The sequence below is a fragment of the Lactuca virosa genome, chromosome 4 (genome assembly GCF_052849685.1).
Source record: "Lactuca virosa cultivar CGN04683 chromosome 4, Lactuca_virosa_CGN04683_v6, whole genome shotgun sequence".
NCBI classification, from domain to species: Eukaryota; Viridiplantae; Streptophyta; class Magnoliopsida; order Asterales; family Asteraceae; genus Lactuca; species Lactuca virosa.
Window position 1 is genome coordinate 360,014,726 of NC_136429.1, and position 72,089 is coordinate 360,086,814.

Consider the following 72,089-nt stretch of genomic DNA (forward strand, 5'->3'; position numbering starts at 1 on the left):
TAAAGCAAATTTGATTGGAAGATCTACTTCCCAAATTTCTATGGATAATGACAATGAAAACATTGGAAGTCCAGAAAATATATCTCTTTCCAAAGGAAAGGGTAAGGCTAAGTCTTAGATTTTCCCATGTACCATTCCGAAAGAGTCTGTTTGCTTCTATTGCCAAGAGAAGGGGCATTGGTTGCGAAGCTGCCATATCCACCTGAAGGAGCACAAGGATGGTAAAGTCAAAATGTATGACTCTGCTTCAGGAAAGTCCACTATCTAACTCTATTAAGTTCCTATTTGAAAGTTTTTAATACATGATGTAATGTAATCACATTTTGATGTTTTGTAGGATCGAAGAAAAGAAAGGAAGCTTTAACGAAGAGTAAGCTGATTCTGATCGCGAAGAGATGGATTTTGATCGCATGGTTCGATGATCAGAATTTTGAGCTGCTGCTTAACAGTTATGATAGATTGCTTAGAAATGTGTAGTAACGTAGTTTTCATTTGTAATTGCATTGTAAGGAACAATTTTTCCACAAATTTTATAAATAAAGAAAATTTTTTGTTTTATCTTATTTTATATTTCCTTGCAATATGCATAATAAACCCGTCTAAAATACGTTCCAAATTCATCAAAAAGTAATTGTCAAATACATATCACTCGTAAATTAAGTTTATGACATAAGTATCCCATTTTTCACGCACCCTATCAATCTCGACATTTGTATATTCATTCTTCCCCCAAACCTGTAATTAAAATATTCATTAAATACCTTTCAAAAGCCTCCCCATCAAAACCTGTAATTAAAAAAACACTTGAATCTTTTCACGCACCGCTACCGGCTCCGACCACCTAGCACCGCCGAACGGCTCATGTCACCGGCGATAACGGACACCTATGGAAACTAGGATCGGGCGCTGCATCACTTGAAGACTGGAGAAGGAGTTAGCGTCGTGGGTGCTGACGATTCGTGACCTTCTAGCCGTCGGGTACGTGCTGTCCACCCTCTTGTAGTGATTACAGAACATGGTTTGGCATGCAGAATTAAAGATTGCACAACGAACACGGTGATTTCGGTGTTTAAGAGATGTATTGAATATGTATTGTGTTACAAAAAGGGACATAGATCTACATCTACATAAATAACACACACTCACACACTCAACTTTTACACCTCTCAAGCACACCTCTACAAGTGGACTAAACCCACCTTATATAGATGTGTTTACATGTCCCTCTCTCACTCTCTATCTCATGAGTCAAAAGGCTAATGCACCACATGCAAGTGGGTTTTACAAAAGTCAACACATTACAAAGTCATACATGGATAACTTTGCACCCCAACATTCTCCCCCTCAAAGTTAGGAATGGATGACCCACTTCAAATCTTCCAAACTCGAGCAACTACGCGATCCGAGCCTTAAGGGTGACACATGTCGAAACGAACTTCAATCTTCAATTCTTCCATGCTTCTTCAATTTGGGCTCTAGGATGTGAGACAATACAAACCAAGCATCAACGAATGATCATGAGCTTCTCAAACTCCAAATTGATCACCCAAAAGTTGAGCATAAAAACACACCCCGAAAATCTTCAATAAAACCAAACCCATTTCAAAACGAAATCACTTCCAAACTTCCAATTGCATTATTTCGTGTACTTCGAAAATTCAAGGTCACTTCGTTTTCAAATCCGCGTAATATGAAAAATTCAAGTGCGAATTTCCATATAAATTTCTCCCCCTTTTTATAATCGAAATTTGATTATAAAACCTTCAAGGAAAGAGAACGTGCTCTATTCAGAATTTTTTCTGTCAAAACTCCCCTTTAACATGTGGCATAAACTTTGTGCTTCAATCTGGAAAACCCAAAAATTCTTCAATTTTTAGCTTCGTTCACGGACCACCTTTGACAAAATTTCTCAAAAATGGGTAGAAATTGTCAATTTCGAAATTCTGCAGTGACCCGGTGCGCCAAAAACAGTCAAATATGCAAAACTCTCCCCCTTTTCCAAAGATGGGTAGAAAGTGTCAATTTGCACAAACTGCAGGGGTCTGAAATGCATATTCTTCAATTTTTCAACAAAAACAGTCTTTTTTCGAATTTAGGTATGAACCACCAAAATTTTGAAACTTCAGGGGCTGATTTCGAAACCTCTGCACTTTTCTTCAAAACATACGAAATGTTTTCCCAATCATACGAAGAGTTGAAAAAGATGTTAAACTAACGAAACTTTAAAGACCATTTACGAAACTTTGCTTTCTTCTTCCCCAATTCATACGAAATCACAGCACCCTTCGTATGAAACTTCATCTCCACTCTTCGTATGAAACTTCATCTTTCCAATTTCCTTTCAACGTACGAAACTTTTTCTCTCTCCCCTTCGTACGAAACTTCATCACCCTTCGTACGAAATCATTTGCCCATTTTCTCTCTCCCCTTCGTTCAATCAGAGCACCAAAACTATAGCCAATTCTAACGAAAAATTTTCACTACCATTTTAACGAAAACGAAGGCATTCGAAGCCTTACCCATGAACAGTAACTTCTTTGTTAATATAAATCTTCCCAAATCATCGACCATACTGGAAACCTTCGTACATCAATTATCAAAATCATCTTCCCAAATCACAGATCTTCGAAGCTACATCATCAACAACGACTCACTAATCCTTCGAATATTGACTTCAAAGTCGACATCAAGCTATTAACCTTGTCGATTCGTCATTCCAATTTGTTTTCAAGCAACGAATCATCAAACCTGATTTCAACACTTCGCTTTCAATGACCGTCAATCTAGAATCATGTTTCCAAATCACAATGTCAAGCCCTAATTGTCACATTCGATTCCAAATACAGTGAAATCAAAATCAAATTTCTTCAACTGTTCGTCATCAATCATCCTTTGACTTTTGAAAGTCAATCCAACTATCGATTCCAAATGCATCGATTTTACATCTCAATTGCAAAGTATCCTACAAAAGTAATCAAAATCGATTAACCAAAATCAACATTAACACAATTTCGAGGCTCTTCTTAAGTCATCGACTCCAATCCATCATCTTTAGTCCTTCGATTTCCGATCTCTAACTAGATTAAGTATCGATTCAACCTAATTCATTACCATTGTCATCATTCTTCAATTATTCATCAGCATCATCAACTAGAATATCAATTTCAAGACATCTATTCAACATGATTACATTCAATCAAGAGAACATCAAGAAATCGATTTATTCTCAATATTATCCACCAAAAATTAACATCGGTTTTGAGATGCGATGAATTTGCTGTTTAGGGATTCCAACTCAAGAACACAAATTGATAAGTAAACGAAAGTTAAAACGAGATTGTGCTGTTAATTCTGAGTTTGTGAAACAAGTTTGTGACCAAAGAGTGGACACACACTCGATCAGAAAATTAGAAAATTGAAAACAATCAAATGAGAAATATAGAATCAAATAAAGCAGATACTGACATGAATCAACAAAATCGAATATACTGTTGATACTTGGGCTACAAAATCGATTGATGAACACCAAAGGATTCGAAATTTGGGCTCATTTGACAGATTATCATTTTGGGCTAAGACATATGGATTCATGAACAGTGAAATGTAAATGCTTGTTTTTGGGCCAAAATTTGATTCAAATGAATATTAACAATTTGAGATTCGAATCAAACACACGAATATTAGATTGGATCGGGACTTGATCAATGAAAAAATTATTGGATCACAACAAGTGGGTTTTTCAAGAAAAATTTGATCCAATGAGTCAAATGATCACAAATCAAAAACGCAACGCACGAATTCAATGAAATTAAGAGAGATCATAGAGAGAGACTCACCAAAAATTGCTCCAATTGTGATAAATGTTGGAAAACCGAGAGTCGTTCTTCAAAAAATCACGTTGATCTTTGAAGACCCGCTATGATACCAATTGTAGTGAGTATAGAACATGGTTTGGCATGCGGAATTAAAGATTGCACAACGAACACGGTGATTTTGGGTGTTTAGAGATGTATTGAATATGTATTATGTTACAAAAAGGGACATAGATCTACATCTACATAAATAACACACACTCACACACTCAACTTTTACACCTCTCAAGCACACCTCTACAAGTGGACTAAGCCCACCTTATATAGAGGTGTTTACATGTCTCTCTCTCACTCTCTATCTCATGAGTCAAAAGGCTAATGCACCACATGTAAGTGGGTTTTACAAAAGTCAACACAGTACAAAGTCATACATGGATAACTTTGCACCCCAACATTTCTTCCCCTCTCCTTTATGTTGCACCGCCGCTACCACTTCAACGGCGGTTCCACCGCCATCTTCTGTCGTTGTTAGTTGCTACTGCTTCCCATCTCACGATGCTATGTTCCAACCACAACTGTCGCCGCTCACCATCGCTGTTAGGTGTGGGTGTGTGTGCTTCAGCCAGTGTATCGTAAGCATGGGGGTTCTTTTTTGGGTTGCTGATTATGATATGGATGCTCAATGGAAAGAAAAACCCGAAGACAAACCACCATGGCCGCGGGCCATGGTGGTTCCCGTCGATGACGAAGCTGTTACCGCTGTTGCCCGCTTTCTTGTGTCACCATCGCCGCCGTGAGCCACCAGGTGGGTGGCTGGAGTGTATTTTGCAATCTGAAGTGGGTGTGTGTTTTTTGTGTGTCTGGAAAACCAAGGAAGCCACCACCACTACCATGAGGTGGTGGCTGCCGCCATGTACCACCGCCGACCACCACTAAGGTGGTTGTGTGTGTGAGTGTGTGTTATTTTATGTGTGTGTGTGTTATTGGGACATTGTTGTAAATTGTATTGTAATCGACCAGAATAATAATAGAAAACCTATAACCACCACCGTGAGGTGGTGGCTTCCACCACCAGCTGCCGTTTTGGGTGGCGGTGTGCCTCGTTTGCATTTTGACTCGTTTGGGGATTCTTGGACAAAGTAGGCCAAATGAAACCCTAATGGGCCAAATGAAACCCTAGTGGGCCCAATGAAACCCAAATGGGCCCAATGAAGCCCTAATTTACCTAAAAGCCCAACCATGTGACTAATGGGCTAGTATTGGGTTGGAAACCTTAATTAGGGTTTGGAAAACCCTAATGGCATAAATCCCTAATTTTGAGGATTGATCGGGACACGCACGTGAATTATTTATTAAACTTAAAATATTAAATAATTATCATTGGCACATTAACCTAAGGCAATATTGGAATTAATGGATTATGTCCTTAATGGGTTAAGTAAGAAACACTTAACCCTAATCGTCATTTCATTTGGAAACCCTAATTTCACTTGGGCCTTTCTATTGGGCTTTGGTGATTGGACTATTGTTGGGCTTTCCAAGAACAAGTAAATGGACTAAAATAATTGTATGAATTTTAGGATAAGGCCCATGTGAGAGACTTGGGCCCAATTTGGAAATTAGGCCATAGATGGACCATAATTGGACCTTTATGATTATGTGATATTGGGCCATAGGAATACCAAGAGTTTGGACTAGAATAATTGGATGGGCCTTAAGGAAATACCATGTAGAGGTCTCGGCCCAATTTGGAAAATTGGGCCATATGTTGGGCCTTGGCCTATTACTTGACTATTAGGCCTTTGGAGTGTGAGTTGGACCTTGGGCTTGGAACCCAATTATTAATTGGGTATTGTTTGATGTTGCCAGTTCAGGAATCTGTCAACCAACAGCTGGAGTTTCATCCGCGGGACTTCAGCAATGCCAGGTGAGTTATCCTCACTATACTAAGGGGTCGCAGGCACCAATTTCGGCCCATTGGATATGTTATCCTAGCAGTTGGTATTATGTCGAGTATGAGTTAGTTTTGCATGCTAGTTGCTATCCCTGTTTGGTAGATCCATAGGGACTACCTTTATTATTATGTGATTATCTATATGTGCATTAGTTTCGTTATATGTCGACATATTATGTGGGTTGGGTTGAGGTTGTACTTGTTGGATAAGGTGTCTAAGTCCATAACAATATTTGAGATGAACTTGACCCGACCCAGCATGGTCCATTTGGGTTGCACTTCACCCGAACAATTTGTATGGATAATCTTTTGAGAATAGTATGTTTATGATTTATTAATATATTATAATGTATAATATATTAAGATGAAATCATATTATTTAATTAGTATTGATCTTAAATTAATTAAGAATTAATTTAGTGATCAAAAGGTGACTAATTAAATATGGGCTCTTGTATTTATATAGTGTGGGCTAATGCTTATTTAGTATGGGCTAGGCTTGCATGGGAGTCCATGGATGGTCCATGGAGCTTTTAACCCATGGATCCTTGGAAAGGAAGAGTCATGGGTATTAGGGTTTACATGGATGTAACCCTAATCCTCCACACTATATAAAGGAGTCCTTGGCACTTGATTTGGCACTAGTTGTGTGTGAACAAGAGTGGTGGCCGATTTCAAGAGTGTGCATTATTCTCTCAAGAGTTTTCTAAAGTTTGTGGTGATTTGTGATTTCCATTTGAGGCATCCACACTATTGGTGCTAGGCTCTCAAACTCCAAGCAATCAACCACTACTAAAAGGTATGTCATTCTACTAGTAATTTTATGATTCAAGTTCCCCATGCCATGCTAGTTAGGATGTAAACCTTGGAAATTCTTATTTGCATGTATTTTAGAGAAAACATAGATCTAAGGCTTATAGGGTTGCATGTACACCATAGGAGTGTTAGAATGCTCAAAACCCAACAGTGGTATCAGGGCCTAGGCTTGTTTTCTTGAATACTTGATGCAAACTCTTGAAAAATCAAAAAATCTTGCTGTCTGGACAGTGGACTCGCCGAGTCCATGGGGGGAATCGACGAGTCCAAGCATATCTTCATCCTACTCGTCGAGTAGGTTCATGCACTCGACGAGTAGGAGGCCCACATTGTAGTTTTTCAACTTTTTAAGTTGGAATTGGACTAGAATCATTACACTAAACTGTTTTGGACTTATAAAACCTGTTTTTGATATTGTAATGATTATGCTAATCCAATTTCAAAGGCTAGTATCAAAATTTCAAGTTTTGTATGTGTTCATATGATTCTTAAAATTGTTGATATGGATGTTCATGAACTTATGAGTTTTGTTAGATCATAGGAATTATTTGGAAATTGTTTGTTAGTTAATTCTTGATCTTGATGTGTTTTAATGGAATCCATAATTTGTCCTCAAGTTATGGATTTCCAAAAGTCTTTTCTTTAAAGTCCATTAAAAACCATATGTTACACAAGTTGAAGAGTCTTTTCATCATAAATAGTTTTATGGACTCCATAACTTGTCCTCAAGTTATGAATGTCCAAGAGTCTCTTCATTAAACGTTTTTTAAACCTTAATTAAACTCATAAGTTATGAAAATCCAAAAGTTTTTGAATTGTTCAAAACTTGCCCTCAAGTTTTGGAATTTGTAAAGTCTCACACACACTTTAGTTCCACCCCTTAGAGTTTTAAAAGTTAAAGTTCAACCCTTATACTTTATAGTATTATAAGTTAATAATATATATATATATATATATATATATATATATATATATATATACATATATATATATATATATATATATATATATATGTGTATATATATATATATATATATATATATATATGTATGGATAAAAGCAAGTCAGTCTTACCTTTATAAGAGCAAGTCAATCTTACCGTTAGTAGGCCTCATTCACGAAGTCGGTATATAAGGGGGGTATAAGGTTGTTGCCTATAAAATGGCAGCTTAATGGGTGTCCACTCTCACCCACCGCTTCCTTGACTGGTGGAGGGTCGTTAGCCGAACAGGTAGGACAAAGACTATAATTCTCATTAAAAGTATAATGATGAATATAAAGTAACTAAACTTTTTATAAATTCCCACTCTTAGTTACTTTAGGAAAATATGAATTTGGTGCTAACCCATGAAATTTACACTTTGTACCTTACCAAGTCGTTGGTGGAGCGTGTGTGGTTAACCGGCACACTAACTTGGACTAGTATGGATGGCAAAGGGTGACTTAATGTTTATCATAGATCGGTGGAGCGCGTGTGGTTAACCGGTACATTGATTAGGTGATAATATTAAGGGTACCAAGTGAATTTTCATGGTTATTCACACCTTGTTTTATGATCCTCGGCATCCCAGTCACAAAATTTGAGAGGACACAATCGAGATTGAAACATGCCATTGAAAAGTTCAATGAATATCAAAAGATCTGGGAGTCTCAAATCCAACTAAAACCTAATAAATTATTTCATTTTTCATGGTGGAAATTGGTGAATCGTCATTCGCCTACCTTCAAATATTCTATAGCTTGGATTACGGCATCCCTCTTCCAAGTTATAAAATATTGTGTTGGGTCCTAGCCTTAATATTTCATATTGGGTGTTATATTAAGGACTTTAAATCAACTATCTTGAATATCTCCCAAAAGGTGTCTGGTTCAGACAAGTATGATCTTCCCAAATCTCTTGGAACAAGCTTTCCTCTTGAACATGATGTCCCACAACATCATGCTTCACTTCCCTCCAGCTCCTCCAATTATTCTCCCTAACCCACAAGTTCTTGAATAGTTCAAAGTCACTCAAGCCCTATTGGCAAGCAAGGTCTATGTGTGCTCACATATTGACAAGTTGGGAGAGTTGGGTGTCAAAGTCTTGAGAAAGTTGGTTGTTCAATCACTTTCAAAGTCACATAGTGAGTTCCTTTGGGAGTACTATGTAACAGACTATTACATGACCCTAATGATCTTATCTATTTGCTTGGTGCTGTTGAATCAGCAATGATATGGAGCTCTGGTAAAGAAAATTTGATTAGTAGATCAACTTTCCAAACTACCATGGACATTGACAGTTGGTAAAGTTGGATATCTAGAAAAGCTTTTTCTTCCCAATGAAAAGGGATCGGCCATAGTCAACTCGGTTGACCAAATGGTAAAGAGAAAGGCAAGTCTGAGATAGTCCAATGTATCATTCCCAAAGGGTCCATTTGGTTCTATTGCCAAAAGAAGGGGCATTAGTTGCGAAGCTGCCCTAACTACCTGAAAGATCTAAGAGAAGGTCAAGTCAAAAAGTTTGACTCTGCTTCAGGTAAGTCCACTATCTAACTCTCTTAAGCTCCTATTTGAAGATTCTTAATACATTTTGATGTATGGCAGGATCAAGCAAAGGGAAGGAAGCTTAAAAGAAGAGTATGCTGAATCTAATCGCGAAGATGGATTTCAATCGCATGGTTCGAAGATCGGATTCTTGAGCTACTACTTAGGAGTTATGATAGATTGCTAGGAAATATGTAATAGCATAGTTTCCATTTAAAGTTGCATTGTAAGGAAAAAGTTTTTTCCACATTTTATAAATAAATAAACTTTTTGTTTTACTTTATTTTATATCTCCTTGCAATGGCATTTATGGAAAGTTAATGTTTGTATGTTTCTAGCAATAATGAATTTCATTCTTTCATCTGTGGTAGTGTCTAAATTTACCAAATAAGGAAAGATTCTCATCACCCAAGTTTCAATTGGACCGAAACTTGGAATCATGCAGGTTGTTAGGTCAAAAATATGGTTTATACTTTGCTTTTCTAAGCATTTATTGTTTTTAATATTTGGGCCGAAAATAGTATAGGATTAATTGTAGGTTGGACCGAAAACCCATGTGCTTTCGGTCTAGCATTAGATTATTTGTATTTTGGGCTTGGCCTTAGGTCCATATATATATAGGGTGAGGAAGGAGTGCATGTGAGGGGAAGAGCCAAGGAGCTTAAGTGTGTGATTCTAAGGTGTGAGAGAAACAAGAGAGAAGAGTGTGTGTGAATCTTGTGTATTGTTCATCATTCCAATCTTGAATACATCATAGATTCATCTTCTTCTTCTCCTTCTATTCTATAAGATCTGAAATCATCCGTTTGATTGGGATTCCGCACCATCAAACGGATCTGATTAATACACAAGCAGATTTGGGGACTTGCAAGTGCCTCGGCACTTGATTTTGAACTTGAAGCCGATCTTCGAGTTGACTTTGATTTTGGATTGTTCAATAGTTTTCTCCTTGTTCTCATCCTCTACTGCTTTACCTGCACAGGAAGTAGAATCATTAGTATCTTTCATCTCTATCAATCTCTTCCTGAGTCAAGGGATTAACATAATACGAATGGTTAAATGGAGGAGGGACACTCTCATATCCTAGACCTTTGGTTTGATTATCATTAAAATTTAATTGGTTTTCAAATAAGGACTCGACTGTCTTACTTGACGCAGTATAATTTTTGAAACTAACATCTGTTTTTCCACACTTAATTTTCAAAGCGTCAAGTTCTTCAGTTACAGCAACAAGTTTTTTCTTAATGTGATCGTAATTTTCACACTTGTTGCTGTAATCTTCTTGCAATTTCCTAAAGTCCTTAGTCTTGGCCTCTAATTGAGCTTTCAGAGGTTTCTGACCTTTCCTAAGAGTATAGCCTTCGTATTTGAGGTCCTCATTTTCCCTTTTTAATAAATCGATTTGATCTCGGAGAAATTTAATAGTTTTAATGCAAGTTTGAGAACAAGAAACTTCATTTACCGAAATGTTTGAGGAACTCATTTTTATCAAAAATGCCCTTTGACTATAAACCTCAAAAGTCAACCCTAAAAGTCAAACTTAAAAGTCAAACTTTTAAAGTCAAACTTGAAAAGTCAAACCGAAAAGCTAAATTTGAAAATTTGAAAATTAAACGAAAAAGTCAAAGTTTAAAGTCAAAGGTCAAACTTGAAAGTCAAAGTCAAAATTTTAAGGTCAAAAGATAAAAATAAAATCAAAAATTAAAAACTAAAATTTGTGGGTTGAAAATGGAATTTTAAAATAAAAGAAATTGATTTTTGGGGTTAAAAGTGCCAATTTTCGAAAGTTGAAACCGAGAAGGACATATTATGTTTTAAAATTCGAAGGGATGACACAAAGGTTCTGCTAGTCGAGTTGGTAAAGCGCAGACTTGATCAACTAGAGGTCCCGGGTTCGATCCCCGGCACCCCCAAATTCGTTTCCCCCCTTTTTAATATGCGAAGGAAGATGTGCGATGCGAGGACTTCTACTGCTGCTGACCGAGACCGAAGCGAAGACGCTGGACCGAAAACGTCGGACCGAACACGTGACCGAGAACCTCGGACCGAACACGTGTCTTCGGACCGAAAACTCCGACCGAAAACTCCGACCGAAAACTCCTCGGAAATCGCTGGTTACGACGAAAAACAGCGTTTTTTGCTCCAAAACTCGATCAAAAACTCGTTTTTATGAAAAACACGAAGAACAAACCCCCCTTATTTTTCCAAGATCTATCCAAAAATGCAAAAATCTCTTCAAAATATGATCAAATAAGCTCCAGATCTGAAAAAATTGATTGATACAACCAAGCTCTGATACCACTTGAAAGTCCCCAAATCTGCTTGTGTATCAATCAGATCTGTTTGATGGTGCGGAATCCCAATTAAACAGATGATTACAGATCTAATAGAATAGAAGGAGAAAAAGAAGATGAATCTATGATGTATTCAAGATTGGAATGATGAACAATACACAAGATTCACACACACTCTTCTCTCTCGTTTCTCTCATATGACTAACAGTAGGAGAGAAAGAAACCCCTCAAGGTCACGTTCAGACAATGGTGACTGGAACGCGTAGAAGGCCAAGAATCAAACCCACAAGGCCAAGAATCCGAATCCCAAGGGCAAGAAGGGAATGTCGGCCAAGAAGCCCAATCCAAGAGATGCTCCAGTGAAACAAAGACCGGTTAGGTCAAAGTCATCTCAACGGCCGACATCAAGATCAAAACCAAGTACTGAGCCACCCATCAAATCGAAAAAGAAATGGGTTAAACCCAACTACAAATGGGTTCCAAAGGCTCACTCTCCCAAATCTTCTAACAATTCTAATATTTCTACATCTTCTGTTTGTGATAAACATGACATGTCATGGGAGAGAGTACTATGCAAGGATGACAAAGGTCAACCCAGTTTCAAAATGGACTGGGTTCCAAAGACCAACTAATCCCGCTCTGTGTTGGAGCAGCTATGGAGGCATATTATCAGACTTCGGTTTGCTGATAGTGGCTGCTCCTGGTACATGATAGGGGACATCTCTCAAGTGCACAAACATTCAGAACTTTGTTTGAGAGTATGTGTCCTTTGCGGGAAAGGAAGAAAGGAAAGGATTACTTTTGGGGTTTTGTGCTTAATGACATGAAGAATTTTCGGATCTGTTCTGAGATTATGCGTGCTGTTCTCAGACCTTCTGGATGCAAATTCAATCGGTGAATTACGATTTGTGTTTTCTTCTCTATACTCCTGAGTTTATCTTACTCTGATTCGTTTTAAAGACAATTTTTCATTTTCTTATAGTTTTTCGTTAGTAGGCATTATTTGGGAAGTGATATGAAGTCTAGTGCTAAAGGGCAATATGCAATTCGTGTAATGCACTAAAGCCGAATTGTCTAGACTCTTTATTCAATGTGCTGGTAGGCACAAAGGATTCAAATGGACTAGACATTGATTGACCATGAAAGGACTAGACAATATAGACTAAGATAGTTTCATTTGGACTGACCATATGACGCTCGGGTAGATTGAGCAGTGAGATAAACATGGGAACCTGCGAGATACACTAAAAGTTAATTATCTAGAACTGTGGCTGAACATTTCCTTGATGTATGGACTCATGTCCTTAATTCCGGTATTGATAGGGCAACTAGGGGGTTCTGATAAAGTAGGTCTGTAGGAAATTATTTTCTTGCTTTCTATCTGTCAGTCATATGTTGCTTCCTTTGCGTGATTGGAACATATCCGACCTGGATTGCAACATATGCAACTCTAATTCTACGTACCTCCTTATCTATGAAATTCTTTCTATCTGTTAGCTATATGCTGTCCCCTCTGCGTGATTGGAAGATCCGACCTGGGACACATCATTTGCAACATTCTACCTCTCAATCCCTCTATCTATGTTAGTCATATGTTGTTCCCTCTGTGTGATTGGAAGACATCCGACCTGGGATACAACATATGCACTTCTATATCTGACTTCTTTCTTAATGATTGAATACTCACCTAAAGTAAGGAGTTCTTTGGAAGTTCTTGATTACCGGGGTATATCGGGAAGTGGGAAACACGTTATAGTACATCTAAAATTGAACCATTTAGAGGTTGTCTGTATATCTTGCTGCTTAATTTAAGTGGATAACAATATCCTTGGTCGTCGTCAGCTAAATGTCCATTTAGGAATATATATCACAATGACTTGTCACCTATAATATGTCCAAATTGTCAACATCCTTTGTGCTTAAGTGGACCACAATACCGGTGATTGACCAGATCTAGACATGCAGCCGTGTGCTGATAAACGATATTGGATTGCTTGACAACTTTGATCCCAAATATTTTTGTTTTTGTTAAATTTGTTCATAGTTTTCCTCTATGCACAAAATTAGGGGGAGAATTAAAAAAAAAAAAAATTCAAAAATCAAACAAAAATAAAAAATTCAAAATCAAAAAATAGTGTTATATTCTGTTTTATTTCTTGTTCAAGAAAATCAAAAATCCAAAAATATTTTTGTTTCTGTTTTATTTTTTCAGAAAATATGAAAAACCCAAAAATATTGTGTGCTAAATTTTCTTTTAGTTTTGTTTTGTCTTGAAAAGTGAATCGAGGTGTAAATGAGACTCATGGAGACTGTATTGAAAATTTCTGAGCCGAGGCTTCATTCGTGAGCATCGAAGAATTCTCATTCGAAGGAGAAAGAAATGAAGATTATTCTTTCGACATTCAATGTTTCAACCCCAGAAGCAAGGTGAAGCTGCACTTGAAGATTATGTGACAGATTGCATTGAAGCCTCCTCAATCAATTTGCTGCTATCTATGTACCTGCTGAAGTGATCCAGAAGATTCGTTCTCTCTGATGTTCTCTCTGAAGATTCTCAACCTGAAAGCGCTATCTTTCAAGAATCTTTTCAAGAAGCCTCCTCACCCAATGCATGTTCAATGTCAAATTTTGAAGATAAGCCCAACTGCTCCAGATGAAGTCATTCATTGAAGATTCATCAAGATCATCTTGACGTTGTGAAGAATTTGAAGATAATAGCTGAAGCCAAGCTCCCAATGAAGATTGACAAGAAAAGCCAGCTACCTTTTTAGGGGGAGCTTGTTGGGTCATTTAGAAAAGAAAGCTATAAACCAAGGGGGAGATTGTTGGGTCAAAAATATGGTTTATACTTTGCTTTTCTAAGCATTTATTGTTTTTAATGTTTGGGCCGAAAATAGTATATGATTGATTGTAGCTTGGACCGAAAACCCATGTGTTTTCGGTCTAGCATTAGATTATTTGTATTTTGGGCTTGGCCTTAGGTCCATATATATATAGGGTGAGGAGTGCATGTGAGGGGAAGAGCCAAGGAGCTTAAGTGTGTGCATTCTAATGTGTGAGAGAAACAAGAGAGAAGAGTGTGTGTGAATCTTGTGTATTGTTCATCATTCCAATCTTGAATACATCATAGATTCATCTTCTTCTTCTCCTTCTATTCTATTAGATCTGAAATCATCCGTTTGATTGGGATTCCGCACCATCAAACGGATCTGATTGATACATAAGCAGATTTGGGGACTTACACAGGTTGTATTGCATGATGAATGAGAATTTTCATTGTTGGAAAGTTAAGACTAATTCCCTGACCACATGTATATGTGAGTCAGGTGAAAGACTAAAGGATCGGGTACACTGGGTGTGTGCAGGTCAATGTCCACCACAAAGATCGATAAGACTATTCGTAATGATTTACTAAAGTTTAGTAAATATGGTTGTACCTACAAGTTTAAGTACAATTCTGAAACATTGGAAAAGTTTCAATGTATGGCAGTGTGAATGGAAGAATCAAATTAGGCAGAAAGATAAATGTTTCTCAAATCTAAAAAGATGGGAGAGTACTTTAGTATCATGTTTTATGATCATCTTAATGATTATGGAACCATATCACAATTTGATTCTCTGAGGACATCTTAGTGCATCTGTACGGCTAAGAAGAGGATTCGTGAATTGTTGGAATGGTTAAAATCAAGAAGATGAATCATACTTCATTCCAAAACAATTCTTGGAGTTATACTCCAAGATGGTAACCTTGAGTGATATAAAGAAAGGTTTAAAACACTTATCAAATGTAGAGTAAAATGTTTTCTACTCTTGAACATTTGAAATTGGTAAAACAAAAAACCAACTGAGACCAATTGTGTGAAGTGTTTATCTTGATAAGAATCTGCACTAACTCTTGAATATTTGTTTGTTTGTCAAGGAATAATTGTAACGCCCCGTTCCTGGTATATATTTAACCCGTTAAATGTCATTTTGTTAAGAGCTACTCGACGAGTAGTAGCCCTAACTCGTCGAGTAGATGCCAGGTTTGGACACGGGTTTTAAGTGATCTACTCGGCGAGTCCGCGCCTTGACTCGACGAGTAGGCCAGTCATGGGGGAACCCTAATATTTAGGGTTTGCACCCTATTTAAGCAACATTATGGGCCTCTTGTCCAACCTCCATCACCTCTACAACACTAATCCCGAAACCCTAATCCTCCATAAGTGAGATTGAGCTTTGTTGGTTATTTTGAGAGTTATTTGGTGTACCTTGAAGTTAGTGGAAGAGGTGGAAGCTAGAGGATTCAAGGGACAAAGAGTAGATCCAGAAACCTCGTCCCATTTGTTATCTTTACTGGTAATCAAGCTTCATACTTGACTTGTAGTTTCATAGATCTTCTTATTGTCCTTTTTATGGAGTTTTGGTCCAAGAAGCTTGATTCTTGAGACTTGGACGTCCCAAGTCATTTTACCCTCAGATCTGGAACCTTGGAGGCTCCTTATGGGATAAAGGTGCCGTCCTTATGGCCATGAGAACCCCATGTATGAAATAAACCTAATTTTTGGTCTTTTAAGCATAAAAGTCCCATGCATGAACGTAAATTTCATGACTTTACGTATCATACCGATATTAGGAGCCTAGATCTACCTTCTGGATGAGTTTTGCATATCAGAAATCGAGTTATAGACTTGGACATGCAGAGAATCGACGAGTCGTTCTTGGGACTCGGCGAGTCGTGGCTTGGTTCCCAAAACTGTTATGATTCAGGGGAGACCCAGTTGAGTTTAGAAGGGATTTAGACGAGTACAGGGAAGGGACTCAACAAAATAGACATAGCCATGGATCTGGAAACCATGTGGCTCGGCGAGTGCAGGAACGCACTCGGCGAGTCCTAGGCCATCTCCCAACTTATGAAGATGAACTCGACGAGTTGTTCATACAACTCGGTGAGTCACAGACTAGACACGTCATATGATGAAGCTAAACTCGATGAGTTCAGGGGGAACTCAGTGAGTCATATGAAGATTGTCCCGATGTTATGATTAAAGGAGAACTCGTCGAGTTCTTGCTAAACTCGACGAGTAGAGTCGGGTTGGGGGCAGGTGAAAGAATAGGGACTCGGCGAGTTGGCGGGCCAACTCGGCGAGTCATGTCAACTGGAATGTTGACTTTGACGAGAATATTATTGTTGACCAAGGGTGAGATGGTCATTTCACCCTGAGTGTAGTTATCAGTTTCTGACTATGTGTCATTGTGGGAATTATAGCCGGAGAGTCGCCGGAGCAGCAGCCAGATAATTCTCACTCAGGGTTTCAGCAGCCAGACACATGAGGTGAGTGTCCCTTCAGTAGGAACGGGTCTAAGGCACCAAGGCGGGCCCGCAGCATGAGTTTATTATTAGTTGAGTGTGGGCGGGTATCTCTTAGTTAGTTGAGTGTGGGCGGGGCTCGTATCTCCTAGTAGTTTGGTTGCAATATGTTTCAGGATTGAAAGATAGATTTAGTATACTTGTTTCTGTGTGATACTTGTATGGCAGTGTCGTAGCCGAGCGTGGGCGGGGCCCATACCTCATAGTGGCTGAGTGTGGGCGGGGCCCGTAACTCATTGCACACGAGTGTGGGCGGGTTCGTACCTCGAGTAGCTGAGTGTGGGTGGGGCCCGTATCTGAAAGATAGCAGAGTGCGGGCGGGGGCCGTATCTCCTAGTTAGCAAAGTGTGGGCGGGGCCCGTATCTCCATGAGTGTGGGCGGGGCCCGTATCTCCTAGTTGCTTGTTATATGGGTATGGTATGTGGTAGTTTGGGGGAGCTCACTAAGCTTCGTTCTTACGGTTTCAGTATTGGTTTCAGGTACTTCCACTAGCAAAGGGAAGGGCTCGAGATGATCGCATCACACACACCACAATCTTCAGCCTGGGAGTTTTACTCTGATATTTTGTTATGAGATTTCTAGATGGAACAGTTTTTATGACATGTTATGATACATGAATCACGATTTTAATTATGCTCTTGGATGGTTTATGCTTTTATTAATGATTAAAAAACGAAATTTTTGGACCATATTTTTGGGATGTTTCAAGTTGGTATCAGAGCCTTGGTTTGAGGGATTCGGGAAAAGTTTTGGGTGTGTCTGAACTCAAACTAAGGAAGTGGTATAAAGTTTTTAAAAAAGAAAAGAGTTTTAGAAAAGCGAGAAATTTTTTTAGAAAGAAAAGAACTTTGAAAAGAGAAAAAGGGTGTGGTGCATGCAATCAGCTGAGCTCAAGTAAGTACTCCCAAATTACCCATACAAGTTTATGCTATGTTATGATTATTAGCTTATTCAGAACAGCATGCTAGATTAGGACTAAGGATCTAGGAAGGATGCCTTATGTGCCTGTTATATGTGTTCCAGTTTTATGAGAACTGCATGCTAGTGCAGAATTGTCAGTATGATAGCCAGAGTAGTATATGCTTTATTATGTGTACTCGATGCTCGAATGCTGCTTGCTTTGTGCTTTTAGGAGTCTTAGTTATCTTTTACTAACTAGTAATTGAATATGTTACATAACAAATTGCGAGGATTAAATAATTTCAGAAGGTTAGGTCTAGCTCTATTTCGCAGCTCTTGTTTGAGTCCAACCGTTGTAGGCTAGGATCTCTCATTCGGAGAATTATCTAGTCTGAGTGATATGTAATAGTATTCGCGATCTGGTTAGGGGAAGAAAGCAGAGACTTCTTATGCAGCTGATGGCGAAGAGTGGAATGGTGATTACCCTAGGGCATGCATAGGATGACAGTAGAAGAGAGCAGTAGCAGTAAAAGGGACTTGGTGGAGTCAAGGTAGTTCTTGAGGAAAGTACAGATAGATGTGGAAGGTAGTATGGGCCCGTACTACTGAAAGCAGAGGATCCGTACTCGAATCAAGGAAGGCTGAGATAAAACTAGGGAACTTGTAATATGTGTGATCCGTCTAGCTATGAGTAGTATTCTGACTTGGTTTTGATGTATTTTCAGAATGGTGGTTTTACGACCCAGACCAGCAGTCGGCAGTTCAGGTGTCGGGGAGGGATCAAGCTCGGGCTCTGGAGCCGGGCAGCTAGATGAGCAGACTAGGGAGTTCCTCTCCTCAGAGGTTACTCGCGTTATACTCGAGCAGACTCCTGTGATCTTCGGTACGGTCAAGGAGGGTATTCTAGAGCTTCTGGATGAGAAGCTGAGCGCCTTTCGCTCTGAAGTGGCGGCCATGATGGGGTCGTGCACGCTCACCTTCAGGGAGTTCAGAGCATGTGGGGCTCCCGATTATCATGGGGCTCGGGACCCCATCGCCAGTACTAGGTGGTTGGCGGATGTCGCCAATGCGTTCCGCACTAGCAGATGTCCCGACGGGGACAAGGTCAGATTAGCGTCCTGCCTTCTAAAGGACATGGCGAGAGATTGTTAGGAGGAGGTCGGACAGGCCGTTGGTGATGACACTTTATTGGATGCAATGACCTGGGGTGATTTCACGACCAGGTTCAGGGCCGAGTTCGCACCTGTGATTGAGGTACAACAGCGTGCTAGGGAGTTCCAGGACCTCCAACATGTGACAACCCGAAATTGCTAACGTGTACATTCTTCATTATATCAAAGTTAGCCTCGTTTCGCTATTTTGTAATGAAGTTCTGGGTCTATATGAGTGCTTGAGGCTTAGTATAGCCTTGATATGAGTCTTAGGAAGGGTGAAAATGTGGGTAGTATCACTAAAACGGGCCAAACACACCTAGCAAGGTGTGTGCGGCCGCACACCCGAGTGTGCGGCCAGCCAGCCGCACATAGCCGACCGCACACCCTCTCAGCCTCACTCTCTAGCCTATATAAAGGACCCCAAGTCAACCTTACACCCCTTTTCACACTCCTTCAAGCCGGAACATTTTTCTCTCTAGAGTTATTCAAGTCTTCCTCTCCAATCTTCGAAACAAGTAAGTAAACATCCTTAGATCTTTACTACAACACATTATAACGCCTTTCCTCGAGTTTGATCCATGAAATCATCAGTCTAGATGATCTTCATGTGTGAACGGCCGAACACACATCATGTGTGACTGCACACACATCTTTTGGTCCTAAAATGGGCTTAAACACTCATCCAAGCCTAGCATCGACCATAACACCTTCTTAGGATCATCACAAAGCCTTGGAAAATCGATTTGGACACAATTATAGGAGCGTGTACGACCGCACATAGGCCTGGCCGCACACGCCATGTGCAACCGCACACACCCTTTTAAGGGTCCAAAATGTCAACAAACTCCTAATCCGGTTAAGCAATGGTCAAAACACCTTCACTAGAACATCCCAAAGGCTTGGAACCACGTTTTTGACACACTCCATAGTGAGTGTGCGGCCGCACACAGGCTTGGCCGCACACTCTGGCCGCACACTCTGGCCGCACACACACAAAAGCCATGCTTTTGTGGCCTTACACCCCAATAAAGGGCCATACACTCCTTATGTGCAACCATACGAGTTGGTAACACTTAATTCTAAGTGTTTTTATGTCCTTAAGACATATCCCTATCACCATTAGTGGTTATATCTACTAGCGTATTCATATAAGTGTTATTACATGGAAAATAGGATTCGTTTATGCTCAAGATTTCAATTGACACCCCGCGATCCTACATCAACCTTTCATTTGAGTTACTCACTGTAGGTGAGTTCATACCCCTTAATTAATCTTTTAAATGATTTTAAATGCTTTTATGGGGGGGGGGGGGGGGAATACAAGTTGAACATTTCTAGTTATTGCTTTAATCACATGTGATTAATAACTAGAACAAACAGAAAGATTTACTACTACCTTCAAAATTGCTATCAAACTCATGGATTTTCAAGCTTTCAAACCCTTTTATTAAACCCTTTTTATGCTAAAACTGTTTTCAAACTCTTTTATACTTGCAATACTATCAAATCCATATCTACACCAGTATATTTATATAAGGAAGACTTGAAGGACTTAGGACTGATAGCTCACCTTACTTCCTGTTCCTTGTTTGGTTGTGGACTTAGGGTATCCTGTTATTTGTCCGAATGTCGTTGAATTCTTAGTTGTATATCATATATACATGTGTAGGATATAAAAGCTGTTACTTCAGTACAGTACCTTTGTGTAACAAAGGCATCCAAAAAACCTTACTATTTAGTTATAATAGGTATAGCTAAGGGATTACTATTCACTATTACTATTACTCATACAAGAGTCCGTACATTTATGAATCACTACATAAGTACTACATTGAGTAACAATACACGCTATACACTATGCAAGAGAACACGCTATACACTATGCAAGAGAACACACTATACACTATAAAAGAGAACATACTATACACTATACAAGTATTGAATACTATAATAGAATGTGACATACTACTTCTCGATACGACACTTCATTGTGGTATCACCGTGTAACCAGAGTCTCCTGGAGGGAGAGCGGGCATTATGTGTATAGATCTATATGGGACAGACACTCCCACATCCCGGCTGCTAGCTACAATCCGAGCCGATAAGGCCCAGGGGTGACAAAATATCACACTACTACATATGATCTGGAGGGTCATCAGTTATTCAGCCGTCGATCAGCATGGTTACGTGCAAGTTCACATTATAACCTTTAATTAATCTACTAAGAATTAAAGGTAAACCGGACTCCCCGAGGTCTATTATACATTTAATACTACCTGGAATCTGCATTTTCATTACTATTAGGTAGCAGTGATATTGCTAGGGTGAAACACAATTTTCCCTATTACATTTATTTTGTAATCACATTAACTGAGTGGAGTCTAAAACTATATTTTCATGCTGATAGCTTCACTAAGGAAAACTCTCACATTTTACAAAAGAACAACTATCCAAACAATCGGGTCTTGGTAGAAGACTACCTTTTCACTAGAAAACATGGGGTTTTCTAGGGTGTATACTATTTACAAAACATTTGAAATAAATTACTAAACTACAATGTTACTAACATTTTTATACAAGCAATGACACTAAATACTTATGAACTCACCAGCTTTATGCTGATACTCGCTTTCAAAATAACTTGTATTCTCAGGTCATCAGTATACAGGTACAGATGAAACTTTTGAGAAGATGGAGCACATACAAGACTCATCTTTTATTTTGATTATACTTTTGGTGTCACAACACTATACAGAACATGCTTGTATTACAATTATTATATTAATGCAATGGATGTTGTTGCTCTTTACTATTATGCATTGTTGTGATACTGTACATGACGTCCTCCACCCCAGAACGTATTCTGCTCTTTACTATTATGCATTGTTGTGAAACTCGAATTTTTGTTTGAGCGGTTTTTGGCTTACGCGACCTAAATGAGAGTTGAAGATCTCATTAATAGGAACTCAACGGTAAAAAGACAGACAAAAACGGAGCTCGTATGCGAAAGTTATGGACGAAGCTTAGTCTCTACTTTTCGAGCGCGGCGAATTCGATACAGTTTTGTAAATCCGAGATAGATTGAGAATTAGCCAACGAGGTCTAAATGAGAGTTGAAGATCTCATTAATAGGAACTCAACGGTAAAAAGACAGACAAAAACGGAGCTCGTATGCGAAAGTTATGGATGAAGCTTAGTCTCTACTTTTCGAGCGCGACGAATTCGATACAGTTTTATAAATCCGAGATAGAATGAGAATTAGCCAACGAGGTCTAAATGAGAGTTGAAGATCTCATTAATAGGAACTCAACGGTAAAAAGACAGACAAAAACGGAGCTCGTATACGAAAGTTACGGACGAAGCTTGGAGACTACTTTACTATAGAATTCCTATAAATAAGAGATGAATTCTTCATAATTTCCTCACACCTTCAAACCTTTCTTTCTCTCTCTAACTTCTCTCTAACCTCCCTAAACCCCTCCCAAGTCTAGGGAACCTCCCTAGCATGAGAAGAAATCCCCGGAGCACCCAACGGCTCCGAGAAGAAAAGCTTTCGGCTCGGAAACGCTGCTCCAGCGAAGCCCGGTTTTTAATAAAAACTCGCTGTAAGTGAGCTACGCCTACGCTATTTTTAATATAACTTCTAATTAATTATAGTAACATTATTAGGACCTTAAAACAATTATTTGGGATATTATTATGAGTTATATAAGAGTGTTTTTTAACGCTTATATAATAATAATAATAATAGCTAGACTATTAATTAGTCGCGGTTAACGTTTGACTAAACACTAGTGGTATTGATACTAGGTTTTGTCGAAGGAAATTGTTTTAAGAGTAACGAAGCGCTGTCTGAGTTTGGAATCATCACTTTAACAGGTGAGTGCATGGTCCCTTTCATCTTACACATAGATATGAAGTATTTTATATAAATTACGTGCTATGTGTGCATATTATCTGAATACTTGCTGTCTATGATGGATGAATGATTTTATACATGTTTTAAATGATTTAAATATATATTTATTTTATATCTACAAATACGTTGGGATAAAACATGGGTAGATGAAATAGTTGGTGTGTGATGAAATAAAATGATGAGAGATAGGTGATGATAGGAAGGTGATGATAATTAGGTGATGGATAGGTGATGATGAATCGGTGATGTAGGATGAAAGATACTATAACCTTGTCCGACAATTTGGAGATGTAGTCATCTACTAGAGTATAGATGGCGACCACGGAATATTCTAGACAACCCGTGGAAACACCAGCAGACTTATAACCTGTAGGTGATGAATTACGAGTCCAGGTGATGTGGTGACTGTATATTCATGCGATGATACTCTAACCCTTACTATGAATTACGAGTTCAGGCGACGTTGTAACTACGTATTCATGCCTTAGGAACGAGCATATAAGGAAATGTGAAGTAGAAAGATGAGAGGTAAATATGATATAGGAGATGACCCTTAAGATAATTCTTTAAGGAATATTAAAGAAGATAACGGGGATGGGTAATCGGGTTGATTGTCTGATGTTTAAATATAATAATTATATTATTGTGGGTTGAAAACCCTATGTACTCACCAGGTTTCCCAACCCGACCCACTCCAGCTTATTTGTATCACAGGTGTCGATACGAAGCTACTTTGCACTGAGAGATTTAAAAGAGATGTAGATCACTAGTGTAAATGAATGTAAGTTCTGTTTATGCTTATGTTTCTGTATTGACGATGACATCCCACATGTTTTAAATGAATAAAAATACATTTCTTCGGAAATGCTTTGATAACGTATTTATCATGTTTTTTTGGGAACAAATTCCGCAACATTTTTATTAAAAGAAGTACTCTGATTTTTATAAAGCATAAACAAAAATCGGTCTTTTCTGGCTGTGAAAATGGGGATGTCACACAAGAGCTGCTAGACAAGGGTTTTATCAGCCCGAGCAGTTCACCATGGGGAGCCCCGATCCTGTTTGTGAAGAAGAAGGACGGGTCGCACCCTATGTGCATTGATTACCGGGAGCTGAATAAGGTAATGGTGAAGAACCGTTACCCACTCCCGAGGATAGATGATTTGTTCGATCAGCTTCAGGGAGCATCTTGGTTTTCCAACATGGATGTACGGTCCAGATATCACCAGATGCGGGTCAGAAATGATGATGTGCAGAAGATCGCCTTTAGGACCCGCTATGGTCATTATGAGTTTGTGGTGATGCCGTTTAGGCTCACCAATGCCCCGACCACGTTCATGGACCTCATGAACCGCATGTATAGGCCGATGCTGGATCGGTCTGTGATAGTATTCATTGATGACATCTTGGTCTATTCCAAGACAGAGGAGCAGCACGAGGAACACCTGAGGGAGGTGCTAGAGACCTTGAGGAGGGAGAGACTTTTCACAAAGTTCTCCAAGTGTGAGTTATGGTTGCGCGAGGTGCAGTTTCTGGGGCACCTTGTCAACCAGAGGGGTATATTAGTTGATCCGGCCAAGATAGAGGCCGTGATGCAGTGGGAGGTCCCGAGGTCTCCATCTGAGATTCGGAGCTTCCTGGGTTTGGCAGGGTACTACAGGAGATTCATCCAGGATTTCTCGAAGATAGCAGTACCATTGACCTGACTGACCAAGAAGTCGGTGGTGTTTCGCTGGGGTCCTGAACAACAGACAACCTTTGAGACGCTTAGGTAGCGATTGTGCGAGGCGCCAATTCTTACCCTGCCAGAGGGAGTAGCGGATTTCGTGGTTTACTGTGATGCTTCGATCACAGGCATGGGTCAGTGATGATGCAGCGGGGGCATGTTATGGCTTATGCCTCGAGACAGTTGAAGCCTCACGAGGCTAACTACCCGACGCATGATTTGGAGGTGGGGGCTGTAGTGTTCGCCCTCAAGTTTTGGCGGCATTACCTTTATGGGGTCCGGTGTAGTATCTACACGGACGACAAGAGTTTGAGGTACCTCATGGATCAACCGAATCTGAACATGAGGCAGCGTCGGTGGTTAGATGTGGTAAAGGATTATGACTGTGAGATCCTTTATCACCCGGGCAACCGGCTCCGATCTGAGATATCTGTCTGCGGATGACAGTGGTTACTCCATTACTGGAGCAGATCCGAGAGGCACAGGTCGAGGGCCTAAAGGAAGAGCGCCAGAAGTGCGAGAGGATAGTGGTCCGAGTAGCTTCGTTTGATTACGATAGCCGAGGATTATTGACCCTGCATGGGAGGGTCTGGGTACCGTACTGGGGCGGAGTACGACAGGTGTTGATGGATGAGGCCCACAAGTCTTGGTTCTCCATCCATCCAGGGGCGACAAAGATGTACAGAGATCTTCGACCCGATTACTGGTGGCCCTGCATGTAGCGGGACGTAGCTTGGTATGTGGAAAGATGCCTGACCTGCAAGAAGGTCAAGGCGGAGCACCAGAGGCCGCACGGCAAGATGAAGCCGTTAGATATTCCCGTGTGGAAATGGGAGGATATCGTTATGGATTTTATTACAAAGCTTCCCAGGACCGCACGTGGGGTTGATTCGATATGGGTCATCGTGGATCGATTGACCAAGAGCGCTCATTTTATACCGATTCAGGAGAGCATCTCGGCCGAGAAGCTGCCCGAGATTTATATGCGAGAGGTAGTGGCACGTCATGGAGTGCCTGTCTCAGTGGTGTCAGACCGAGACATCCGGTTTACTTCCAAGTTTTGGAAGCGGTTTCATGACGAGATGGGTACTCGTCTCCATTTCAGCACCGCTTTCCACCCTCAGACGGACGGGCAGAGCGAGAGGACGATTCAGACTCTCGAGGACATGCTTCGGGCATGTGTGCTAGATTTCGGTGGCAGTTGGGATACGTATCTTCCGTTAGCGGAGTTTTCGTATAACAACAGCTACCACTCCAGTATAGACCGGCCTCCCTTCGAGATGCTCTACGGGAGGAAGTGTAGGACCCCAATCTGCTAGGGTGAGGTCGGTCAGGGAGTCATGGGGAGTACAGAGGTAGTACTCAAAACTACGGAGCGGATTCAGCAAGTCCGGAGCAGGCTCCAGACTGCTTAGAGTCGGCAGAAGAGTTACGCCGACAAGCGGCGTTCGGACTTGGAGTTTCAGGTGGGCGATATGGTCCTCCTGAAGGTGTCACCCTGGAAGGGTGTTATCAGATTTCGGAAGCGGGGCAAGATGAGCCCCAGGTTCATTGGTCCGTTTAGGGTTTGGCCCGGGTGGGTCGGGTTGCTTATCGGCTAGATCTTCCAGCAGAGCTCAGCCAGATCCACAGCACATTCCATGTTTCTCAGTTGCGGAAGTGCTTAGTGGATGAGTCAGTAGTGGTACCCCTTGAGGACATTCAGGTTGACAATAGCCTGAACTATATCGAGAGACCAGTGACGATTTTGGATCGCAAGACGAAGGAGTTGAGCAACAAAAGGGTAGAGTTAGTTAAGGTGCAGTGGCAATACCGCAAGGGCTCGGAGTGGACATGGGAGCCCAAGGAGGAGATGAGAGAGCATTACCCAGAGTTGTTTTTAGAGACAACAGACTTCGAGGACGAAGTCTAAGACAAGTGGGGGAGAATTGTAACGCCCCATTCCTGGTATGTATTTAACCCGTTAAATGTCATTTTGCTAAGAGCCACTCGACGAGTAGTAGCCCTAACTCGTCGAGTAGATTCCAGGTTTGGACGTGGGTTTTAAGTGATCTACTCGGCGAGTCCACGCCTTGACTCGACGAGTAAGCCAGTCAGGGGAGAACCCTAATATTTAGGGTTCGCACCCTATTTAAGCAACATTATGGGCCTCTTGTCCAGCCTCCATCACCTCCAGAGCACTAATCCTGAAACCCTAATCCTCTATAAGTGAGCTTGAGCTTTCTTGGTTATTTTGAGAGTTATTTGGTGTACCTTGAAGTTAATGGAAGAGGTGGAAGCTAGAGGATACAAGGGAGAAAGAGTAGATCCATAAACCTCATCCCATTTGTCATCTTTTTTGGTAATCAATCTTCATACTTGACTTGTAGTTTCATAGATCTTCTTATTGTCCTTTTTATGGAGTTTTGGGTCCAAGAAGCTTGATTCTTGAGACTTGGACGTCCCAAGTCATTTTACCCTCAAATCTGGAACCTTGGAGGCTCCTTATGGCATAAAGGTGCCATCCTTATGGCCATGAGAACCCCATGTATGAAATAAACCTCATTTTTGGTCTTTTAAGCATAAAAGTCCCATGCATGAACATAAAGTTCATGACTTTTCGTGTCAGACCGATCTTAGAAGCCAAGATCTACCTTCTGGATGAGTTTTGCATATTAGAAATCGAGTTATAGACTTGGACATGCAGAGACTCGACGAGTCGTTCTTGGGACTCGGCGAGTCGTGGCTTGGTTCCCAAAACTGTTATGATTCAGGGGAGACCCAATTGAGTTTAGAAGGGATTTAGACGAATCCAGGGAAGGGACTCAACGAAATCGACATAGCCATGGATCTGGAAACCATGGGGCTCAGCGAGTGCAGGAACGCACTCGGCGAGTCCAAGGTCATCTGCCAACTTATGAAGATGAACTCGACGAGTTGTTCATACAACTCGGCGAGTCACAGACTAGAAACTTTCATATGATGAAGCGAAACTCGATGAGTTCAGGGGGAACTCGGCGAGTCAGATGAAGATTGTCCCGATGTTATCATTGAAGGAGAACTCGTCGAGTTCTTGCTAAACTCGACGATTAGAGTCGGGTTGGGGGCAGGTGAAAGAATAGGGACTCAGCGAGTTGGCGGGCCAACTCGGCGAGTTAGGTCAACTGGAATGTTGACTTTGACCAGAATATTATTGTTGACCAAGGGTGAGATGGTCATTTCACCCTGAGTGTAGTTATCAATTTCTGACTATGTGTCATTGTGGGAATTATAGTCGGAGAGTCGCCGGAGCAGCAGCCAGATAATTCTCACTCAGGGTTTCAGCAGCCAGACACACGAGGTGAGTGTCCCTTCAGTAGGAACGGGTCTACAGCACCAAGGCCGGCCCGCATCATTAGTTTATTATTAGTTGAGTGTGGGCGGGGCCCGTATCTCTTAGTTAGTTAACTATGGGTGGGGCCCGTATCTCCTAGTAGTTTGGTTGCAATATGTTTCAGGATTGAAAGATAGATTTAGTATACTTGTTTCTGTGTGATACTTGTATGGTAGTGTCGTAGCCGAGCTTGGGCGGGGCCCGTAGCTCATAGTGGCTGAGTGTGGGCAGGGCCCGTAACTCATAGCATACGAGTGTGGGCGGGGCCCGTACCCCGAGTAGCTGAGTGTGGGCGGGGCCCGTATCTCAAAGATAACAGAGTGTGGGCGGGGCCCGTATCTCTTAGTTAGCAGAGTGTGGGCGGGGCCCGTATCTCCTGGTTGCTTGGTATATGGGTATGGTATGTGGTAGTTTAGGGGAGCTCACTAAGCTTCGTGCTTACGGTTTCAGTTTTGGTTTCAGGTACTTTCACTAGCAAAGGGAAGGGCTCGGGTTGATCGCATGGCACACACCACAGTCTTCAGCCTGGGAGTTTTACTCTGATATTTTGTTATGAGATTTTTAGATGGAACAGTTTTGATGACACGTTATGATACATGACTCACGATTTTAATTATGCTCTTGGATGGTTTATGCTTTTATTAATGATTGAAAAACGAAATTTTTGGACCATATTTTTGGGATGTTTCAAGTTGGTATCAGAGCCTTGGTTTGAGGGATTCGGGCACACTTTTGGGTGTTTCTGAACTCAAACTAAGGAAGTGGTATAAATTTTTAAAAGAAAAGAGTTTTAGAAAAGTGAGAAGAATTTTTAGAAAGAAAAGAACTTTGAAAAGTGAAAAAGGGTGTGGTGCATGCAATCAGCCGAGCTCAAGTAAGTACTCCCAAATTACCCATACAAGTTTATGCTATGTTATGATTATTAGCTTATTCAGAACAACATGCTAGATTAGGACTAAGGATCTTGGAAGGATGCCTTATGTGCCTGTTATATGTGTTCCAGTTTTATGAGAACTGCATGTTAGTGCAGAATTGTCAGTATGATAGCCATAGTAGTATATGCTTGATTATGTGTACTCGATGCTCGAATGCTGCTTGCTTTTTGCTTTTAGGAGTCTTAGTTATCTTTTACTAACTAGTAAATGAATATGTTACGTTACATATTGCGAGGATTAAATAATTTCAGAAGGTTAGGTCTAGCTCTATTTCACAACTCTTGCTTGAGTCCAACCGTTGTAGGGTAGGGTCTCTCATTCGAAGAATTATCTAGTGTGAGTGATATGTAATAGTATTTGCGAGCTAGGTAGGGGAAGAAAGCAGGGACTTCTTATGCAGCTGATGGCGAAGAGTGGAATGGTGATTACCCTAGGGCAAGCCTAGGATGAGAGTAACAGAGAGCAGTAGCAGTAGAAGGGACTTGGTGGAGTCAAGGCAGCTCTTGAGGAAAGTACAGATAGATGTGGAAGGTAGTATGGGCCCGTACTACTGAAAGCAGAGGATCCGTACTCTAATCAAGGAAGGCTGAGGTAAAACCAGGGAACTTGTAATATGTGTGATCCCTCTACCTATGAGTTGGTTGTACATTGATTGCACGAAAACACATCAGTAACTTGATGTTATAAAACGTGCCTTTGTGTATAATTCAACAAGTAGTAGAACAAGTATACGAGTCGAAGTTTATCTGTTCCTTCTAGTCCTTGGAGGATTAGAAATGATATCTGGGCCCCTCGATGATTTTGTTTTGACCTATGTACCGGGCCCGGTCAGAACCTAATTGATATGTTCAATTTAGTTCTATGTCAAACAAATCGGAAATCGGGAAACAAACTGCTAGACAATAAGTACGACGTTGTTCCATGTATTTGTCCGGCTAATATCTTAAGAACAGAGGATTATATGATCACTTATCTAAAATGGCGCTTCATAGTTCAACAGAGTTTTGAGAGCTACGATTGCCGGTTGGTTCTTGAAGTCATATCTACAAATATAGTTATTAGACTTATCCAAGTGGGAGACTGTTGGATAAGGTGTCTATGTCCATAACAATATTTGAGATGCACTTGACCCGACCCGCCATGGTCCATTGGGGTTGCACTTCACCGAAACAATTTGTATGGATAATCTTTTGAGAATAGTATGTTTATGATTTATTAATATATTATAAGGTATAATATATTAATATGAAATCATATTATGTAATTAGTATTGATCTTAAATTAATTAAGATTTAATTTAGTGATCAAAATGTGACTAATTAAATATGGGCTCTTGTATTTATATAGTGTGGGCTAATGCTTATTTAGTATGGGCTAGGCTTGCATGGGAGTCCAAGGATGGTCCATAGAGCTTTTAACCCATGGATCATTGGAAAAGAAAAGTCATGGGTATTAGGGTTTACATGGATGTAACCCTAATCCTCCACACTATATAAAGGAGTCCTTGGCACTTGATTTGACATTAATTGTGTGTGAACAAGAGTGGTGGCCGATTTCAAGAGTATGCATTATTCTCTCAATTGTTTTCTAAAGTTTGTGGTGATTTGTGATTTCCATTTGAGGCATCCACACTATTGGTGCTAGGCTCTCAAACTCCAAGCAATCAACCACTACTAAAAGGTATGTCATTCTACTAGTAATTTTATGATTCAAGTTCCCCATGCCATGCTAGTTAGGATGTAAACCTTGGAAATTCTTATTTGCATGTATTTTAGAGAAAACATAGATCCAAGGTTTATAGGGTTGCATGTACACCATAGGAGTGTTAGAATGCTCAAAACCCAACAGTACTACTCCGTGTGGTAGCCAACAAACCCTAGAGTATTCCAGATATGAGCTGAGGGCCGGGCGGGGCATGCCAGACTCATATTGAGGACTCGGGAGCATTCCAGATACGAGCTGAGGGCGGGGTAGGGCATGCCAGACTCGTATTGTGTGCTCGGGAGCATTCCAGATACGAGCTGAGGGCCGGGTAGGGCATACCAGACACGTACTGTGGGCTTGGGAGCATTCCAGATACGAGTCGAGGGTCGGGTAGGGCATACCAGACTCATATTATGGGCTCAGTGGCAATCCAGATGGGAGCTGTGGGCCCGGAAGGCAAGCCAGACTCACACTGCGGGTCTAGGGGTAATCCAGTCTGTAAAGCAGTGGACCCAGTACATGTTGTTATTTGTATATGTGTTATTTGCAGTGTGTCGGTATTTTGGGGGAACTCACTAAGCTTTGGGCTTATAGTTTCAGTTTTGGTTTCAGGTACCTCAGATGATCGAGGGAAGGCAAAGGCCTGATCGTACAACTCCTCACATTTTAAGACTATGTTTCTGGGAGACTCCGATATTAAACTATTTTGAAAACATTTTGTAATAACTAATGGCTTTTGAATGTTTGAAAAAGTTTTAAATTGGCTTGATTTTTATGGGTGTTACATGATGCTTGTGTTAGGTTTTGAGCATTCTAACACTCCTATGGTGTACATGCAACCGTAGATGCTTTGAATCTATGTTTTCTCTATTATACATGCATACATTCAATATTCCAAAGCATCATCCTAACTAGCATACAATGGAGTATAAACAACATGAAATACAAGTTAGATGACATACCTTTTAGTGTAGTTGAAACCTTGGACCTTTAAGAACTTTGTGCCCCAAGTGTTGCACCTCAAATGGAATCACACAACACCACCAACAAATGGAGGAACTTGAGAATATGTCACTTGCACTCATAAAATCGGCTTGCCCTCTTGTGTTTCCACTAGTGCCAATTTCATGAGCTAGAGGGGTTCTTATATAGTGTGGCTTGATTAGGGTTACACCATGCAAACCCTAACGTGCCTGACTTTCCATATTCCTCATGCTCCATGGGTTTAAAACTCCATGGATCATCCATGGGTCACCACATGGGTTTAGCCCAACATAAGGAACTATGGACCACAAGCCCACATTATAAGAATTAATGATTTACATAATCAATCCCCATATATTTAATTAGTTTCTTTTGATCACAAAATTAATTCCAAATTAATTCTTGATCAATACTAATTAAATAATATGATTTCATATTAATATATTAGAACTTATAATATATTAATAAACAACAAATAACCTCTTCTCAATTATCCATCCTGCAGATTGTTCCGGTGCCATGCAACCCAAATGGACCATGCTACTCTCGGGTCAAGTACATACCAATTATAGTTATGGACTTAGACACTAATCCAACAGTTTGTATATTTCTATTGTTAGCAATATTGGAAAATGGATTTGATACTTTCGTTTATGGTAGTGTCAAGATTTACCAAATAAGGAAAGATTATCATCACCCAAGTTTCAGTTGGATAGAAACTTGGAATCATGCAACTTTTATTGTATGATGAATGAGAACCTTCATCTTTAGGAAATTAAGACTAATTCCTTGTTCACATGTATATGTGAGTCAAATGAGAGACTAAGGAATCTAGTACACATCATTGTGCACTAGTCAGGTCAACCACGAAGAACAATAAAACTATTCGTTATGATTTACTAAAAGTTTGGTAAATATGGTTATGCTTACAAGATTAAGTATAATTCTGAATCATTGAAAAAGTTTCAAAGTATAGCAGAACGAATAAGAAGAATCAAATTAGGCAGAAAGATAAAAGTTTTTTCCAATCTGAAAGGAAAGGAGAGTACATGTTTTATGATCATCTTAATGATTATGAAAACCATATCACAATTGATCCTCTAAGGACACCTTAGTGCATTTGTATGACTAAAAGGAGGAATCGAGAATTGTTGAAATGGTTAAATCAATTAAGGTTAGTCATACTTCGTTCAAAAAATCGAATCTTAGAGTCATTCTCCGAGATTGTAACTTAAGTGACTTATCTTAAGTAGCTTTATAACACATTTGTAATTGGTAGTTGTGATGTCTTGGATAAGACAAAGACCAACTAAACCGATTATATGAAGTGTCATTCTTGATAAGAATCCACACTAACTCATGATTATTTTTTTGTCAAGGATTGTTTCTTGACAAAAGAATATTATATGTGAAGAGGACAGTGGGTGTGACAACCGTCAAAATTCGAGTCGGTTCTAGATTTGACTAGAATTAGTTGCACATATAGGCACAACACATATTAGACTTAGTAATTAGAAGCTAAGTTATAACCTAGTAGAAACTTGGAAACAGATAGAAACAATGGATGGTGTACTTAGATTTCACATTGATATGTGAATTCTACAACTACTTAACTGTAGTGACTATCCATATTCGGGTCGCTCTTTGAATCGAACACCTTTTTATGAATCATATACACACATCATGCACTTGACCTAGTGGTATAAATTAGGTCCGAGTCTCGTAGGAACTTAAGTCAAAGTTGAAGACTAGGACTAGTATACTCGATTCCTCAATTTCGCTTGAATCTCGGAATCACTACATAGAATGCCAATAAACCGATAAAAATAAATTACAAACATTATTTATAACTATAAAAGAGTTATAATACCATAAGATAATTTAAAGTCTCAAATATTCTATTTATTTTGATATTCAAAGTTTATTAAACTCCAAAGCCCTAAAAGCCCTAAAAACTCATATTTATAAACTTTAACCTTAAAAATCCTATAAAAACAATTATGAACCTTATAATATTATCTTATCATAATAATTATTATGAAATACAATTCAATGAAAAATAAAGATTTAGTTATTAACATTTACCCTTGATTTATAAGTCAAAAATCAAGAGTTTTATGCATAAAAACTAGGTTAAGGTGCACATTTTATAAAAAGTTGGATATTTTTATATAAGATTTGAATTTTTTATAAAAGAAACAAGAGAGAGAGAGCCTCTCCTCCCCTAAAATCGGATCCCTCTCTCCCCATATCTCTCTCACACTCTCATTCTCCAACACACACACATCTCTCTTCTTTCTCTCTCTAGAAAACTCTCTCTACCTTCTCTCTACTTTTTCTCTCCAAACACCACTCCATTCTCTCTTACTCCCTCTAAGAACCAAGAAATTTTCCAGAAAACAAACCCAAGAACACTCCTCAAACTCGAAATCTTCATCATCTTGTGGTATTCTTGAAGGTAAAATCGATTTCTACTTCACTTTTCCTTCAAGTTTTGCTCTTTTCTTACACTTTCTCCTTCTTCATCTTCTTCAAACTTGTTTTCTTTTTGTTAAAATGGTTTTTAAAACATGATGGATGTGTTTTAACACCATGCATGTATGATAAACAAGGTTGCATGTTCATGATCTTAGTGCAAAAATCGATTTTAAGGATTAAAACATCAAACTCAAGTTAAGAGTTTTTGAGAAACAAAATTTTGTTCATAAATGCAGGTATACATTTTGATAAATTTTAATCTTTTGATCTCTGGAAACATGACTAAAATATGAGTTTATCATGATATATTTTAAATACTTGAAAAGATTTACTCAAGGAAATGATGAAAACCCACTTTTCTAACCAATCATCATGCATGCAATCTGCTAGATTTCTTTACCCGACTTTAAACTGTCATATCTCACTCATTTCTTAGCCAAAATTCGTGATTCGTTTTCTGAAATATAATATTTTGAGTTAGCTTTCAAACCCATCTGACCTCACTGGAAAATTCCAATATTTCGATTTTTACCAATTTTTACAAAACTTTTGCTCAAAGAGCACTTTCCTTATGAACATTTGTTTTGTGTTGCATGTTCAAAGGACTTATTCATCACTAAAAATCATTCAAAAATTATTTTGAACTCTTAACATCATATATTAAGAGGTACAAAAAGATCTTGATTTAAAAGTCTTTGGAACATGTTGCAAAAATTCTCAAAGTAACATCAATAATCTTTACCAAAATCACAAGAACCAAGTTTTCTCTATAATTTATTGAGCCTTTAGGCATGTTTTTCGACATCAAAAATAAGAAAACAATTTTTCATTGTTATTAAATTGTATGAAGATGTGTTCTGGAAATTTTCAGCTCAATATATATTTTCTTTATTTTTACATGAAAATAATAAGAAAATAGAGTGTTAAATCATATAAAATACTTAAACTAGTAAATAAATTCTGGAAAAATTCTTGGATGATCCTTTAAGTTAATAAACATCTTCCATTAAGTTTCATCGATTTTTGTTACTGTTTAATATGGTTTTGAATTTTCTTTTTGTTTAGCTCTAATAAATCATAAAATCACATTAGGGAATATAAAAATGGTATCTAATAATTTTCGCAGCTTATACTCTCTGTGGAAGACTTAGAAAAATATTTCCAGAATTTTTTTCATAATGTATCCTTATTTTTCTCCGATTTTTGTATTTATAATGGACTAAAAACAGGAAAAATAGTTTTACTCATCCAAAAATTATGAAAATTTACCAGAACACCTTGTAGTACATTAGGATGATACATAAAAATTTTGATGATTTTTCTCTTCTGTATACTATTTTTCTTCTATTTTCCCAAGATTAAATACACTTAAACCCAATTTTTATTAGAATACATACACAAAAATCATAAAATTGGGATAAACAGTTTAGAAATTCATTTTTATATTTTTCGTAGCTTAATAATGACTAATAACAGCGTTACAAAAATTTTGGGCAATTTTAGAAACTATTTTCTATTTATTTCAATTTTTATTAGAATAAATACACAAAAATCATAAAATTGGGATAAATAGTTTAGAAATCTATTTTTCTATTTTTCCCAGGTTAAGTATGTGTAATAACAATACTATAAAAAGTTTGGGGCATTTTCTTAACCGATTTCTATTTTTCATGAATTTTTATATATTTAGAGAATTAAATATATGAAAAATGGTTATGCATATTCATAATCCATGAAAATTTATCTAGAAGTCTTTTAGTACATTTAGAACCAAAATCTGAAGTTTGGTAATTTTTATTAACTGTTTAGTATTTTTCATGATTTTATGGTTATTCAAGAAACTAAAATCGTGAAAAATAGTCAGACAAATCAAAAATTCAAGAAAATTTATCTTAAGGTCTTTGACTTCAATTAAAACTTAAATGCAAAGTTTGGGAAAGTTTAGAACTAAATTGATTTAGTTTTGAATATTTAATCATTGGAACACCTCTAAAATGTTAAATATTAACATTTCAATAATGGAAATTTTCCACTTAAATTGTTATATAACAATTGATTCTTTGAAACTTAATTTCCACAGAAAAATGTTTGTAACTTATCAATATTAAATTTTGACACATTTTTGGCATAATTCTATTGTAGTAGTAAGTATATTAGTGTTAGATTTCGATTAGAGACTCACTAGCGAATACCATTATTGTAGGAATCGGTAGTGGTATACGTGGAACGTAGTTCAAGGCACCATTTGCATCATCTAAATGCATTGTGAGTATTCACGCACTCCCCTATTTTCGGTTTTTATGTTTTGGGGTGGAAAAGCATGTCCTAAACTATTTATGTTCGTTGTATTTATTTGACTCGTATAAACTTGGTTGCTACATTTTTCATATTGTGAGTATTCACGCACTCCCCTATTTTCGGTTTTTATGTTTTGGGGTGGAAAAGCATGTCCTAAACTATTTATGTTCGTTGTATTTATTTGACTCGTATAAACTTGGTTGCTACATTTTTCATATTGTGAGTCGCACTCCCCTATTTTCAGTTTTTATGTTTTGGGGTGGAAAAGCATGTCCAGAAAAACTATAATTTGCATGTTGTATTTAAATTGATTTGTATCAAACATGATTGCTATTGTATTGCTATGTTTCTTTATGTATGTCTATGCAACACGGAACATGAGAACTTATCGTACTAAGGCCCTTCCCTTATCTCTAACCATTAACTCTTTGAGCCAATGGTCATTATGGATAGCGCTATTAGGAATTGACAACTCCTCACTCGCCCTATTGCTGGAGTGCATGATACCATATTCATCTATGGAACGATAAGCATAGATCTTGATAGGGCTTCAGTCATAGGTTTGGTTGAGACTCATTGTTTGCTCATACACATACAAACTCGTTACTTGTTATAGCAATAAACTTGTTTATTAATTATAGCAATGAACTTTGTTTCTCATTACAACAACGAACTGTTATTACTGAAAACTTATATACATGTTTTAGCAATGAAATTGTTTGCTCCTTGTAGCAACGAAATTGATTGCTCATTTTAGCAATGAAACTTGTTTACTCGTTTGAGTAACGAACTTTATCTTCCATGAGAATATGAATGTTGCATCTTATTTGGGCAACATACCTTATTTCTCGTGATGACAAAGAACTTTGTTTTTACAAACTTATTTACTCATCTTAACAATATACTTTTATTATTGGAAACTTTTATCAAAACTTTGATTTCAATTCATGGAACCAGTATTATTTGTTTATCTGTGAGTACTCACCAACTATTTTTATAGTTGACGCTCGTTTTACATGCTTTTTCAGGAATCATCGAGTAAGTGGCACTTAGGGACACTTCACTTTTAGGAGCATTCGCATGTGTTGTATTTCAATTTACATTGTAATTTCTTTTAAAAGTTGTTCAAACCCATTGTGAATTTATAATGATTTTTAATACTATGGTTGGTGTTGTCTTTTAACTTTTGCGATGAAACCCTTTGTACTGCCACGCCCTGTGTTTCCGCTTTAGCGGGGTGTGACAGAAAATGGTATCAGAGCCGAAGGTTATAGAGAATACCGGTTTTCCTTTGGAAAACCACAACTATAGCCAAACATTTTCTAAACGTTTTTAAAATACTGAACATACTACTGGTATAACTAATTCGAGTACGCATTATCAGACTTTAATTAAGTATAGCCTGGCCAACTATGCTTAATTAAGGAAACTTAATGTGAGGCTTGAAAAGGTTATAGTAGAATTATGTTCAAAACGATTTTCAACTTAAACTTTTGAAAAACAAAATTTTTCGGTGTGCGTACGGGCATTGCATATTATAGGCATTCATCTAGATACACTTAGAAACTAAGTGCACTTTTATAACAATGCCTTTATTTAGAAATATTCTTGTCCCTTATCAAGTGCTAGGTTAACCACTTAGGTTATATCACTAGCCACTCTAGGAGCAATGCACTTAGTACTAAGAATGGGTATTCCTCGGTAGCTATTGAATTTAGATGTAAGATTAGTGGCTAGATATACACTAGTAATTATCTTAAGTCGAAACATATACCAATTATTCCTCAATACCTCTTCATCGTCTTCAAGAGTTACAACTAGGAAAAAGCGTTTCGATACCGACATGAATGATAATTGGAGCATCTCGTAAGGAGGTAGATGAGTCACCACTAAGTAATCACTTGTATATCATTGGAGAGCATTCCCAATTCGACTCACGAGGAGACACGGAGGTTTAACGCATACGTGAGACCTTATTACTACGCTACGAATTTAGCTTTAGGTTGTTTCCACCTTGAGCTTAAAACTTAACATAGGATATCCCTTTGACCTCTATAAAAGGCCACGAAACTACATTGACACCATAAAACGTTTTACAAACAATTTTTCTTGTCCTTTATTTTGAGGAAAAGACACCGGTACTCGCCTTAGACTCGCCTTGTACTCGCCTTAGTATTTAGGTACGATCAGCTACACTAACATACTTATTCTGCGCTTCTTAATCATCCATCGAAAAATTAATTCTCTTCATCGGTTTTACTTATCATCGATAAAATATTTTATAACCACTTCATACAACTTACTAGACCTTTCCTAACAATGTAAGTCGTATTCTCGCTAAAAACTTTTGACAACTTGTTTTAACTTAACATTTTCTTTAAAACACAATTTAACCAATATTGGTTTTACCCTTGCTATTAAATTTCATTTCAAATTCATTTCAATGGATTGATGTGCTTTTAAGGGCATATAAACCATTTTAAACATTGCTTACCATTTTGACACGTCTTCGAAAAACTAGAAACATTTTCTTTTATAATCGTGTTTAAAATCTTTACTATAAAACTTAAACATATGACGTTAAAGTTCATATTATGTGTAAATGCTTCATCGGATCTTCGAACCACTTTTGTTTTAAGACTTTTGACTACTTCCCCATTTAGGCATCGTACTTTACTTAAATGTGTTTTCTTGAAACCCAACATGGTATTTTTACAACTTTCTAATCCAAATGTGTTTAAAAGACATCACTGATGCCTACATTTCAAAACACACCTTATTTGTTTATTTTATTTCAAATTAGTTTTATAATCTGTGTTTATAAAACTTACAACATTGCAAAACTTAGTGTTCACTTTTAAATTTCCAGTGACACCTTCAACAATGTATAATTAATCTTCTAAATCTATTGAGTCTTTACCTTATATGTTTTAACTATTATTGAACTCCATTCTAAAAAGTCAAATTGTCAGATTTTCAACTACCGTTTGTAGTGCTTCTTCTTTTTCACAAATGGAGTTTAACTTAATAAGGTAACTCGTGATTATTAGCAAACATTCTAAGACTCTCACATGTCTATTTAATCATCAATATACATCAAATATTAAAGTTTGAAATATATCTCAACCTGGTTTTAATCTACCTATAGGTATTGTTCTTATAATTTTAACAATAACAATCATTGCCGCCGCTACCTTCCTTTTTCTTTCCCCCGCACTTGATTTCTTGCTCTCCTTATGACTTTAGATCTCGCACACCCATAATAGTAACATAATACATTGTCTAACTTTGTTTCTGTCTATTTTGCTTCTCCTGGTATCATGTTTGTACACATACATACTAGAAGTCTATCCTTTCGTTTTGAGCGATTAATACATGTATAGCCGTGAGGAATAATTTTTATTTAGTCAACTTTGATATATTCAATTACGCCTTTTTATCATATACATCTTGTTTTTATTTTGAAATCTCTATAAACAAGTGATCCTTATTTACATTTGCTCTTTCGTTCTAAATTCAGAAACTTGATATAAAATGCAATTTTCATTGTATTTTTCCTTATAATTAATACACAAGATGAATACTCTTATGCTTATAATTTTTCTATATCCGGAAAATATATGTGAAGGATATGTATCCTTATGTTTCTTCTTTTCATTAAATACATCAAGAATTTTGAATTTTACGATTATCTATTCTCTAAATGATTGTTTTTGTAGAAACACTAAACTATGAATGCCCTATTTTGAAGATTGACATTTTTACACCTTTCTTAAAATAGCATTCTACTTTGTAAATTTCAGTGAGTTCCTAAACCCTCAACTTTGTTTCCATAAATATTTTGAATCGTAAGCTTGAATTTGTCTTGACTTAGACAATTAGACAATTTTTCAAAAGACTAATCAAAATATTTTTGTATAAATTCCCTTATTGAAGACTTAAACCTGTAACCTTAATTAATCTTTATATTATTTTACTACTTCGTTTGATCGCCACACATGTATTTTCATTATCTCGGAATCATTACATATTTTGATAATAGTGAGATTAATTATCATTTTTAAACACACATTTTGATAACAGTGAGATTTCTATCACTTCTAAACACTTAAAATGCTATCTACACAATGTGATTTAAAATATCATAAACTTTCACCGCCTTCATTAGAAACAATGACTCTCTAATTATATATATTCTTCGAGTATAGTTCCATTATTGTAAGAGTAACCGTAGTAGTAATTATAGCATCGGAGATCCTCAATCATTTCGTAACTTATTTTGTAGACGACACTTAAAAAGCCTTTACATTAGAGAGGTACCAAAACTTCGTTGCCTACCCTTAGTACGTATCTTTAGGAACTTACCCTTGATCATTTATTTTCATTCGTGCTACCCCTTCTTATTTCAAAATATATCTTTTCCAGATGTAGTAGTCAACCCGGAAGTGAACAAATTGTTCCTAATCTCTTCTTTATTAAGCGGCGAAGTTACACTTAGTGCAAATTTAGAATGCAACTTAAAGATCAATGCGGATTTAACGCTCAGTGCAGTTGGTGCATCATAGAAACTTATACCGCTCTCTTAATTCAGATAATATCTAACTAGATAATCTTTTCAACTAGGTCGCCATGGTCGGATCATGATTTCCCTAATCCTAATTTCTTGCAATCTAGACTGTAGAACTCGAATTAAGGAAACATTACTTTGATTATAGATAAAGAACTGGGCTCTTCCCTTGGAGAATTAACCCAAAATAATCAAAGAGTTCTCAAAGTCACCACCTCTCCAATTATACAATTGCATCCGATTTAGTTCTAATAGAATTCGTCACAAATTGAATTTCGGGACGAAATTCTTTCAACCGGGGGAGACTGTGACAACCGTCAAAATTCGAGTCGGTTCTAGATTTGACTAGAATTAGTTGCACATATAGGCACAACACATATTAGACTTAGTAATTAGAAGCTAAGTTATAACCTAGTAGAAACTTGGAAACAGATAGAAACAATGGATGGTGTACTTAGATTTCACATTAATATGTGAATTCTACAACTACTTAACTGTAGTGACTATCCATATTCGGGTCGCTCTTTGAATCGAACACCTTTTTATGAATCATATACACACATCATGCACTTGACCTAGTGGTATAAATTAGGTCCGAGTCTCGTAGGAACTTAAGTCAAAGTTGAAGACTAGGACTAGTATACTCGATTCCTCAATTTCGCTTGAATCTCGGAATCACTACATAGAATGCCAATAAACCGATAAAAATAAATTACAAACATTATTTATAACTATAAAAGAGTTATAATACCATAAGATAATTTAAAGTCTCAAATATTCTATTTATTTTGATATTCAAAGTTTATTAAACTCCAAAGCCCTAAAAGCCCTAAAAACTCATATTTATAAACTTTAACCTTAAAAATCCTATAAAAACAATTATGAACCTTATAATATTATCTTATCATAATAATTATTATGAAATACAATTCAATGAAAAATAAAGATTTAGTTATTAACATTTACCCTTGATTTATAAGTCAAAAATCAAGAGTTTTATGCATAAAAACTAGGTTAAGGTGCACATTTTATAAAAAGTTGGATATTTTTATATAAGATTTGAATTTTTTATAAAAGAAACAAGAGAGAGAGAGCCTCTCCTCCCCTAAAATCGGATCCCTCTCTCCCCATATCTCTCTCACACTCTCATTCTCCAACACACACACATCTCTCTTCTTTCTCTCTCTAGAAAACTCTCTCTACATTCTCTCTACTTTTTCTCTCCAAACACCACTCCATTCTCTCTTACTCCCTCTAAGAACCAAGAAATTTTCCAGAAAACAAACCCAAGAACACTCCTCAAACTCGGAATCTTCATCATCTTGTGGTATTCTTGAAGGTAAAATCGATTTCTACTTCACTTTTCCTTCAAGTTTTGCTCTTTTCTTACACTTTCTCCTTCTTCATCTTCTTCAAACTTGTTTTCTTTTTGTTAAAATGGTTTTTAAAACATGATGGATGTGTTTTAACACCATGCATGTATGATAAACAAGGTTGCATGTTCATGATCTTAGTGCAAAAATCGATTTTAAGGATTAAAACATCAAACTCAAGTTAAGAGTTTTTGAGAAACAAAATTTTGTTCATAAATGCATGTATACATTTTGATAAGTTTTAATCTTTTGATCTTTGGAAACATGACTAAAATATGAGTTTATCATGATATATTTTAAATACTTGAAAAGATTTACTCAAGGAAATGATGAAAACCCACTTTTCTAACCAATCATCATGCATGCAATCTGCCAGATTTCTTTACCCGACTTTAAACTGTCATATCTCACTCATTTCTTAGCCAAAATTTGTGATTCGTTTTCTGAAATATAATATTTTGAGTTAGCTTTCAAACCCATCTGACCTCACTGGAAAATTCCAATATTTCGATTTTTACCAATTTTTACAAAACGTTTGCTCAAACAGCACTTTCCTTATGAACATTTGTTTTGTGTTGCATGTTCAAAGGACTTATTCATCACTAAAAATCATTCAAAAATTATTTTGAACTCTTAACATCATATATTAAGAGGTACAAAAAGATCTTGATTTAAAAGTCTTTGGAACATGTTGCAAAAATTCTCAAAGTAACATCAATAATCTTTACCAAAATCACAAGAACCAAGTTTTCTCTATAATTTATTGAGCCTTTAGGCATGTTTTTCGACATCAAAAATAAGAAAACAATTTTTCGTTGTTATTAAATTGTATGAAGATGTGTTCTGGAAATTTTCAGCTCAATATATATTTTCTTTATTTTTACATGAAAATAATAAGAAAATAGAGTGTTAAATCATATAAAATACTTAAACTAGTAAATAAATTCTGGAAAAATTCTTGGATGATCCTTTAAGTTAATAAACATCTTCCATTAAGTTTCATCGATTTTTGTTACTGTTTAATATGGTTTTGAATTTTCTTTTTGTTTAGCTCTAATAAATCATAAAACCACATTAGAGAATATAAAAATGGTATCTAATAATTTTCGCAGCTTATACTCTCTGTGGAAGACTTAGAAAAATATTTCCAGAATTTTTTTCATAATGTATCCCTATTTTTCTCCGATTTTTGTATTTATAATGGACTAAAAACAGGAAAAATAGTTTTACTCATCCAAAAATTATGAAAATTTACCAGAACACCTTGTAGTACATTAGGATGATACATAAAAATTTTGATGATTTTTCTCTTCTGTATACTATTTTTCTTCTATTTTCCCAAGATTAAATAAACTTAAACCCAATTTTTATTAGAATACATACACAAAAATCATAAAATTGGGATAAACAGTTTAGAAATTCATTTTTATATTTTTCCTAGCTTAATAATGACTAATAACAGCGTTACAAAAATTTTGGGCAATTTTGGAAACTATTTTCTATTTATTTCAATTTTTATTAGAATAAATACACAAAAATCAAAAAATTGGGATAAATAGTTTAGAAATCTATTTTTCTATTTTTCCCAGGTTAAGTATGTGTAATAACAATACTATAAAAAGTTTGGGGTATTTTCTTAACCGATTTCTATTTTTCATGAATTTTTATATATTTAGAGAATTAAATATATGAAAAATGGTTATGCATATTCATAATCCATGAAAATTTATCTAGAAGTCTTTTAGTACATTTAGAACCAAAATTTGAAGTTTGGTAATTTTTATTAACTGTTTAGTATTTTTCATGATTTTATGGTTATTCAAGAAACTAAAATCGTGAAAAATAGTCAGACAAATCAAAAATTCAAGAAAATTTATCTTAAGGTCTTTGACTTCAATTAAAACTTAAATGCAAAGTTTGGGAAAGTTTAGAACTAAATTGATTTAGTTTTGAATATTTAATCATTGGAACACCTCTAAAATGTTAAATATTAACATTTCAATAATGGAAATTTTCCACTTAAATTGATATATAACAATTGATTCTTTGAAACTTAATTTCCACAGAAAAATGTTTGTAACTTATCAATATTAAATTTTGACACATTTTTGGCATAATTCTATTGTAGTAGTAAGTATATTAGTGTTAGATTTCGATTAGAGACTCACTAGCGAATACCATTATTGTAGGAATCGGTAGTGGTACACGTGGAACGTAGTTCAAGGCACCATTTGCATCATCTAAATGCATTGTGAGTATTCATGCACTCCCCTATTTTCGGTTTTTATGTTTTGGGGTGGAAAAGCATGTCCTAAACTATTTATGTTCGTTGTATTTATTTGACTCGTATAAACTTGGTTGCTACATTTTTCATATTGTGAGTATTTACGCACTCCCCTATTTTCGGTTTTTATGTTTTGGGGTGGAAAAGCATGTCCTAAACTATTTATGTTCGTTGTATTTATTTGACTCGTATAAACTTGGTTGCTACATTTTTCATATTGTGAGTATTCACGTACTCCCCTATTTTCAGTTTTTATGTTTTGGGGTGGAAAAGCATGTCCAGAAAAACTATAATTTGCATGTTGTATTTAAATTGATTTGTATCAAACATGATTGCTATTGTATTGCTATGTTTCTTTATGTATGTCTATGCAACACGGAACATGAGAACTTATCGTACTAAGGCCCTTCCCTTATCTCTAACCATTAACTCTTTGAGCCAATGGTCATTATGGATAGCGCTATTAGGAATTGACAACTCCTCACTCGCCCTATTGCTGGAGTGCATGATACCATATTCATCTATGGAACGATAAGCATAGATCTTGATAGGGCTTCAGTCATAGGTTTGGTTGAGACTCATTGTTTGCTCATACACATACAAACTCGTTACTTGTTATAGCAATAAACTTGTTTATTAATTATAGCAATGAACTTTGTTTCTCATTACAACAACGAACTGTTATTACTGAAAACTTATATACATGTTTTAGCAATGAAATTGTTTGCTCCTTGTAGCAACGAAATTGATTGCTCATTTTAGCAATGAAACTTGTTTACTCGTTTGAGTAACGAACTTTATCTTCCATGAGAATATGAATTTTGCATCTTATTTGGGCAACATACCTTATCTCTCGTGATGACAAAGAACTTTGTTTTTACAAACTTATTTACTCATCTTAACAATATACTTTTATTATTGGAAACTTTTATCAAAACTTTGATTTCAATTCATGGAACCAGTATTATTTGTTTATCTGTGAGTACTCACCAACTATTTTTATAGTTGACGCTCGTTTTACATGCTTTTTCAGGAATCATCGAGTAAGTGGCACTTAGGGACACTTCACTTTTAGGAGCATTCGCATGTGTTGTATTTCAATTTACATTGTAATTTCTTTTAAAAGTTGTTCAAACCCATTGTGAATTTGTAATGATTTTTAATACTATGGTTGGTGTTGTCTTTTAACTTTTGCGATGAAACCCTTTGTACTGCCACGCCCTGTGTTTCCGCTTTAGCGGGGTGTGACAGTGGGAGTCTTAAAGATCTTGAAAAAAGTTTCAAGAACTAATCAAGAATAAACTTATTGTTTATCACTAGCACACGACTTGAGGTTTGGATTGAACAAGTTTAGTCCATATGAGTTTGGATTTGTCACTAACCTTGTCTTGTGATTATGGTTATGACAAATTCACATGGATAGGAACACATACACCATAAAATCTAAGTGTCATAAGGTTTCCCTCCAATTCATGAAAATGATTGTGAGGAAACGCTTTCACTAAGTAGATTTTAAATAGTTGGCAATTGTGATATTTGCATTCTCAAATTCGATTATGATTATGACACCCCTCTTCATAGTTCGAATTGTGAGAAATGGAAAAAGGTTTAAACATTTAAGACTTATTGTTGTAAGTTATAAAAATGTTTAGACACACATGTGAGCTATCTAAGGAAAGGTGTATAAGTTTGAGAAGCCTAGATAAAGTCTTATCGAAGCATCTTATATCAGAAATCTGAACTTTGGTAAGAAAGTCAATAAGTATTAATTTCTAGAAGTCCAACTGATTTCTGGGTAAATGTCAAAGCTAGTGGGAGCATAAGTGTGATGCGGGTAATGATGTAATTATTATGCTAGTGGGAGCACAATTATTACGTTAAGTATTGCAAGTTAGCAATGTTAATTATAGAAAGCAAAAGTTTCAGTTCACAAAGTTGCAAAATTTGAAAAGTTGTTTTGCTATAATTAAGGGAGAGGAACTCATACTTCATTTCACATCTAATAGTCTAGATTGATATTTTAATCAAATTTAGTCAAGGATATATGTTAATGTTATGTTGGAATAGTTCAACACAAGGAAATTCTATATATGGAAATATTATAGTAAAAGAATGGTCTTGTATCATGTCTTTATGTAGGACATTATGAATCGTATCCCATATATTTTGGGTATAGGATCGATTGCATATGCTATAATATTAATGTGATCTGAATTTTCCGAATGCCAAGGGTATTAATAGGGAAATAGGATCATAACCAAATATGACTAAAGTAGTTAAACAACTGTCAAAGATAATCTAAGGTTCGTTAAAGATTGATCGCTTGAATCTGGAAGTATAGTAATGAATTGACCATATTGACATTATTATTAATAGACAAGATTCTATTAATAATGAGTTGTCGTATGGAAAATATGGAAATATTTCCATATTGGGAGTTGGATATTAGGAATCTATGTGGAAGTTAGAAACTTTTATGCAAAAAGATTTTTCAAAGGAATGTACTTTGAAATTGAGACTTCGCTTCCACGGAATTGTAATGAATACTTTGTAATATCGTTGGCAAAGTCTCTGTCACTTGAGTACCATGATGTGACATCCCGAAATTTCTCGGCCAGAAAAGACCGATTTAATTTATGCTTTTAAAAAAAAATCAGAATTATCTTTTTAAAGATCTTGCGGAATTTGTCCCCAAAACAAAACATGATAAAATTTTTTTATCAAAACATTTCTTAAAGAAATATGTATTTTCATTATATATCAAATCCTCGGGATGTCATGTTCCGATACAGACCAAAAGCATAAACACTACATTATAAGCCTTACAACAGATATTTACATCTACTGGCCTATAATCCAAAAATCCCTCATCATCATCCAACTATGCTCTGGGTCCACTACCTGTAATACATAAAGCTGAGTGGGTCAGGCTTGGGAGCCTAGTGAGCATATTGGGTTTTCAACCCACAAATAATAAATTTATTAATTTCATTAACCAACAATAAATTTATTAATTTCATCAACCAATAATAACCCTTATTACCCGTTCCCGTTATCCTCACTTTACGTCCCTACACACCTATCACAAGGGACCTAGCCTAAGGATCATCATTGGGATGGACGCTACTGCTAAGGGGATTCCTCAGCCATGCATGTCCTTAAGGCGACCATGAGGGGAATGGAGTACACCAATGAACATATAGTTCACCAACACCTATAGGTTTCGAACCTGCTAGTGTTCCACTGGACTGTCTAGAAAGGTCCGTGGTCGTCATCTATACTCCGCTAGATGACTACAACATCAACAACAACAACAACAACAACAACATCGAGGCCTCTCATCATTTTAACACACATCAACTATTTCATCTACCCATGTTTTACCCAACATATTTGTAGATAAAAATAGATATACAGTTTAAAACTTGTATAAAACATCTATTCAACACCCATCTCAAATAAACAAACAATATAATTACACATAGCACGTATTTTGTAGAATATACTTCATATCTATGTGTAAGATGAAAGTGACTATACACTCACATTATTTAACGAAAATTGAGCAGCACTTCGTTTCTTAAAACTATCTTTTTCGATGAAATCGGGGTGTTTTCTAAAAAACCGGGCTTCACGCGAGCAGAGTGTCGACTAGAAAATTTTATTGTCTCGGGGACTTAGGGGCTTCAGGACTTTCTTCGAGTGTTAGGGATGTTTCCTAGGCTTCGGGGTGGTTTAGAGTAGCTAGAGAGGGTATTGATAGTGAAAGAGTATAAGAATTACAACCATTTCCGAAAGGCTTCGCTTGCTATTTATAGGGTTTCCAAACCATGTCCACATCGTGGAGTCTTATGTCCACGTCATGGTGGATGGCTGAATCACTTCTTAGCCTTGCCATCTGCGTTCTAACTTCGAAAGGTGTCCGGATGACATTTCCACATCGTGGCCTTTATGTCCACGTCGTGGAGTCTTAACACATCACTCCCGTAGACTTAGCACGTGTTTTATAGCCTCGATTAGTGTCTTTGACTAGTTCCATGTCGTGGATCTCATTTCCACATCGTGGAGCATGGCTGATTAGGGTTTCTGCCACGTGTCATGCTCTCAGACAGCTACATCTTCGGAAGTCCATAACATTTGCATACGAGCTTCGTTTTTGACGTTCTTTATATCCACGTGAAGGTGGAGACGTACTCTAAAACTTTCATTTAGAAACCTAAGGTTAAAAAGTACTCTATCATAAACTCGCATTTTATGATTCCCGGTGTCGTGCCGGTTTTGTCGCGAAACTTCGACAAGTCATAACTTCTTCGTAATAACTCGGATTTCGGTATTCTTTATATCTCCGGAATCCTTATTTTAACCACTACAACTTTCTTCATAGATATCGGGGTTATCTATCATTTATTTTCGACGCTTATTTTTATCCTTAATTCATCAAATCATAATCATTAAGCATAAAACACATAATACTCAAATAATACATGTTTATTATTTCATAACAAATTACAAAGGATGATTCTGTCCTAGGAATCACATATCAGCAAACAAATGCGGATAGCGACTCATCATGTCACTCTCCGTTTCCCAGGTAAGATTTGGCCCATTCGAATGTTTCCATCGCACAAGCAGTAAATCGACGATCTTGCGTCGCAACTTCTTAGTCTTACGGTCAACAATTGCCTCCGGTTCTTCAATTAACCTCGTACTTTCATCCAACCTTAATTCAAAAATTGGAATGATGTCGGGAACTTCTCCCGTGAACTTCCTAAAATAACACACGTGGAAGGTGTTATGAATACCTTCTAGTTCTTCTGGTAGTTCTAGTTTGTAAGCTTGGTTCCCAATCCTCTGAAGAACTTTAAACGATCCAATAAACCTTGGACTCAATTTTCCCTTTTTACCAAATCTTATAAGTCCCTTCCACGACGAGAATTTAAGTAAAACCGAATCACCAACTTCGAATGATATCGGTTGTCTTTTCTTGTCAGCATAGCTCTTTTGACTATCCTGAGCTGCTAACTGTTGGATAAGGTGTATAAGTCCATAACTATTTCTGGTATGTACTTGACCCGACCCGGCATGGTCCATTTGGGTTGCATGGCACCATGCAATTGGATAAACTAAAATGAGAGAAATAACACTTATGGTTTATTAATATATTATAAGTTCTAATATATTAATAATATTATTTAATTAGTTTGATCAAGAATTAATTTAGAATTAATTAAGTGATCAAAAGATAACTAATTAAATATATGGGTAGATTATGTAAATCTTCCATATCTTATATAGTGGGCTAAGAGGCTCCATGGATTATCAAGTTGGGTTCCACCCATAGGATGCTCCATGGAGGCTCCATGGGAGTTACAAACCCATGGGTCATGGAAATGAAGAGTCATGCCACATTAGGGTTTACATGGTGTAATCCTAGATGTGACACACTATATAAGCAACATGTTCTCCACCAAAATCGGCGACACTAAGAAACAAGAGGGCTAGAGCCGACTTTGCAAGTGTAAGATTCTCTCAAAGTTTACTCCTTTGCATTTGGTGTTGTGTGAAGCATTTGAGGCATCACACTTGGGGTGCTAGGCTCACAAGGTTTCAAGGATCATAATCAACAACAAGGTAAGTTATTCTATCTTTCATTCAAGTTAAAAATGTTCCCCATGTATGCTAGATAGGAATATAACCTTGGAATTCAACTTTGCATGATTATTAGACAAACATAGATCCAAGGTTATTAGGGTTGCATGTACACTTAGGAAGTGTTAGAATGCTCAAAACCCATCAGTGGTATCAGAGCCTAGGTTTGTTTGTTGTTTTTTTTGTGTGCAAACAGCTTGAAAAAAAAATTGTTTTTCTGTTTTCTGCTCGTATGAAAGTTTGCACATTTGTTGCTGGAAATGGACTAGAAACATTACCCTAAACTGTTTTGATGTTTTAAAGCTTGTTTTAGATGGTGTAATGTTTATGCTAATCCATTTACAATAGCAATTATTAAAATTATAAGTTTTTTTTTAAGTGTAATTTTTGGTTCTTGAAAGTGTTCATATTCATGTTCTTGAACTTATGAAGATTAGATGATCATAGGAATTGTTTGTAACCTTCATGGTAGTTTAATTCATGATCATAATGTGTTTTAATGGAGTCCATAACTTGTCCTCAAGTTATGGAAAACCAAAAGTCTCACTTTTATTAAAGCCATTAAAAGAACACAAGAGTTATAAAAATGAAGAGTCTTCATTTTTATTACTCAATTAATTCATAAGTTATAAGAAATGAAAAGTTTTGGAAGTTTACAAAACTTGCCCTCAAGTTTTGGAACATGTAAAGTCTTGATTAAAACTTTAGTTCCAACCCTTAGAATTTTAAAAGTTAAAATTCAACCCTTATACTTTATAATATTATAAGTTACTAATATATATATGTATAACGTCAAGTCGTCTTACCGCTAGTACGCCTCATTCACGAAGCCGGTCTATAAGGGGGGTATAAGGTTGTTGCCTATAAAATGGCAACTTAATGGGTGGCCACTCTCACCCACCACTTCCTTGATCGGTGGAGGGTCGTTATCCGAACGGGTAAGACAAGGACTTATAAATTCTCATTAAAAGTATGATGAATATTATAAAGTAACTAAATGCTTTTATTAAATTCCCAATCTTAGTTACTTTAGGAAAATGTGAATAAGGTGCTAATCCATGAAATTACACTTTACACTTTGTTTAAGTCGTTGGGGGAGCGTGTGTGGTTAACCGGCACACTAACTTGGACTTAACAAGGTAGGTAAAGGGTGACTTAAGGTTTACCATAGCATCGGTGGAGCGTGTGTGGTTTACTAGCACATCGATTGAGTGATAAACCTTGAGGGTACCAAGTGATTTGCATGGTTACTTCACACCTCGTTTTGTGATCCTCGGTATCCCAGTCACAAAACTTGGAGGGCACACTCGAGATTGAAACATGCATTTGAAAAGTTCATTGAATCTCAAAAGAATCTAGGAATTTCTAAGAACCAATTAAAAACCTAATATTTATATTTCGTTTTTCATGGTGGAAATTGGTGAATCGTCATTCACCTACCTTTCAAATATGTTATAGCTTGGATTACGACATACCTCTTCTAAGTTATAATATATTGTGATTGGATTCTAGCCTTAATATTACATTTGGGTGTTTTATTAAGGACTCTCTTAATATCTAAACTAATCTTGTTCTCTTCTTTCAGATGTCTTCAAACAATGCTCCTTCTGGCTCTAATCCTAATGGCTCCTTTACCCTTATGAACTTGTGTGGGAAAGTCACTTTTGATGGATCCAACTTCAATGAATGGATCAGAAACATCAGGATGATTACCCGCTACGAGGACAAAGAATATGTCCTTGACAAGGAGCTTAAGGAGATTGATGAGACCACTGCAACTCCCCAGGAGATCGCTGACTTCCGGGCACATGAAAAGGATGCTACAAAAGTGGCATGCATCATGTTGGCCACCATGACAGCGGAACTCCAAAAGTCCTATGAGGACTTCTACCCTTTTGAAATGCACCAAGATCTGATGGAAAGATACCATCAAAGTGCACGACAAGAGAGGTATGAAATCATATGCTCTATCATAACAACCATGATGAAGGACGGGGAATCCGTCACGAGCCACATGCAGAAAATGCAAAGGTATGTGGATCGGTTGCTGAAGCTTAATGTGAACTTCCCTGAGGAGCTTGCAATAGATATCATTTTTCACTCCTTACCATCGTGCTATGATCAATTCCGCATGACATATCACATGAATAAGGAAGAGGTCACACTCAGCAAACTTCAGGGACTCCTCAAGACCGCAGAAACAGGTCTTAAGGGTAAGTCGGTGGTTAACACTCCTACTCCAAAATCCGCCCCGGTTTTGGCAATCGGGAAAGGTAGAGGGAAGAAGAGGAAGAGCTCTTCGAAGGGTACCAAGGCTAGGACCCTTGATGGCTCTTCTTCAAGTGGAACCAAGAAAGGTTTCGTCACTCCTTCTTCTGACCCAAAAGAGGCTGAATGCTTCTATTGCCATGAAAAGTCACATTGGAAGCGGAACTGCCCAAAATACCAGCAAGATGTGAAGGATGGGAAAGTTAAACCCAACCATGCAGGTATTTACACTATCTTATCTAATAACTCACCCCATTCTAACTCTTGGGTCCTTGATACCGGTTGTGGTATTCATATCTGTTCTGATTTGCAGGGACTAAGAAGAACTGAGAATGTGGAGCATGGAAGAATAAACTTAATCATGGGGAATAGGAAAGCTTTACCTGTCACCAAGATTGGAGTTTATACTTTATTGCTAAGTAGTGGGTTTAGTTTAGATTTGAATAAGTGTTGTTATTCGCCAGAAATGGCAAGAAATATTATTTCCTTTCATTCATTGTATAAACAAGGTTTCACCTTTTCATTTGATAATGAAGTTGGTTCGATTAATGCTTTCTTTAATAATGTTCTTTATTTTAAAGCATTACCTTGTGATGGCGTGTATGAAACTGTATCTGTGGTTGATAACTTAGGAAATAATGTATTGTGTATTGATTCTGTTAATAATAATAACTTGGATAAAGCATCATTATGGCATTGTCGTCTTGGACATATAAGCAAGAAACGCATAGGCCAACTCCAAAAGGATGGAGTCTTGGAGTCATTTGACCTAAAGTCAGATGATAGTTGCGAATCATGCTTACTTGGAAAAATGACAAAGTCACCCTTCACAGGTTCTTGTGAGAGGGGTGAAGGTTTGTTGGATCTTATACACACGGATGTGTGTGGACCCTTCAAACATGCCACAAGGGATGCTAATCGTTATTATTTGACTTTTACTGATGATTACAGTAGATATGGATATGTCTACTTAATCAAGCATAAGTCAGAGACTTTTGAGAGGTTTAAAGAGTTTAAACAGGAAGTCGAGAATCAATTGGGCAGGAACATTAAGATGCTTCGATCCGATCGAGGTGGTGAGTATCTTAGTTCAGAGTTCCTCGACTATCTTAGGGAATGTGGGATTGTCTCACAATTGACACCTCCCAGGACACTGCAGTTGAATGGTGTAGCTGAGAGGCGTAATCGAACCTTGTTGGATATGGTTCGTTCCATGACGAGTCGAGCTTCGCTACCAATCTCATTTTGGGGGTATGCCTTAGAGACTGCCGCCCATATCCTTAATCTAGTTCCCACAAAGAAAGTTGCCAAAACTCCTCATGAGATGTGGACTGGTAAAGTACCCAAACTAGACCACATTAAGATTTGGGGTTGCGAGGCTTTCGTGAGACGCGAGACTCATGATAAGCTCGAACCTCGAAGTGAGAGGTGTATTTTCATCGGCTACCCACATAAATCCTTTGGTTACCTCTTCTACAGACCTAGTGAGAATGTGGTCTTTGTAGCTAGGAGGGCTTTCTTTCGAGAGAGAGAGTTCATAAGCCAAGGAGACAGTGGGAGGCAAGTTGACCTTGAAGAAATTCAAGAGTCAAGTGGTGAAGGAACTTCAAACCCTAGCACTCAACTTGAGGAGGAAACTCCTGTTGAGCCAATTGACAAGTCTGTACCTCTGAGGCGTTCCACAAGGGTTAGGAATGCACCTGAGCATTACTATGGATTCCATATTACTGCGGAAGGTGATACACTTATCAGTGATGAGACACTGATAGGTCTGGATGAACCTAACACTTACGCGGAAGCCATGGTAGGCCCTGAGTCAGCCAAGTGGAAAGAGGCAATGGACAGCGAGATACAGTCCATATATGACAATCAAGTTTGGAACTTGGTTGAGAATGTACCAGGTCGTAAAACTGTAGGGTGCAAATGGATCTTCAAGAAGAAGACCGACATGGATGGTAATGTACACACTTATAAGGCACGACTGGTTGCAAAGGGTTTCTTACAAACTCTGGGAGTTGATTATGATGAGACCTTTTCTCCAGTGGCCAAGATTAAGTCTATTAGGGTTCTGTTAGCCATAGCCGCATTTCATGACTATGAAATATGGAAAATGGATGTCAAAACCGCTTTCCTTAATGGAAAGTTGGCTGAGGATGTTTACATGAGTCAGCCAAAGGGTTTTGTCAACACAGAGTACCCTAATAGAGTGTGTAAGCTTGAGAATTCCATTTATGGGTTAAAGCAAGCACCTCGCAGATGGAATCTTTGCTTTGATGAGAAAGTCAAGGAATTTGGCTTTTCTAGGAGTGAAGATGAATCTTGTGTATATGTCAAGGCTAGTGGGAGTATAGTTAGCTTTTTGGTATTGTATGTGGATGACATACTACTCATAGGAAATGACATCCCAACTCTGCAGGAAGTTAAGTCCTGGCTTGGGAAGTGTTTCTCTATGAAGGACCTAGGAGAAGCTGCCTATATTCTAGGGATAAGGATCTTGAGAGACCGGAGTAAAAGACTAATTGGACTTAGTCAGAGTACTTACTTGGATAAGGTGTTGAAGAGATTCGGCATGCAGGACTCCAAGAAAGGAGAGTTACCCATCCAGAGTAATGCCAGATTGAGTAAGACACAAAGCCCTAGTACTGAGGCTGAGATAGCAGAAATGAGTCGAATACCTTATGCTTCGGCTGTAGGTTCGATCATGTATGCTATGACGTGTACTCGACCTGATGTAGCCTTTGCTTTGAGCATGGTTAGCAGGTATCAGGGGAACCCTGGCAAGGCACACTGGACTGCGGTAAAGAATATCCTCAAGTACCTACGGAGGACTAAGGACTGGGTCCTTACCCTCGGTGGGAGTGAAGACTTGAGAGTTGTAGGGTATAGTGATGCTAGCTTTCAGACTGATAGGGATAATTTCCGCTCTCAGTCAGGCTGGGTCTTTACCTTAAATGGAGGAGCATCTTGGAAGAGTTCCAAGCAAGAGACAGTGGCTGATTCAACTTGCGAATCAGAGTATATAGCAGCTAGCGAGGCAGCAAAGGAGGCGATATGGCTGAAGAACTTCATTGGAGACCTTGGAGTTGTACCAGCTATTAAAGAGCCAATGGAAATTTTCTGTGATAGTGAAAGTGCAGTTGCCTTAGCCAAGGAACCAAGGGATCACGGGAGATCCAGACACATCGACAGAAAATACCATTTCATTAGACATCGAATAGAAGAAGGACTCCTCGTGGCAAAGAGGGTATCATCGGATGAGAATCCAGCAGATCCCCTCACGAAGGGACTGACTCGGGTTAAGCATCTCCAGCATGCTCGGAGCATAGGGCTGAAGGATGATATTAGATTTAGTAGTTAGATAACCTTGAAATTTGTAAAGTGTAATTGACATTAGATGATGAATAAAAGGTGTTTTATTTATGAGTAAAGTGTTGCTATCTCTTGTCGATCGTTTACTATATTTCTTTTGCATGTTTTGACTTCCAGAATAATTATGTTTGGTATATCATATTATTCGAACCTCCACAGTCGGTCATATGTCGGAAGTAGGTATGATTCAAGACTGTCATGATTGGTTGCAGAGGTCTAAGTTGTTGGACATGGCTACAACACTCATGAGTGCTCATAAGTTCTGAGCATTGGACTCAACCCACGCTCACTGGAATCACTTCATGGAATTTATCTCGAGTGACCGTGAGACGGTAATATCATATAAGTCTTCAAACCTAGAGATATGATTTGTTACTTATGAGTTGGTTATGCATTGATTGTACGTTAACGCATTGGTAACTCGATGTTATAAAACGTGCTTTTGTGTATAATTCAATGAGTGGTAGAACAAACATATGAGTCGAAGTTTATCTGTTCCTTCTTGGATTAGAAGCTGATATCTGGGCCCCTCGATGACTTTGTTTTGACCTATGTACCGGGCCCGGTCAGAACTAAGTTGATGTGTTCAATTAAGTTCTTTGTCAAACAAATCGGAAATCGGGAAACAAACTGTTGGACAATAAGTAAGACATTGTTCCATGTATTTGTCCGGCTGATATCTAGAACAGAGGATTATATGATCACTTATCTTAAATGGCGTATCATCATCTTCTCAGTTCCGAGAGACCTTGAAAGAGCTACGATTGCCGATCGGTTCCTGAAGTATTGCAGTTATAGTTATTAGACTTATCCAAGTGGGAGACTGTTGGATAAGGTGTATTAGTCCATAACTATTTCTGGTATGTACTTGACCCGACCCGGCATGGTCCATTTGGGTTGCATGGCACCATGCAATTGGATAAACTAAAATGAGAGAAATAACACTTATGGTTTATTAATATATTATAAGTTCTAATATATTAATAATATTATTTAATTAGTTTGATCAAGAATTAATTTAGAATTAATTAAGTGATCAAAAGATAACTAATTAAATATATGGGTAGAGTATGTAAATCTTCCATATCTTATATAGTGGGCTAAGAGGCTCCATGGATTATCAAGTTGGGTTCCACCCATAGGATGCTCCATGGGAGTTACAAACCCATGGGTCATGGAAATGAAGAGTCATGCCACATTAGGGTTTACATGGTGTAACCCTAGATGTGACACACTATATAAGCAACTTGTTCTCCACCAAAATCGGCGACACTAAGAAACAAGAGGGCTAGAGCCGACTTTGCAAGTGTAAGATTCTATCAAAGTTTACTCCTTTGCATTTGGTGTTGTGTGAAGCATTTGAGGCATCACACTTGGGGTGCTAGGCTCACAAGGTTTCAAGGATCATAATCAACAACAAGGTAAGTTATTCTATCTTTCATTCAAGTTAAAAATGTTCCCCATGTATGCTAGATAGGAATATAACCTTGGAATTCAACTTTGCATGATTATTAGACAAACATAGATCCAAGGTTATTAGGGTTGCATGTACACTTAGGAAGTGTTAGAATGCTCAAAACCCATCACTAACATCCTTTCCCTAATCACTTTCAATTTTTCAGCAGTCTGATGGACTATTTCAGGTCCCGTAAACTGCTTTTCCCCAGCTTCAAGCCGACACGACGGCGTTCGACACTTTTCTCCGTACAAGGCTTGATAAGGTGCCATCTTGATGCTTGAGTGGAAACTATTATTATAGGAAAATTCTACCAGAGGTAAATGTTCATCCCAGTTACCTTGGAATTCCAGGGTACATGCTCGTAGCATATCCTCCAACGTTTGAATTGTTCGTTCGCTTTGACCATCGGTTTGCGGATGGTAAGCTGTACTTAAACATAATTTCTTACCCAATTTCTCTTGTAGACTTCTCCAAAACCTCGACATGAAACGACTAACGCGATCTTACACAATCGTCAGGGGAACACCATGAGCTTTCACTATCTCTTTCACGTAAACCTTTTCAAGCTTTTCGATAAACCACTTCTCATTGGCTACTATGAAATGTGCACTTTTTGTGAATCGATCAACGACCACCCAAATCATGTCGTGACCGCTTTTTGTTCTGGGCAGTTTAGTCACAAAATCCAAGGTGATGTCTTCCCATTTACCCATGGGTACAGGTAAAGGTTCTAAACTCCCATACGGTTTCTGATGTTGTGCCTTAACTCTCGCACATGTCACACATTCAGCCACATACTTTGCAACATCGAGCTTCATCGTCGGCCACCAGTAGTAAGGTTTCAGATCCCTATACATTTTTGTGCTGCCGGGATGAATCGAGTACATGGTATTGTGAGCTTCCTCCATCAGAAGATCTCTTATTCATCCCATCTTAGGTACCCAAATCCTGTCTTGGAATACCTTCAACCCTTGGTTGTTTGTACCGAACACTAACGTTTTGCCCAAACGTTCTTCCTTTCGGTCATTTTTCTCTGAAGCTTCTTCTTGAGCTTTCTTTATACTTTCCACAATTGTCGAGACAACTTCAATTCTCAACGCACTTGGCGTTTTCTTTTCAAGGTTTACTTTCTGACTGAGAGCATCAGCGACACCATTTGCTTTACCAGGGTGGTAAAGTATCTCACAGTCGTAGTCCTTGAGTAACTCTAGCCAGCGTCGTTGCCTCATGTTCAATTCCTTCTGATTAAAGAGATTTTGAAGACTCTTACGATCAGTGAAAAGTTTGCATTTTGTGCTATAGAGGTAATGCCTCCATATCTTTAGGGAAAATACTACCGCTGCCAGCTCCAGATCATGAGTGGGGTAGTTCTTTTCATGCTCTTTCAATTGTCTCGATGCATATGCTATCACCTTTTCTTTTTGGGTCAGAACACAACCTAACCCAACTCCAGATGAATCGCTATAAACTGCGAAGTCTACGACTCCTTCAGGTAAAGAAAGAATCGGGGCTTCACACAATTTCTTCTTTAGCTTCTCAAAAGCTTCCTTATGCTTCTCATTCCAAGTATAAGTAGTTCCTTTGTGGGTCAAAGCTGTCAATGGAGCAGCTATCGAAGAAAAGCCTTGAATAAATCTTCGATAATATCCGGCTAATCCTAGAAAGCTTCGGATCTCCGTAGGACTCTTTGGTTGTTCCCACTTTGTTATAGCTTCAATCTTAGCTGGGTCAACCATAATCCCTTCTTGGTTAACCACATGACCCAAAAATTGGACTTCTTGAATCCAAAAATCACATTTGGAGAACTTCGCATACAACTTCTCCTTTTTTGATACTTCTAACACTTCTCGCAAGTGTCTGCCATGCTCCTCCTGGCTGTTCGAGTAAATCAGAATGTCATCTATGAACACTATCACGGATTTAACTAGGAATGGTTTACAAACCATGTTCATTAAATCCATGAAGGCTGCTGGAGCATTGGTTAGTCCAAATGACATAAACAAAAACTCGTAGTGTCCATATCTTGTTCTGAATGCAATCTTCTCAATATTCTGCTCTCTTACCTTTAGCTGATGATATCCTGACCTAAGATCGATCTTCGAGAAATAGCTCGAACCTTGTTGCTGATCGAATAGGTCATCAATCCTTGGAAATGGGTACTTGTTCTTTATTTTTGCCTTGTGCAGCTCTCTGTAATCTATGCACATTCTCATGCTCCCATCTTTCTTCTTCACGAATAACATCAGAGCTCCCCAGGGTGATGAACTAGGTCTAATAAAATCGTTGTCCAACAACTCCCGAAGTTGCGTCATAAGCTCCTTCATCTCTGTTGGTGCTAATTGATATGGGGCTTTTGCTATTGGTGTTGTTCTTGGTAACAACTCTATTCTAAACTCCACTTGTCTATCACGGGGCAATCCAGGAAGATTTTCGGGAAAAACTTCCGGATAGTCACACACCATTGGTATACTTTGCACATCCTTTTTCTCCTTCTTAGCATCGATCACGAATGCCAAGTATGAGGTGCATCCCTTAGATAAACATTTTCTGGATTTCATTACGGAAATGATTCCAGAATTTACTCTGCGCTTACCCTTACTATCTATTTCTGGATAAACACTTTTCCAGGCGGGTTTACCCTTACTATCTATTTCTTGCACAGTATTTCGGCATCATTGGCGCTAAGCCAATCCTTTGCTAGAACGATGTCGAAACCATTCAACTCAATGGGTAACAGCTTTTCAAGGAATTCGTTTCATTTCAGGTCGATGACGATATTCCTAATACAATCGCTAACAGGTATGAATTTTCCACTAGCAACTTCTACAATTAGGGCATCATTCAGATTTTCTATAGGCAATGTTAGTCTTTCACCAATTTTATGTGATATAAAGGAGTAATTCGCTCCGGAATCAAACAATAAATTGGCAGGCAATCCATTTACAAGAAAGGTACCTGAAGCGAGATCCATTGCATCCTTTGCAGCTTCCAGTGTCATTTGGAAAGCTCTGGCTTTTGGCTTTGGTGGGAGATTGGGCTTCGCTGCCTCTTTCTTCTTCGGGCAGTCCCTCAAAATGTGCCCTTATTCGTTGCACCCATAACAGACTTTCTTAACAAAGGTGCATTCATTGGAATAATTCCCAGGGTTTCCACATTTGTAACAAGTGACTTCCTTACTACACTTCCCAACATGTTTCTTCTTACACTTGTCACACCATTTCGCTTCGGCTCCTCCTCCGAATTTCCTCAAACCGGACTTTGAGAACTTGTTCTTCTTGTTGGAACCTGAAGTTCCTTCAAACTTTCTATTTTCGCCAACTTCAACCTTGCTAGCGGCTCTCCCCTTAATCATATCTTCAACAGACTTGGCAACCCAGATAGCTTCCTCCAAAGTAAGTGCCAGATGCGTACCTGTCTATTTTTGCCAGCTTATCTTGGACAATACGCAAAGCAAACTCCATTTTGTCTGTGAAGTATTAGTGTATTCATCGATGGACATACTTCCCTTCTTCAATGTCAGAAATTGGTTCTCAAGCTCAAGCACATTTTGGGCCGAGCAGTACTTGAGCTTGAATTGCACCAAGAACTCTTCTTAAGTCAATTGAAGTGGCTCATTAGGACTTAGAGTCTTCCCCAAAGTGTTCCACCAGCGAACAACGCTATCTCTGAACTGACGCACTGCAAATATTGTTTGTAACTTGCCTTGAGAACCACATGTCATGAAGGCCAATTGCATTTCCGAGATCCAATCCATTACTCCGACGGGATCTTCTTTTCCAGTAAAAGTTGATGGCTTGCAAGTCATAAAGTCTTTATACTTGCATCCATTCTCTCCACTCCACCCTCGTGGTTATTTCTCCTAACCACAAGCGGTTCAGTTTGACCAACATATCTTCTATAATTTCCTTCCTCAGATTGATCGTCATTTAATTTGGGTTGTTCAACAAGTATTGAGGTTCACTCCTGTTGTTCAGCAATATTTGCCTCATTTCATCCCTTTGTTCATCCATCATTATCTGAATCATGGCTTGTACTCCAACCATTGTGATCGGTTCTGGTGCAGCTTCTGCTATAGGCACCTGTTTCATCACTTGGGGTTGAGGTTGCTGGTTTCTATTTGCATTTCCAGCTCCATTTCGAGTTCTTGCCATTTTGGTTTATACACCAAATAAGGTGAATTTAGATCTTTATTCACGATAGACATTTAAATTCTCCTTATCACTCCGGAACGTTTACATGCTAGTTCTAATATCGCATTCGTACGCTTAGAATCCTGAACACATAAGGTTTCCAGATCCGGTCGGCAACAGACCATAGATCCGAACAAATAATGGCATATATGGCAAACATATAGCATTTAGAACATAAAAGCATTTTAGGCATCTTTCCTAAAATATACTAGTGCTCGTGTCTAAAATATGGTAGACACTCATCTCACGATCATCACTTAGCATTCTAAGTTTAAGTCTAGAAATCCTACAAATTCCTAGTTCGCTTAAACTAATGCTCTGATACCAACTGTGACATCCCCAAATTTCTCGGGCAAAAAAGACCGATTTAATTTATGCTTTTAAAATAAAATCAGAGTAATCTTTTTAAAGATCTTGCGGAATTTGTCCCCTAAACAAAACATGATAAAAAAATTTATCAAAACATTTCTTAAAGAAATATGTATTTTCATTATATATCAAAACCTCGGGATGTCATGTTCCGATACATACCAAAAGCATAAACAGTACATTATAAGCCTTACAACAGATATTTACATCTACTGGCCTATAATCCAAAAATCCCTCATCATCATCCAACTATGCTCTGGGTCCACTACCTGTAATATAGAAAGCTGAGTGGGTCAGGCTTGGGAGCCTGGTGAGCATATAGGGTTTTCAACCCACAAATAATAAATTTATTAATTTCATTAACCAACAATAAATTTATTAATTTCATCAACTAATAATAACTCTGATTACCCGTTCCCGTTATCCTCTTTTTACGTCCCTACACACCTATCACAAAGGACCTGGCCTAAGGATCATCATCGAGATGGACACTACTACTAAGGGGATTCTTTAGCCATACATGTCCTTAGGGCGACCATGAGGGGGATGGAGTACACCAATGAACATATAGTTCACCAACACCTACAGGTTGAGAACCTGCTAGTGTTCCACCAGACTGTCTAGAAAGGTTTGTGGTCGTCATCTATACTCCGGTAGATGACTACAACATCAACAACAACAACAACAACATCGAGGCCTATCATCATTGTAACACACATCAACTATTTCATCTACCCATGTTTTACCCAACATATTTGTAGATAAAAATGCATATACAGTTTAAAACTTGTATAAAACATCTATTCAACACCCATCTCAAATAAACAAACAATATAATTACACATAGCACGTATTTTATAGAATATACTTCATATCTATGTGTAAGATGAAAGTGACTATACACTCACATGATTAAACGAAAATCGGGCAACACTTCGTTTCTTAAAACTATCTTTTTCGATGAAACCGGGGTGTTTTCTCGAAAAATGGGCTTCACGCGGGCAGAGTTTCAACTAGAAAATTTTATTTTCTTGGGGTCTTCGGGGCTTCGGGACTTGCTTCGGGTATTAGGGATGTTCCCTAGGCGTCGGGGTGGTTTAGAGTAGCTAGATAGGGTATTGAGAGTGAAAGAGTATAAGAATAAACAACCATTTCCGAAAGGCTTCGCTTGCTATTTATAGGGTTTCCAAAAGATGTCCACGTCGTGGAGTCTTATGTCCACGTCATGGCGGATGGCTGAATCACTTTGTAGCCTTGCCATCTGCGTTCTAACTCCGAAAGGTGTTCGGATGACATTTCCACGTCGTGTCCTTTATGTCCACATCGTGGAGTCTTAACACATCACTCCTGTAGACTTAGCACATATTTTATAGCCTTGATTAGTTTCCTTGAATAGTTCCACATCGTGGATCTCATTTCCACATCGTGGAGCATGGCTGATTAGGGTTTCTGCCACGTGTCATGCTCTCACACATCTACATCTTCGGAAGTTCATAACTTTTGCATACAAGCTTCATTTTTGACGTTCTTTATATCCACGCGAAGGTGGAGACGTACTCTACAACTTTCATTTAGAACCCTAAGGCTAAAAAGTAATCTATAATAAACTCACTTTTTATGATTCCCGGTGTCGTGTCGGTTTTGTGGCGAAACTTCGACAGGTCATAACTTCTTCGTTATAACTCGGATTTCGGTATTCTTTATATCTTCGGAATCCTTATTTTAACCGCTACAACTTTCTTCATAGATATCGGGGTTATCTATCATTTATTTTCGACGCTTATTTTTATCCTTAATTCATCAAATCATAATCATTAAGCATAAAACATAATACTCAAATAACACATCTTTATTATTTCAAAAAAAAATTACAAAGGTTGAACTAGACTATTACATCATCATTAATGCCTAGCCTAGAAACACGGGCGTTACACATGACATTACAAAAGGTTATATTGCATGATAGTTTAGAATCTAACACATTCCAGCAGTGACAAGAATTTGGTATTCTTACACTTGCAATAAGGATTTGAAATTGTGAAATGATCATCACTGAAATGTTTTCCATTGATCTATTTCACATAGTAAGGACCATAGATAAACATAGTGTGTATTCTTGGAGCGTGGGATAACTACTGTTTAAATTCAAGTATTAAGTTGATAAATCGAAACATTATACAATGAATAATGTGTAATCAATATGGTGATTAAATAAAAGGTGTTTTATTTATATTCAAAAGTTTTGAGACCATATTGGATTTGATTATTCTTGTGTTTCACTTTGCATGTTTTGACTTCCCGAATAACTAGGTTATTCAAACTATCCACAGTTGATCATACTTTTGAAGTAGGTATTGAAGCTAGACTGTCATGAATGGGTCTGCAGATTGTCTAAAGGTGTTTAGACATAGCACAAGTTTGCTACAATATTCATGAGTACTTCTGTAATAAGATTTGAATATTAGACTAAACCCACGCTCATTTGAATCACTTCATGGATTTATCACGAGTGATCATGAGACGATAATATCTTATATTCTTGAAACCAAGACATGTGAGTTGCAGTTTACAAGTCGGTTGCACATTGATGATGTGAAAACGCACCAGTAACTTGGTGCTATAAAACATATCATTGTGTGTGATTTGATGAGTAAATATAGCAAGCACATGAGTCGAAGTTTATCCATTCCTTTTACCCAATGTAGATAAAAGCGATATCTGTGGGCACCTCGACAATTTAGTGTGACAACCCTAAGCGCTTGGCAAAGCCTGGACTGATTTGATTTGTTCAATTAGTCGGTCGTCATAAATCGGAAATCGGGAAACAACACATGAACATAGAGAATGATTATAATCCATGTCTCAGTTCATACGATATCTAGAATGGAGGAATATATGATCCCTTATCTTATGGACGCATTACTAATAAGATCTGAGTGCGACAACGGACTTTTTGAGAGCTACGATTGCCAATCGGAGTTTGAAGTCGTACTTGCAATTATAGTTATTAGACTTATATAAGTGGGAGACTGTTGGATTATGTGTCTAAGCCCATGACTATAATTGGTATGTACTTGACCCGATACAGCATGGTCCATTTGGGTTGTAACACTCTGGAACAATTTGATAGGATGGATATTTGAGAAGGAGGTTAATTATGATTTATTAATATATTATAAGTATAATATATTAATTGAGAAATCATATTATTTAATTAGTATTGATCAAGAATTATTTTGGAATTAATTTAGTGATCAAAAGAGACTAATTAAATTAATAGGGACTAATTATGTAAATCTGTGATACATATAGTTTGGGCTATTGATCCATTATGGACTAAGCTTATGTGAAAGTCCATGAAATATAAGTCCATATGAATATGGATTATAAGACTAAGTGTAAGAATTAGGGTTTGCTTATAACTCTTGAAATTCTACACTATATATGTATTTCTCTAAAGCCAAAAATCATGCACTATGCGTTCCTAGAAGCCTAGACGATTTGTATGTCTCCAAACGTCTCTTTCAAATTCATTCTCCTGTTCTTGGTTTGTTATAAGACATTTGAGGCATCACACTTGAGGTGCTAGGATCTTGAAAGACCAATTCCTACAAGCTACAACAAAGAGGTAATCTTCTAACTTACTTTTATGATTCATATGAATTGTATGCTAGTTGTAGGCTTCATGCTTTGGAAATTTTTGTTGCATGTATAACTAGAGAAAACTTAGATCCAAAGCTATTAGGGTTGTATATGCACCATAGGAGTGTTATAGTACACAAAACCCATCATATTAAGCCATACAAAGTCATAAAGTCAAGAACTTTATGGCTTAAGACGTCCCTTAGAATCACATCTGGAAGGTAGACGTTTTGTCTTAAGGAATTAAGACCTTAGAATGTGGTTTGGGCTTCAGCTCGTAGTACACCAGGTGTAGTAGGGTGGTACATGGGGCGTACTCACCAGGAAGTGGTTATGGGCCATTTTTGGGGCGTGGTTCATTTGGGTTTTGGGCCATAGATGGTTAGTTCAGATATGGGAAGACTAAAATGGTCTTTTACCCTCTTAATATGATAGAAAAGGATTGGACTATTGATTACAGGTTACTACCCTCTGAGAATAGACTAGTATATCGTAGTGACCGTAGCGAGTTCTGAAAGCAGTTTTTGGAATGTATGACTCCTGGACTCGCAGTTGGTGGTATCCTGATCTCAGGTCAATCTTGGAGAAGAAACTAGCTCCTTGGAGTTAAACAAAGAGGTCATTTATCCATGGAAAAGGATATCGATTTTTAACGGTAAGTTTGTTTAATACCCGGTAGTCTATGCACATACAAAATGATCCGTCCTTCTTTTTCATGAACAAGACCGGTGCTCCCCAGGGTGAGAAGCTTGGTCTAATGAAGCCTTTGATGAGTAGTTCGTTCAGCTGGCTGGATAGTTCTTGCATTTCTGAAGGTGCAAGACGATACGGGGCTTTAGCTACAGGGGTAGCGCCGGGGATCAAGTCGATTCGAAATTCGACTTGGCATTCAGGAGGGACTCCTGACAGTAATCTTTACGAAGATACTTCTGAGCCTTGACGCAAGAAATGATTTGAAGATTCGCACTAGATTTTTTGCCATAAATAACGAAAGATCCGTTACTTGGTAGATTAAGACGGACGAATTTCTCGTAACACAGGATATCAACACGGTGAAGACTTAACCAGCCATTCTGATTATGATGTCAAAACGTTTAATCGAGACCGACATAAGGTCAATTTGGAATGAATTTTTATTTAGAGTAAGTGTGCATCCTATGTATATGTCATTGGTACTTTCGGTTTTTCCGTTGGCCATCTCAACGGTGAATGTATCTTTTAGTGCTTTGGGATTTTGTTTTAGAAGATGTTTGAAAATATGGCCTACGAAACTTTTCTCTACATCGGTATCGAAAAAAATGCATGCGTAAGAATCGTTGAGAAGGAACGTACCGGTCACCACATTAGGATCCGCTACTGCTTCTTCATAGCCAATCGCCAAGACTCTTCCAGTACCACATACGTTCTTTAACTTAGGACAATTTTTCTTGAAATGCGCTGCTTCTCCACATTCATAGCATGCTTGGCTCACTCCTGCAGCAGGGACTTGAGAAATAGGTTGCGCTGGTGCCTACAGAAACGGGCAGTATGTCCATTTCTATTACAATTCTTGCAGTGCATTTCTCTGCAAGCTCCAGTATGATGGAAGTTGCATTCATTGCACTTTGGCAAAGTTCCAGCGTATTTACTTGGGGTTGCTAGAGTGATAGACAAAGTGGTAGGAACAGGAGTTGGAACAGCAGCAGGAACAATAGCAGCGTGTGTTGCCACTGTTTGTTGCTTTTTCGAGGGCTCTTGAGACGATTGCCCTTTTCTCTTGTTCTAGAATTTATTCTTCTTACCGCTCCCTTCCTTGGGTTTCTCTGGGATAGGTACCATAGAGCCATGATGAAATCCTTGGTCTACTAGTGTCTATGCCAAACGCTTTGCACTGTCAAAGGTGAGACGGTTAGCAGCTATAACATTTCCTTGTATATGAGGAGAGAGTCCCCAGATATACCTCTCAACCTTCTAGCTCTAGGTGGGAAACATCCCTGGACACAGAATAACCATGTCACTGAACCTGGCAGTATATGCAATTATATCGGAGTCTTTCATCGTTAGACTCCAAAGTTCTTCCTCTAGCTTTTGAATTTCTCTGTGGGGACAATATTCTGCTAGCATCAGGGTTTTTATATCATCCCAGCCCATAGCATTGGCGACTGGAAGGGATAAGGATTTGACATATCCATTCCACCATGAAAGGGCTCTGTCCATGAAGGTACATGCTGCAAACTTAACTTTGCTTGCTTCAGGGCATGCACATATTTCAAACACTGATTCTATTTTCTCGAACCAGCGCGTTAGAGTAATGATACCACCGATAAAGTCTTTATATGAACACTCACAAGGGTGTCCAATACCTTCCCCATGACCAGAAACTGGAGCACCACTGCCTGCTCCACAATTACCATCAGAGTTGATTTGTGCCATGGCAGCAGCCACTGCTGCCTGAAAGACAACAACGTCAATTCGTGGAGGAGGTGGTGGCGGTGGAGGCGGTGTCGGTGCTTCATTGACATTGACATGTCTCGGATTATTTCTGTGTGACAACCTGAAAATCCTTTTCTTGTAAAGTTCAACTATTCAACTAAGCCGAGTGTCAGCCTTCGTTTCGCTATCTTCTAATGAAATTGTGGGTCTATATGAGTGTTCTAGGCTTAGAATAACCTAGATATGAGTCTAAGGAAGGGTTAGAAAGTGTGTAGCATCACAAAATCGGGCCAAATACACCAAAGAAGGTGTGTGCGGCCGCACACCCACGTGTGCGGCCAGCCAGCCGCACACCCAGCCGCACACACCCTCCAGCCTCACACTCTAGCCTATATAAAGGACCCTAATCCAACCTTACATCCTTTTCCACTCCTTCAAAGCTGGAACATTCTCTCTCAAGGATCCTTCGTGTTTTCATCTCCAATCAGCAAAACAAGTGAGTATTCATCCTTAGATCATTGATACAACACATTAGAAAGCCTTTTCCTCGAGTTTGATCCATGAAATCATCGTTCTAGATGATCTTCATGTGTGTACAGCCGTACACACATCATGTGTGACCGCACACCCATCTTTTGGTCCTAAAATGGACTTAAACACTCATCTAAACATAGCATCGGCCAAAACACCTTCTTAGGATCATCACAAAGCCTTGGAAAATCGATTTGGACACATTTATATGGGAGTGTACGACCGCACACAGGCCTGGCCACACACCCTGGCCGTACACCTGGCCGCACAAAGGCCTGGCCATACACCTGGCCGCACACACACAAAAGTCGAGTTTGGTGGCCTTACACTCAATTTTAAGGCCCTACACTCACTTAGGGACTTCAATAGGTGTTTGTAACACTTAATTCTAAGTGTTTTCATGTCCCTAAGGTGTGTCCACGTGTCTATTAGTGGTTATATTGTTGGGTTTTGAGCATTCTAACACTCCTAAGTGTACATGCAACCCTAAATACCTTGGATCTATGTTTTCTCTATTATACATGCAAATATGATTATCCAAGGTATTATCCTAACTAGCATATCAAAACATTGATACTAGGATACTAAAATAGATAGAATACATACCTTGTTATTGTTGCTTGACTCCATGAAGCTTGAGAGCCTAGTGCCCTAAGTATGACACCTCAAATGGTTCACACAACATCATGAACTCTTGGAATAACCATGAGAAGAAGACATACATGTTCAAATTGGCTAGCCCTCAAAATATGTATCCCTAGTCCCAATTTCTTGAACTAAAGGGTTTCTTATATAATGTGGCTATTAGTGTTACACCATGTAACTCATGACTTTACCCATTCCTTATGCTCCATGGGTTTTAACCTCCATGGAGTATCCATGGATCACCACATGGGTTAAACCCAACATAAAGGAATCTTGGATCATAAGCCCACATATATAAGAATGAATGATTTACACAATCAATCCCCATATATTTAATTAGTCTCTTTTTGATCACTAAATTAAGTCCAAATTAATTCTTGATCAATACTAATTAAATAACATGATTTCATATTAATATATTAGAACTTATAATATATTAATATGTTACAAAATGTCTTTTCCTCATAAACGGTCTATCCAAATGTTCCGATGCCATGCAACCCAAATGGACCATGCCGAGTCGGGTCAAGTACATACCAATTATAGTTATGGACTTAGACACTAATCCAACAGTCGCCCACTTGGATAAGTCTAAAACTATTATTGCGTATGACTTCAGGAACCAACTGGCAATCGTAGCTCTCAAAAGCCGCTGTCGAACTCTGACCTTGTAGATGAACTCTGACCTTTGTCAATGACTTGTCCATTAGATAAGGGATCATATATTCCTCCATTCTAGATATCATATGGACTGAGACATGGATTATAATCATTCTCTCTGTCTATTTGTTGTTTCCCGATTTCCGATTTATGACGACTGACTAATTGAACAAATCAAATCAGTCCAAGCCCGGCCGAGCACTTACATTTGTCATCACCAAATCATCGAGGGGCCCACAGATATCGCTTTTATCCCGAAGGTAAAAGGAATGGATAAACTTCGACTCATATGGCTTGTTCTACTACTTGTTGAATCATACACAAAGGCACGTTTTATAACACCGAGTTACCAAATGCGTTTTCGTGCAATCAATGTACAACCAACTCATAGTAACAACTCATATCTCTAGGTTTGAAGAATATAAGATATTATCGTCTCATGATCACTCGTGATAAAATCCATGAAGTGATTCCAATGAGCGCAGGTTGAATCCAATACTCAGAACTTATGAGCACTCATGAGTGTTGTAGCCCCTTGTCCAACATCTTAGACCTCTACAAGCCAACCCATGGCAGTCTTGATTCATATCTACTTCCAACATATGACCGACTGTGGATAGTTTGAATAACTTAGTTAATCAGGAAGAACGACCTAGTTATTCTGGAAGTCAAAACATGCAAAATGAAACACAATAATAATAGAATATAATATGGTATCAAAACCTATGAACATAAATAAAACACCTTTTATTTATCACCATATGATTACACATTATTCATTGTATACTGTTTCAGCTATCAACTTTATTCTTGAATTTAAAACAATAGTTGTCCCATGCTCCAAGCATGTACACTATGTTTTCTAAACACTAGTCATGCCATACACCAAGTATGCATACTATGTTTGTCTATGATCTTCACTTTGTGAATTAGATCAATTGAACATAACTCCAATGATCCTCTTTCACAGTCCCAAATCCTTACTGCAAATGCAAGAATTCCAAATTCATGCCATTTACTGAAATCTGTTAGATTCTAAACTTATATGCATTGATCCTCTTGTAATGATTATGCATAAAGTCAGATAGACTTGACAACAAACATTACAGAGCATTCCAAAGGAGATCAACTCCTTGGAAATATCCTTCTTGCATTAAGTTTCCTAATCTTACACAGATTGAATAATCTCCAGATTCCATTTTGACTATCACTTCTGAACAAGAGTTGTCTCCTTACAAATTATGTCAATATGGTCCTTCCAGAATTATCACTATACTTCCAACTGTCCTTGAGCAACCAATCTTTGGTAAACCTTAGATTGTCCTCGACAATTGGTTAATCCTTTTAGTCATATCCAGTTCTAGACCTTTTCCCTTCTTAATGCCCCATGCATTTGGAAAATTTTAGAAAGGATGAATATAGCACATGAAATCGATCCTATATCCGAAGCATATGGGACACGAGTCATGATGTCTCACATAAAGACTAAACCAGTCTTTTGCTATAACATTTCCATTTCTATTTGCCAAGTTCTCATAATTCCAATTATGAAAAGGGATGCCGTAATCATAATCTAATTTTAGAACGCAAATAATGGACCCATATATAGAATTTCCTTATGTTGAGCCATTCCAACATGAAATTCATATATATATCCTTGACTAAATACGATTAAAATCTCAATCTAAGCTTTTAGAATTGAAATGAAGTATAATTTTCTCTCCCTTAATTATAGCAAAACAACTTTTTCAACCCCTGCAGCCTCACGAATTGAAACTTTTGTTTTCTATAATTAACATTGCTAACTTGCAACCTTTATCATAATTATCATGCTCCCACTAACATGATGATTATTAGCATAACACTTATGCTCCCACTAGCTTTGACATGTAATCAGAAATCAGCTGGACTTCTAGAAATCAATACTTTATTGACTTTCTTACCAAAGTTCAGATTTCTGATACTAGATTGCTTTGATAAAACTTTATCAATATCATACACCTTATCTTAGATAGCTCACAGGTGTGTCTAAACAATTTTAAGAACTATGAAAAGGGATGCCGTAATCATAGTCTCGATTGTTTAGACCTTTACCACTTCTCACAAGTCCATGTTAGTGTGCCGGTTAACCACACACGCTCCACTAACGACTTTGAGAATGCAAATATCACAATTGCTATCTATATAAAATCTACTTAGTGAAAGCATTTCCTCACCATCATTTTCATGAATCGGAGAGAAACCTTATGACACTTAGATTTTATGGTGTATGAGTTCCTATCCATATGAATTTTGTCAAAACCATAATCACAAGACAAGGTTACTGACAAATCCACACTTATATGGATTAAACTTGTGCAATCTTAAATTCATACCATGTGGCAGCTCAAGGGTCTGCCATTGCTTCCAAGTTGCTGTGCAACCAATTGAGAACTCTAAGAACTCATATGCAAAGCCAACTATAATTGGAA